The sequence below is a fragment of the Culex quinquefasciatus genome, chromosome 2, assembly GCF_015732765.1.
Source record: "Culex quinquefasciatus strain JHB chromosome 2, VPISU_Cqui_1.0_pri_paternal, whole genome shotgun sequence".
NCBI lineage: Eukaryota > Metazoa > Arthropoda > Insecta > Diptera > Culicidae > Culex > Culex quinquefasciatus.
In genome coordinates, this window is record NC_051862.1 from 205,715,069 (window position 1) to 205,787,157 (window position 72,089).

At 36.1% G+C, this 72,089-nt stretch overlaps 1 protein-coding gene across 1 annotated transcript; it reads left to right on the forward strand.

Moving 5' to 3' along the window:
• The first annotated feature begins 9,611 nt into the window (after nt 1-9,611).
• On the forward strand, nt 9,612-17,627 carry LOC6043083 (segmentation polarity homeobox protein engrailed). The gene is made up of 3 exons (XM_001855475.2): nt 9,612-11,240; nt 15,179-15,282; nt 15,809-17,627. The coding sequence occupies exons 1-3, from the start codon at nt 10,091-10,093 to the stop codon at nt 16,055-16,057; spliced, it is 1,503 nt and encodes a 500-aa protein (XP_001855521.2). The 5' UTR covers nt 9,612-10,090; the 3' UTR covers nt 16,058-17,627.
• The last annotated feature ends 54,462 nt before the right edge of the window (nt 17,628-72,089 follow it).

Genomic DNA, 72,089 nt, shown 5'->3' on the forward strand with positions numbered 1-72,089 from the left:
CTTTAGTTCCATTCCGGCCATTCCTTTTGCCGGGTTGCGCCTCTTTGTTTTCGAGTGAAATTAAAAATTACTTCGCGGCAATGGGCGGCGGCGGCGGCGGCAATTGCTTTGAAGCTTAGATTCAAGCCGAGAAGGGGGAATGATTTTTTCACGCCTAATTTGATGCGAGCTTTCGTGATGTACCTGCGCAAAGTTACACCCGTGTTAGATGAACGCCGCAATGATTTTGTTTCTTTTTTATTCATTGCTAGTCATTACTGGATAGTGGGTAAATTAATCATTGTTTTCTGTATTTGTTATTGTATGTTTCAGAAATAGGTCCATTCTGAAGAAAAGACAAATTCGGAAAAAATGATAAACATATTTTTATAAAAAAAATTCGAATAAATTTCATATTTTTTATATTCGAAGTCCTATAAGCGAAGCGATAGTTTTTGCAGAGAGAAGGGTTTTTTTTTCAATACACTTTGGTTTTTGTTTATGAGGCCTATAAAAATCCTTAAAATTATCTCTCAAAAATCGGAAATAGTTTTTTTTTTTATATGACTGAAACTTTCTGAGGAACTTCCCCATGACCAAAAACATTACATTGCCCACAAGTCTCTATACACTTAGACAGCTATCCATATAAAAATGACATGTTCGAATATATATATTTTGTAAATCTTATCTTAGAAATCCTCTTTGATCAAATCGGTGTCAGAAAAAAGTAGTACTCCAAAAAAATTAACCAACTTTTTGAATAAACTTTCTATTACTTAACTGAATCCCCAAATTCCGTCCTTTGAGCCATATAAAAGTATGGGAAAAAAGAAAACAAATAGTAATTTTATTGAGAAATCTACTTTGAAGCAAAAAAAAATACATTTTTATGTAAAATTGAATTTGGATTCGGTTTTCGAATTAATGTCGCATAAAGTTTGTCGATTTAAGAAATGTTGCGCATGACATTTTTCTTCAAATAGTCGAAAAAATTTCTTGTAAATTCGTCGTAGTACAACAAAGGATGTAGATTGCTTTGATTAATTTTTCCCTAAGATAATCCCACATAAAAAAGGACGATACAAATTTCAGCAATTGAGTGCCATTTGCAAAACTTCATTTTAATGCACGGTGCTCAAAATACCATTATGATGAAAAAATCCCAGATTTTGGGGTCTATCGATTCCTTACACCATAGCGCACCTCTGTGCAAAAAATAAAAACATTCGCTGATGTAGTTTTCGAGATACAGCCCTTTTGAGATGTTACATCCGATTTTCAATAAGAAAACCAAAACAATATATACAATTTTAGCAATTCAAAGAATATGCAATTCGAAATAATGATGTTTTTGCTTCAAATGACTGTCAAATATCTCTGGGTCAAGTTTCAGAAGGTTTGCTGATGTAGTTTTTGAGACACAGCCTTTTTACAATATTATTTTCGACTTTTTCTAAGAAAATCGTGAAGAAGTCGAAAATAATATTTTAAAATGGTGTTAAGAATCGATAGACCCCTAAATCTTGGATTGCAATTTTTTGCCTTCCTCACTGAGGTAAGGCTATAATCCTGCTCTAAACATGAACTTTTTATTAAAAGTTCAAAGACCCACCTTCATGTATACATATCGACTCAGAATTGAAAACTGAACAAATGTCTGTGTGTGTGTATGTGTGTGTGTGTGTGTATGTGTGTGTGTATGTATGTATGTGACCAAAATTCTCACTGAGTTTTCTCAGCACTGGCTGAACGGATTTTGATCAAACCGGTTGCATTCGACTTGGTTCATGGTCCCATACATCGCTATTGAATTGTTTGAAGTTTCGATAACTAGTTCAAAAGTTATGTATAAAAGTGTGTTTTCACATATATCCGGATCTCATTTATATGCATGTAAACGATGTCCGGATCCATCATCCGACCTATCGTTGGTTAGATAATCGTAACACCTTTCCAACGAGTCCACAACATTGAATATCTGGCAACCCTGTCTCGAGTTATGACCACTTAAGTAATATTTATGTACTTTTTTGAAGCCGGATCTCACTTAAATGTATGTAAACGATGTCCAGATCCATCATCCGACCCATCGTTGGTTAGGTAATCAAAAGACCTTTCCAATGAGTCCACAACATTGAAGATCTGGCAACCCTGTCTCGAGTTATGACCAATTAAGTGATATTTATGTACTTTTTTGAAGCCGGATCTCACTTAAATGTATGTTAACGATATCCGAATCCATCATCCGACACATCGTTGGTTAGGTAATCAAAAACCCTTTCCAACGAGTCCACAACATTGATGATTTGGCAACCCTGTCTCGAGTTATGACCACTTTAGCTATACAGTGAAACCTCTTTTTACGCGATGCGTTACGTTTTTCTAATTTGTCGATTTCTCTGGAACGACGCAACATTTTCGCAATCTTTTTAAAGGAATTTGTAGGTTTTGTGCAGATCTACAAAACGTTTTTTGAAGGTTTCAAAAATATTATATTGTTTTAGAGAAATCGACGAAACAAAAAGCGTAACGCCACTGCGTAAAAAGAGGTTTCTCTGTATCTGTGTACTTATTTTTCTGGATCTAAAAAAATAGCTGGCAAACCACTTATATTAAAAATGAGGAAGGCATCAACAACATAGGTGGATTAAGTCAGTTTTTTTTTTCATAATAACGGTGTTTTGAGCACCGTGGTTGACTGTATCTAAGGACTGAAAAGCTATTTGACATGTTTTTTTTTCAAAAATGGGTTAAAAACGGAATCGACGTAACACCTTATAATGTGGCCCTCTTAAACCTTGCGGTTTCGTCAACGGATCCACAGGTGTGTATCGTTCTTTTTGCGACAAGACTCCGCCTCCCGGGTCTCCTAAGTGTGAAGGTGTGGCACGGGGAGAGGGCACCGAATACCTATATTTACACTTAGAATTTTTTGCGTCCGCCTCGGGATTCGAACCAGCGACTTCTGAATTGTGAGTCCAGCGCGCGGTCCGATTGATCCACACAGGCAGACAAAATGGGTTAAAAATTGAAATCAAATCGTAATAAAATCATTTGAAAAGTTTGAGTCAAATAAAAAATTAAGAATTTAAATGTCATGATGTGTCATGATATGAAATGTCTTTCTGAGCTTTTGCTTAACAACTTTAGCTTGAAGAAAAGCTAGGAGTTTGCATTTATGTTAAATTAAATTTATTTCTGATGGATCATTTATTTTGAAGAACTTTTGTATCACCAAATTTTCATCGTTGGTTCATTCTGCAGATATTAAAAAAGCTGATTTTTTTAAGGTGTGCTTTAAACAGTGAAATATTTGTAAAAAAAAATGTTACAAATATTTAAAAAACGTATTGAATACTTCACAAAATTCTGTTTTGAATTTGTAAATTATTGTTATGTGTTAGTTCAAAAATTGAAATAAATTTTATATTAAACATGCTATATGATCATATTTTTGGTTTTTATTAATTTTGAAATAGTCATAACAAATGAAACTTAAAAATGAATTTTCATATTATTCCTTTTAATCATTTGACTTTGCTTAAATTTGTTTATAGTAGTTGTAGTAGTTTGTAGAAAACAAACGAAAAGAAAATAATCAGCTTAGTTCTATAACTCAAATAATTCTGAACAGGTAATTTTAAAGACAGGCTTTAGCATGTTAGTTTGGGATTTTTTAGATAGGTTTTGTAAGAACTTACTCTAAAACCATACAGATATTAGTTTTACTCAAAAAACAGTCTAAAATAACAACAGAATCGAATTTTTTAACAACATAAAATCTAATTATACACGTAGATTTCGTTCCCAAAATTTGTATCAATATAATTCACAGCTTTAAAGAAAATTACAGATACAAAGCATAACGCCTGTTTTTTAATAGTGTGTTATGTACAAAAATGCCAAATGTAATTTTTCAAGGTTCTAGAATTGGCCTGAAATGTAAAGTAATATTTCGTTTTGTTTATAAAACAATATATTCGCTTAAAATAAAAATGAAACAAAGCAAAATTAAAGAAGTGGCGAGAAATTACAGAAAAACAAACGATAGAATTATTCACTTGTTGTATAACTTTCTTTTGTGTACGAAATGCTGACAAAATATTATATAAAAATATGTTAAGATGTTGTGCCTCAAACATGCAACTATTTAGAAATGACTGATGATTTTTTCAATACTTTAAGGTCGTAGAAGGAGTCTTTCACTTTTGGGGCAATGACTGTCAATGATGGTTCTGAATTCAGGGTCCAGAAATAGTAAATTGAAATAAAAAAAATCACTATACGTAAAACGCTTCTACAAACATCACAAAGAAACCCGTTTTTTGATTGATACATTCTGAACCAAGATTTTAATATTATTCTAAAACAAAGATGTCCGCCAAATGGCCGATCGGGAATGATGCCTTTCAGAGCCTTAAACATGAGTTATTTTAAGATCATCAATTAATTATCTGAAAAGTCCAACCTTTTCAATCCCACTGTTCACCGCTGTGTAATTTCAGCCGGTGTTTCGCACTTGCAACTATGTGCATTATTAGTGAGCAATCTGGTGTGAGCTTTTCTACTCTTCACAAAACACAGAAGGAAGCTTTGTTTGTTTCCACTTCTGTACTTTTTTTTTCTTGTTTTCATTTCACTGTTTTTGTATTACAAAATAGCTCACATTTCTACACCCCATTCAACCCAACAATCAGCTCCATCTGACGCTCATACACTCTCACAAACGTTACATTAGAAAAGGGCGCGCGCACTTTCGTAAGAAAAATAACAATAAAAAGACGCCCAAGTGAGTTAATTGCCCTTCCTTTGGAAAAGGGTTAAAAGCGCGCGGCCGCCATTAATTAAAGCTTCAATTTGAAATTTGAAACGGAATTGTTGGTCGGCGGAACATAAAGCTGAAAAAGGAAGGAAAATCATCTTTGGTAACACTAAGACTTGCCCCTTCTCTCCACTAGTCATTACTGGGTAATTGTTGACTCGGAGGAGTTGATTGCGTTCAGCCATTAATCATTGAATAAAGTTTTATAATTGCTGCCAGTGCCAGTGGTTTGGTATAATAATCATTAACCGAAAGAAGTGCCGACAATTGCTTCAGTTACGGTTGCAGGGTTTTCGAGGGTTACTAATTGGAGACTAGAAAGGTCAACGAGGTAATGAAATAAAACCTATTGAGTTATTGAACAGACCACATCCAAAACTTTTGAACATAATAAAAATTCTAGTTTTCAGTTTTTGTTTTGTAGAATGAAAAGTAAAAATAAAACTATTTCAAAAATAAAGTCAGAAAAAATCTATTTTGCAGTGACAAGAGGAATGAGCTTAAAGTTTGATTCCAATTTCATCAGTCAAAAAGTATCGATTAAAGCTTAATTTTCGAGCATGAAATTAGATAGCTCTGTGCACCATAACCATTCGCCCAAAGCTGACCCCCTTGGAAAAGTGCAAGTTCAGTCGGGTTAAATAATGATAAAATTATTTCTTTATTATTTCATTTTCACGTTATTGTAACGCCTCACCTTTGCTCTTTCTTTCTGTTCCTTTTCCCCATTTTGATGATGACCGTATCGGTGGAGGTATTGGGTGTTGTGTGACTATTAATAATGGGAAGGCAGAAAGGAGCTTAAACATAAAAAGTAATCCTTTTATAAGCCACATGGCGGCGGCAACTGGGAAAGGCACTGAAATAATGGCTTTCAGATAACATTAAAACATTTTCCCTCCCTTCTGGTTCGAATCTCGCGCCACGGTTGAGCCTTTTTTTCTTCTTTTGTTATTGGTGCGCGCGGCATGACTCAAAGAATGGTCATGACCTGTGGGAAAACCTTCCTTAAGGATCGTCCCCGATTAGTGCTGAATTTATCGAAACCGATTAATCCCGGGCCCCAAAGCTGTCTGCCCCCAACAGTCTGATTGAGCAACATTTTCTGTGATTCGTAAAGCAATTTGACCACCCTCGTGAAAGTGGCACGCTTAAGCCATTAACCTTCGACATTTGGTCCACCCAAGTAGCACCTCGTAGCCTTTCAGGCTGTCCTAATTTTTACAACCTTCAATAAACTAATTTCGGAGAACATCCCCCAGAGAAAAAAAAAGTGCGCTTGAAGGCATCATTAACCAAAACTGACGTCCTTCGAGAAGTGTGACAGCAATTTAGCGAGTCGAAAACAAAAACTCAAACTTTATGACCCATGACACACGACGACGAGGCCTCGTCAACGATGAACTCTAATTGCTCTCCTCCAAAAACTCTGAATAAATAGATGAGTTTTACGTGAGGTCACACGCCAGAGCAAAAACTGAAAAAAAGCTCAAACAAATTAAAGCAGGTGACCTTCACCTGCTTCGTCTAACGTTGCTTCTGCACTGACGGATTCCTATTAAGGGTACGAACGGCTTTGAAGGTTACCTGAATTCTAAATGGTCAAACAGCCCGGGAGGACTCCGTTTGGGACAGTTTATGCTTTTATGGAAGGCTTCGGTGCACACAGCAAGGTAGCTACTGAAATTATTGCAACCTAAGCTTAAGGTAAAACTTTATGATTGAGAAAGTGGAAATTGTGCGAGCCAGAGTCATAATCGTTTAAAAAGACCTTGACTTTTTGAAGAGATTCAATGACATTGGATCCTTGATGTATGAAAGTATCTGGATGTTTTCCATTCCATTTCATGTTTAAAACTGAATGTTTTCAGCAAATAAGTTCAAATCCCTAAAATCTATCACTTCTTCCCGCATAAGATTTCTTCAAAACCAAGGAGTTATTAAACTTAAAAAAACGTTAGGGGTTAACATCAATCAGGAAAGTAGTCTTCTTATTTCAAAAATGTTGAACTTACGGACCCAATCCTGAAATAACCTATATATATATACATAAAAATTTTGTTCGAACGCGAACCAGTTCAATACCGAGCGTCGTATCGAGGTGCTTTTTGTTGCGTTGGGTTCGTTACAGTCCAAGGAAGGTTCTTACGCCAAAAATGACAACTTTGGCCACTCTGGATCCGATTCCGCGTAAAATCAAATTTTGATCACAGTAGGCTGAATTAACAAACAAGCAGGAAACGTCAGGAACCAAACAAGGGCAGGACGAAGTTTGCCGGGAAGAGCTTGTTTGATTATAACAATTTTCGAAGTTTGTTGTAAATAATTTGAAGTCATTACTTTAGAGAATTGATCCAAAATTCTATCGATAGTTCCCGTATTTTCAGAGATACCAAAATTTGTATATTTGTTTTTTTTTTTCAAGATCTTGGATTATATTTTTACGTTTTTCGTTCAAAACAGGGCTTTTTAAATAATGACAAAATTTTGGGTAACGGATTGTAAAAAAACAAAACACAAACAACTGAATATCAAATTTTATCACAGCCGAAAGTGACAAATAAGAAAACATGTCAACAAAAATCTCCCTCGAAATCTCAAAACAATATTTTCATGAATCTCTCTCCATTATTTCATTGAGTATTGATCTCGATTGTTCAAATTTATTCCAACTTTGATTGTCTGCAAAAAGTGTAAGTTCTATTAGCGGCTCATTGCATTTTAATGCGAATGCATCAATAAGATTACTATTCTTGAATGTTTGTTTTAATGGTCAAATAGAAAAATCATTTTTTTGTTTTTATGTGTTTTGAATTTAAGACGGTTTCAAAAACACCCAAAAAGCAAAAAAAAAAGTTATTCTGTTGATAAAGATTCTTCTTGCACGGATAGATATTCTGTAAGCTTATCCGGTAAGTTGATGGTGTCGAATTAGTAAACATTGATGTTTTCCATTTTGAAAACATGTACAGCAAAATCAAAATAAATGTCGACGATTTTGGAAACATTTAAATATATACAAATTCAACGACAAAGAGTTTTCAGATTTGTTACAGAATTTATATTATATTATTGTGCGCTCTTAAAAACCATATTTATTAGCATAATTATATAGCAGAAACGTATAGTTGTACAATGTTTAATTTAAAGCAAACCCTAGTTGTCAAATAATTTCGTCAATTTTCTTATTATATACGTGCCAACATTTCGCAAATGGAACGATTAGGATAAACTATTCCGGAAGTTTAATTTTAAATTTACAGAAAATAATTTCGATTTTGTTTGGAAGTTTAAAAAAAGCTGTAATTTGGATCATTTTACTATAAAACGTTTGATTAAATACAAATAAAAAATGCTTTATGTTACAACAAATTTAAGCGCATTCCTAATTATTTGGTTATTATCAACTATTCCTTGGCCTTTCTGTTAATTTGTCAAATCTAACACCATTCCATTAGTCTTCATCAGCTTTTTCGCCGGCCCTCCCAAAATGACCAAATTTGATTGCCAATAAATAACCTTTACGGCCCAATCAATTCTGCCGTCTAGGCCCCATTACTGACCAGGCTGGCCACTCACGCGAAAAATTTCACCCCGTCCAAGCCACGCATCAATCCCGATCCCGCGTAATTGATTTGCACCTTTGTCGGGCCGACGCGTCGCGTCCCGGCAAAAAACTTCAAACCTTGGCCGTGAAGCGGCGCTGCCGTCGGCACCACCTTCTCATAATTAGCATATATGCAGATAATGATTTAATAAATTGACGACCACCGCGCCACATCCATCGCGAATGACAGCTTAATTTTTTGTCCCGTCCCCGCCCCCCTCCTTGCCACAAGTTTTGCCGAAGAGTTTGAAGTGATTAGTTTTTGACAGCTCGAAAACCGAGCGACTGACAAACGGTGGACTCCCAAGCTCTCGCAACGCTAATTGAATACACATAACCTACCGCAGCGCAGCGCAGCGGATCGGACTCTCTTCAATTGTTTGCCCGATGCAGGTCCGACTTGTCGGAGCGACGCGGCTTGAAGAGAGACGAGGTTCGCTTGCACACATATATTTACATTAAGTAGTTAATTTTGAAATTATACAATTATAAAAATAACATCTCGATTTGCCCGGCGCAGCGGCCGCGCCGCAACATGGGTGGTCGCGGGTTCGATTCCCTCTCCAACCGGACAAAACGAGCAGCAAAAAAACCGACCTAATCCCACGCGACCGAGGGGTGGGGTTAGCGCGAAGAGAAGAGAGCGAGAGAGATTGAGCGAACGAATCTTGATTGAAGTAATAAAGTTGTATGAATGTAGCGGCATACCGATCGCGCGAAAGCGTACACCCAAACGACGAACGTCGTGTGGGAAATGTGAACAGCGAAAAAGGGAACTAAGCCCGACGTCACGCACACAATCGAGACAGGCGAGCGCTCGTGATTCGTTTGTTTGGTCGTGTGCGTGCGCTCGGCCACGCCTACTGCGCAAGCTGTGTGCTGCCACCAATACAAGCAAGGACCAATTAGCACTGAAATATGTCTGTGTTGATGAATTTATTTGTGTTGCGTCTCGCTTGCGCCCAAGGCGCACGGGTTAGGCGGTCTCGCTCTCGCTCGCAGTGGTTGCTGCGGTTTGCGCGTGTGTGCGTTGTGTAAACTGATCCGGCGGACGAGCTCGAGGCTGGGAAAGAGAGCGAGCGATGTGAGCTTGCGGGGGTGAGCGAGATGCAGTGAGTGAGCGTTAATAGAGATACCAGAGTGGAGAAGCTGTGTAGCCTGGGCGCAAAAAACAAACCAGTCAGTTTGGTTGAGCTCTCACTCAGCTGTCAGTCACAGAGGCTCAGATCACAGGTGACATTTGACTATGTCACATCACAATTTATAATAGAAGATAGCTCGTCGCTCGTACGCTCGCTCGTGTTCGCTCTCGAGTGTTTGTGTCGGATTGCCGTGGTCGTCGAAGATCGGATCATCTTTCTCGATTCCGCTTTGGTGCGGCGTTTTCGGACAATTGGGATCAGCCGCGTGTGTTTGTTTTTCGGACTGACGTGATTTTCGGTCCGCACCCTTCGTGTTACTTCGTCGGAGTCGTTCCTCGTGGACGCACACGTGTGTTTGGGCTTAAGGAATTTCTTTGAGTCGCTTGAGTGTTGATGACAAGTTCCAGTGACGATCAAGTGAGATTGCCTAGTGAAGTGTTAGGAGGGATTGAAGTACTCAGTGTGTGAATAACTTTAAAAAAATAAAAACCAAGTGTAAACCAAGTGTAAGCCTAGTGTGAGACTTGAAGTGTCAGTATGGCATTGGAAGACCGTTGCAGTCCCCAGAGTGCACCCAGTCCGCCCCATCACCATCACCACAGCCAAAGTCCGGTCAATTCCGCCACGATGATCAACGGAGTTTCGCCTACCCGCGAAGAGATGTCGCCACTGGTTCCGATGTCTCCAATACACATCAAGCAGGAGGTCGGCGATCAGAGCCCCGCTCCACCACCCCAGCATACCAGCATTTCGTTTTCGATCTCGAACATCCTGAGCGAAAGCTTCGGCAAGGGGCCCCAAACCGCTACCCAGCAGCCGGTTAGTCCCATGGCAAGTCCACCATGCAGCTCAGACTCCGGTAGCCCCAACGGGCCAGCCCCGCACCATCTCCCTCACCATCATCACAGTAGCTTCCATGTTCAGCAACGTGCCCTGGAAAGGCGAGAAAGTCTGTTCCGTCCGTACGACATCAGCAAGTCCCCACGGTTATGTTCCAGCAACGGTAGCAGTAGCCACAACCCGTACCATACGGACAGTGAATCCCAGGACTCGACCTGCTACGAACCCCAAACGGCCGCTGCCGCAGCTACCGCCGCCAGCATGCTCATGTTCAACAACAACAACCCGTACCACCCGCGAATCCCAACCCTGTACGACTTCAGCACCAAAACCATCCCCAGCATAGACCCCCGGAACCCGCTCCTGAACAGCTTCAGCGCCACCAGCTACCCCAAACTGCACGAAGAGATCATCAACAGCCACCGCAAGTTTCAGCAGAAACTGCTGGAGAACCAGGCCAAAGCGGCCGCCGCAGCCTCAATCCACCCGCACTCGATGCCCCCGCTAGGATCCCTCTGTAAAACGGTGTCCCAAATCGGTCAGCACGTAGCCTCGAACCCCGCCCCGTCCAACGACTCGCGTAGTTCCGTGTGCAGCAGTGCCTCGCCAAAGCTGAGCCCGCGACCGATCCCGAAACCGACGGCAACGGTCGCCACGAGCCTGCCCGGAAATGGTGGGGGTGAGAGTCGGGCGAATGGGGATTCCGGAAATCAGAACAACAACAACGATGGTGCCTCGTCGGATGATGCGCGATCGGAGACGGGGAGTAGCAAGGATGGCGAGGGCAACGGAAATCTGTGGCCGGCGTGGGTGTATTGTACGCGGTACAGCGATCGACCAAGTTCCGGTAAGTTTCAGTCACGGTTGATCGATCAGATCTTCATATCTCAACTCCATGACTGTCTGCAGTGCTCATTATGGTTTAGAATTTTGGCTAGGGGTTCTTCTGTAAAGCTCTACCAACTGAAAAAAACCTAAATTGACGGTGTACAAGTTTGGGTTGATCATCCAGATCTTCATGATCTCAACTCTGAAGAGATATTGAGTGCTAAATTTGCTCTAGAATTTTGGATTCCAGTTTTGTTTGGTACACTGAAGTTATCTACCAATTCAAAATGCCGACAGAAACGATGTTATACGCATCGGTTGATCGACCAGATCTCCAATATCTCAACTCCATGACTGCTCAATGAGTTCATTTTGCTTCAAAATTTCTGGATTGAGTTCGGTTAAGTACACTGTAGTTCTGTAAAGTTCAAAAAACTTAAAAGACAGTGTACAAGCTTCGGTTGATCTTCTAGATCTTCAAGATCTTATCTTAAAAACAGTTTAGAGAGATTCAGTCAGCTCAAAAAAGCTCAGTTTAGTTCAGTGTATGTTTGTGAAGCTCTACCCACTCAAGCAACCTTTCAAGACATTGTTTACGTCTCAGTTGATCCTCCAGATCTTCATGATCCAAACTCTAGATCAGCTAGGACAGCTTACTTTGCTACGGGCCAACCGCAAAAAGTTTAGTTTGCTTCAGCGAAGCTACACGACCCTCGCCGCAAAAACATCAGCCTAAACAAGTTACAACCTCTGCTTAACCTTCCCCGAGCCTTAATCTTCTCCCGGGTAATGAGACCTTTAATGATCTCAAAAATTGAGCTACAATGTAATGGCCGCGCTTGCGCGGCTACCCTCCTAAAGAAATTAAGCATTAACCTCGCCATGAATCTTCAGTCGATATTACCTCTACGCGCGGCTTCGCCACTCCCCAGGATAATGACCGATCGTAATCATTTCAATAGCCCAGAAATCCCACCTCGCATGACAGCGCGATCGCCGAGACTTGCAATGGAAAAGCCCCCTTCGCAGCGCGAAGGTAGATTCGATTAATTGAAGAAATAAATAAATTTATTTAAGCGTTTTCAAGCGGGTCGACTTTCCCGAGTCGACCAACTTGAAATTGACTGCCAGTCAGCCAGATAAGAAGGAGGTTGGTTCAACTCTCGCAATTGCTCTATTTCAAGCTCGGAACCTTAATTAATATAGTATCGATAATTTAGTCGAACATAAATTGCGAATAGAGTTGCGATCGCGATAAGCGACCGCTGCACGACTTTAGCTGGACTTCGGCTTAGACGGTGCGCGCTAACGCGCGCCATAATGTCGACTGACGTTTCAATCGCTGCGCTATAATCGCGTTCTGTTTACTCTTAAATGAGTACTTTTATTACGAAATGATTAGAATTTATTAGGTTGAGTTGAAAAATGCATCGTTACGGTGCGTTAACTGTCAGTTTCCGAGGGGAATGTCGACTCTTTTATGGTACTTGGATTTGACAAGAACCTTTTAGTACGAGACAAAAGCCCCCCTCTCAGTTTCAAAATACATTTGTCCGACACGGTTCGCGGCCACCACTTTCTAGAGAGCTAATTGGTGCAAGTTGCCCGGAGGGCATAAATCGATCATCACCCGCCATAAAAATCCAGCTTCCAGCTATCGTGTTCCAACATATCATCGAACATATTCATTTCGGCTACTGCGCCGCACTCCAAGCCGCTATCCCGCTGACATCTGTTCCGTTTTTATGGTCGACACGGCGTCCCCCTCCGAGTGCTGCCTGTCGTCAACCCGCACTGTGTCACCGCTCTTCCACTAGAAGTCTGGCTTTGATCTCCAGAATTTCCTCCGTTTTCTTTTCGGTTCGGGGTTCAAAGTGGAAGAAAAACAAATAAACACAAATCCCCGGCGTAGAAGTGCCCCTCTTGGAAGTTGATCAAAGTTGTTCACACCAGATTTTATGAGACTAATTGATATTTTTTTGTCTTCCCGACCTCCATTATGGCGCGCTGCACGCTGGTGTGAACTGTCAAATTTCAGTTCAGCGCGCACGCTGCGCCGTGCACGGCGATAAATTATGGCACCATCATCGTGCATACTCAATTAGATGGAATTTCGAACTCGTTAAGACGCCGTAAATCAACCCGAAATTACCCTCCAATTATTGCTCCAATTAAGGCGGAGCGCGTGCAGCGAATACATGCGGGGCTTCATGAATAAATTATAGCAGCTTTGCCGTCGCTGTCACCGTGCGAATCAAAATCCCATTTGCAACGCGCGTAACCACAATCAAATTTTGCCCATTTCGAGCAGGTTCAACAAATTACAAATCGCCAACTGAAGCGGCGAACGCACACATTCCCGTCCCGTCCGTTTGACAGCAGGGGCTAACAACAACAAATTGTGGCATACCTGCACGTCCCGTGCCATAAAGATCGGCCCCAGCAATTATGCGCCGCCTTGCGGCGTCCAAATCGAGTGCGTCGCGATTGAGGTTATCTGCGACAAATATGGCCGCGGGCAAGCAAGCAAGCGTGGCTATCGCGATCGCTGTCATGGTGACAGATGAGTTTCGCTAGATGCGTGCGTGCCGATAATCTGCCGATAATCGACTCAACTTGATTGAGACATTGATGGATTTGCGACGACGCCATCTTTATCGATCCGCAGCACCTGTCAAAGTTCGCTTGACCCCACCCCCGAGCCCGCTTTCGCGCTAATTATTTGCCGTAATTGCCAGGTTTGACGTTTGACATTTACATAAAGCGGTAAACAATGGCTTTATTAGTTTTTCATGAGTGGTGGCGCACCGCTCGGTCGCAAGAATCGATATCGAACTTTCTTCGCGGGCGCTTCTTGGCGCGACGCGACAACTTTGATTGTTTTGACAGGTCCAACTCCGCTTTGCAAACGTAATTATCTGTCACGCCATCTAGGTCAGCGCTGTTTGTTGTTGTTTGGTTGACCCGAGGGGGTGACCAATCCATCAAATGTGTATGATTGGTGAGAAAGAGTTGCAGCTGCTGGAAAAGTTCGAAAAAGTTTTGACAGTTTACGGCCGCGGGCTCTATTAAAACGTCAAATTATCGCGCTAGCGCTCTAGCGCGCTCGCTGACGTGTAATTCTAATAAATATTCATATCGCGCAGCCACGGCAACGGTAGTCGATAAAATTTATAAAAGTTGGCCCTAGCGCGTAGATCGGGGGCGAATTAATTATCGACTAATATATTAATTAAAATTTAGTCAGAGGTGGGCTGCGAGCTGCGCTCGCTCACAAAATATACACTGTTAATTAGAATGATTATTTATTTTTATTAATTTAAATTAGCTATCTGTGCGCCCCTCGCGGAAGAAAGCTTACCCCCTAAAAAATTCTTCCACAAATTATCATACAGAAGCGATTTAGATTACTTCAACCAGGAAAGGCACGCATATTTTTCCTACAACTAATTACCCTCTCCCGAAAAAAATAAGCAAAGAAACGGAACAAAGAGGCGTAATCTTGCGCCACCCGCTGCTAGGTGGCAGCACCGATAGCTGTCAAAACGGGGAGGTGGGGTTCGCGGAATGTGCGAAAATCACGTTCCTCGCTTGCGAGGCGGTAATTAGTTGGAGTTAATTTGCCCGACGACGACGACGGAAGCAAACTCTGCGTGACACTTGACGAGTTATGGGTTCTTGGCGAGTTAACAGGTGCCAACCGGGAGTGAACCTTAACCTTTCGAGAAAAGCGCGCGCGGCGTTTGCCGATTTGTGCAATTTTGTCAGCAGGTCATAAATTGTCCCTCGCACACCGTGTCCTATCTATTCTGCGCCAGTCCGTTAATTGAATTAGATAACAAGAGCATTAATTATTATTTATGTGCACCTACCCGCACAACCGGTTCTGCGAAACGGTTCTGCCCCACTCAAAATGACATTTTTATTAATTTTCACATTGTTTCTCGCTTGTTACAGGTCCCCGCTACCGCCGCACCAAGCCCCCGAAGGAGAAGACCGAAACGCCGGAGGAGAAGCGTCCCCGCACCGCGTTCACCACGGCCCAGCTGCAGAGACTGAAGGTGAGTGTCGGGCCCCTCGTTGGCTGGATGATTGCTGGATTGACTCGAAATGTTGACTGGAATTTGACGGACTTGTAGACTAAACTTTTGAATAGCTTCGTTCGGATCTTATTTTTTCTGAATGTCGTACCCCTCGATTTTGACAGATGTACTGCTCAATATTATGTTGATTTTTACTGGTATATTCGAGTGGGAATCTTCAAAGTTGATCAAAATTCTGACAAACTTTGAGATTTTAAATTTTCTGAGTGTCCTACCCCTTGTTTGACAGTTGGACTGCACGAATTTTAGTAAATAATTACTGGTAATTTTAACTATAAATTTTTACATTTGGTCAACTAGAATTCCGACAGATTTGGCGACCGAAGACTAAACAGATGAGAGTTGGACTGCACGAATTGTAGTTGATTTTTGCTGGGCATTTCGACTGGAAATTTTGACAGTTGGTCGACTATAATTCTGACAGACTTGAACTAGACAAAAAAGTTACGAGTCTAACCTCAAATTTCCCTCTCTTCCCTTCCAGAACGAATTCAACGAGAACCGCTACCTGACGGAGAAGCGCCGCCAGGCGCTCAGCCAGGAGCTGAACCTGAACGAGTCCCAGATCAAGATCTGGTTCCAGAACAAGCGGGCCAAGATCAAGAAGACCTCGTCGGAGAAGAACCCCCTTGCGCTGCAGCTGATGGCCCAGGGTCTGTACAACCACTCGACGGTGCCGCTGACCAAGGAAGAGGAGGAGCTGGAGATGCGCATGAACGGCCAGATCCCGTGAGCCGACGGTGATGATCTCCACGGCAGGTTCCGTGGCAGCCATTGACACTCCGGTAATTAGGACGCTCGCACAAGACAAAGCCCGGGTCGTTGCATTATTGATCCGCGAACCGGTGTGTGAACCCATTTTGTTGCAGCATCTGACGCTGACAGCTGAACATAACCTCGCACGAGACGGACGACTTCGGAGCTGTCACTCACGCTCAGACGTGAGTGTGTGTGTGTGTGCGTGTAAAGCAGGCGAGGCTTCAAGAAACGAGGGGGGTATGAAAAACCAACAAATCCAAGTACAATTACATTTAAATAATTGAATTAATGTTCAGCCCCTCGGTCCGGTTCGAACGCGAACTCGGACTTGTGTAAAACAAACAAATCCCGGTGAAGGAACCAGCAAAAAGGCTGGCGAAACGAGGCCGTCGTGCATGGGAAAACGGCGTGTGTATGTGTAAATGTAAATATTGAATTTTAAAATGAGGCCCCCAGTTCGAGGGGGATGACACTTTCTCACGCGCGCGTGTCCTATCCCTCAAAGGGGGGAATGGAAAGTGGAGCAACATTTCTGAATAAAATTCGTCACCGGCGTGGTCGTTTGACGCAACTGTCAATTTGACGTTTCGAGCTGTCATCAAACGTCACTTTTGAGGTTTTCAACCTAAAAACAAGATGGCGACTGCGTCAAGCGAGCACGCCAGCGACGTCCAACTAAAAGCAAAAGATGCAAATGTGCGGTGCAATAAAAACGAGCAATTAGCGGTCCAGTTCGGAGCCCCCTCTCCTCCAAAACTGGACCACCCCGGAACACCAACCGTCGGTCGACGACGTGTGTGATTGAACTCAACTGAAACCGAATAGCAATAAATTAGACAAGTTATTAGTTCGCGCGTCCCACGTGCTCGAACCAGGTTAGGTTTACACTCACAAAGTAAAATCTTAGCAGTAAGTCGCACTGACACAGAGCACCGAAGAAGGCTAGCAAAAATCGCAAGAAAATATTAAAACGTTACTGTAAATACACCAACACTAAATAAACCGCAAAGGAAGTAGTAGAAGAGATTGGGGTGTAAAATATTAGCTACTAAAACTTAATTGAGATTAACGCGCAAGCGCGCGAGCAGGCGAAAACCAACAGAGAGAAAAAAATAAGGACTCTCCAAAGACTAGTGTGGGTTCCAATTCCCACGCGGAAGAAGATAATTAACTTTCAAATGCACACACCAAACCTGTCAGCAGCGAGCTCGTCGCCGTCGTTCGGTTATCTAATCTCTGAGTTATGTTTAATTATGCTGAGCGGACGCGCGCGCGCGCTTCTGGACTTTTGTATCGAAAACTGTGTACAGACTTTGAACTCGAATATCTACCCGCTACAATAATTTAATAATATTATTATTCTCGCTAGGTTAAGATTGTAACGTAGAAAAGAAGTAGTTGATTATCCTCCTCCCTAGAATAAGACAAAGAGAGCAGAAACCTATTATATTATATCAGACAAAATAATGCAAAAATCGAGAAAGAGAAAATAAGAGAGCGTAATAAAATACACTCATGTGATATTCAAAATATTAACACTGAAATCGTTTTCTTTTCTTCGTTGAACAAAGATATCACAAACCCTTGGTCATATTCCGCGCAAAACAATGTAATTGAGGCAATATCGAGGTGTAAACAAAGAGACTGTCTTGCTCGTTTCTAATGTAAACAACAACTGAAGTTAGAATATAGACTTTTTGTTTAAACTTCGACATTGACCCATTTAAATTGTTTTGCTTGATAAAACTGTTGTGTATTGAGAAGATGTTATCATGAAATTTAATTATAAACTTGAATAATCTTCACACATATGAAAATGAAACAATACAAAATATCTAAAAATAACTATTGAATATTAAAAACATTAGTTTAAAAATGATTTTTCATGAACTCCGCTGTTGGTTTAATTTGAGTTTAATTTGTTATCAAGTTTTTTTTCTTCTTCCAAAATGCAAGAGCTTATCTATCTTTTTTTCCACTCAACATTTGTGAACTCATTTCGTCGTGATTGTAGTTTTATCACGTCAATGCCAAGCTACAGACATTTTAGTAAAATAATGGCGAATTTTAAAAAAATTCTATGAAAACTCAATTTTATTACTTACATCACTGTTTCAGCTACTTCTAGCATTTTTATGTTTCAAAAAATTATGCAATAATTTTCATTGATTTAATTACTAGACGTAAGCACCATTACGTAGAAAAACATTTTAAATTAACCGCCTTTAGTAATCACATTGTTTTCAACATTTTGATGAAAACCGCTTTTTATGAAAACTTATTACTAATATTAACGCATTAATTTTTTATTATTTATTATTTGTTCATAGCTGGAATATGAAAATTAAAAAGTCTAAAATAAACCATGACAAACAGGGTTGCCAGGCAGGGATGCCAGGTTGCCAGATAAATCTGGCATTGCCAGTTTTTCTGAGTGTCAATTTGTAAAATTTTATTTTTTATTTCTTCCAGCCTTGTTGAATTGAAGTATGATGTTTATTTTGTGGAGCTATAATGCATAAAAAGTGAAAATACACCATTTTTGAACACAATTTCGCTCATTACTTTGAGAAAAGTTGCTTGCCAGGTTTTTTTTGCCAGATTATTTTCTGTTCAGACCTGGTAACCCTGTTGCCAGGTCAAAATTTACAATATCTGGCCAAGTGACGATAACAAAACTGATAAAAATCTGGTGACGGATGGAAAACAATTTTGTTAAAAAAAAACTTTATCTATTCCTGAGTTTGGTCATGTATATATAAGGTTAAAGCTAGCTAAAATTGGCAGAAAACCAAAATCAGGGCAAAATCTGTCCGGTTCTGGAATAGAGCATGGTTTATTTTTATGCTGTCGTGTACTTGAAAAAAGGTTTATCTGGCAACCATGAAAGAAACATATTTGCAAACATAAATTATGCTAAACTGACACACAAAAGGTGTTTTTACGTTCTAATTCAATGATATTGCAAGTATTTTTTTAAGTTTTAAAACTTTAAAATCTATGTAACTAAACATTTTCCTGAAAAAAATAAGGTGAAAAATACGATATCATTCTTAATATTTATCAAATCAGTTTTATAGTAATTTTAAGTTTAAAGAGAATAAATACCGTATACCGAAATGATACTGATTTCCGGGGTGACATTGACAGACTTTAAGGGAATGTGCATAATCCACGAGATCAAAAATTTTGAAATTTCCAGCCCAATAAGTCCAATAAGTGAAAACAAAAGTAAGTATCGAGATCCGTTAACAAAAAGTTCCGCTTTTATCTCATTTTTTAAAACAATATTGCTTCTCTTTTTCCTCCAATTTGTATACTGATTTTAAAACTATAAAACTTTGTATATTGATTTTAAAACTGAAAACAAAATTATTTTTCTTAATAGACTGTTTCAATTTATGTGATGATTGTTTATCAACATTTCTCTCTCAAACGCACCGAAATCTAACAAATCCACCATAAAACCCAACTCCAACCCCCCGAACCGTGAAAATCGTGCCCAAAACAAAGCAATTCAATTAAGTACAGTTTGAAACCCAATTCCGGCACACCAATCAACGCCGGATTTTCACCGAAATTGCAAAACCCAACCAATTCAATCCATTCCGTCTGGCTCGTTGCCGAGCGCATCCGATGTAATCGGATTAAATGCTTCTGGCCGGGGCCCCGGGTTAGAGAGGCTTCCGCCAGTGTCGAATCATCCACCCCAAAACACGGCGAATGAAAAATAATCGCACATCAAAAACAAACGATCGATGCCCGGTTTGGAGTCGTTGCACTTCTTCGTCCTTTTTTTTTGCGCAGTTGGTTGTGACGGGATTGATGCGTTTTGATGTCATCAAATTGTCACCTTCTGGAAACGTGAGCTCACCCTGGTGGATGTTACAAGGGCTTGGAATTAATTTTTCAATTAGTGTCTGTTTCTTTTAGTGGAAAAATGATCCAACTAGCTTCTTTATTGATGTGTTTTATTTCGAATGCTTGGTTCGTCACTTATTCGTCCGTCGGAGTCTCCGCACTTTTTGGACCCCTAACCGCTTAAATTAAGCTTGCTTCCTGTTCTAGTTTATTTCCTGCCAGAATTAGAACGTCTTCAAGTTTAAGAAAAGCCACGTTTCACGGGTGGGCTGCTAATTTCATCAACAGACTGAACCCCAAAACAAACGAACCTCTCTATCTGCTCACGTGTAACCGTACATATGAAAAAGGCGTAAGCAGCAGAAAAATCAACCAATTTTGCATACCACCCAGGGAGATGAATAAATTTCTTCATTTTCTACCACGAAAGGGGACAGTCTCCCGACTTCGGAGTCCCGAAGCAAAAATTAATCAATCCTTCTCATGCTTTGGTCAGCAGCTAAATAAGCCAAAAAGAAGGAAAACATCAACCGACAAGCATCGAAATGATAAACTAGTAACCCTTAACAGCTTTTTTTCCTTCCTCGTTTTTTTTCGCTTCCACAAATCCACAGTAGCAAATTCCCGGGGTCTCTAGAACGACATAACAACTTGAGTCACGGGGACCACCCCAATCGGGACGAGCTTGAGTGAGTGTGCTCAGCCTGGAAGTGAAGAAATTTTCATAAATTCTCATTTTGGCCTAACTTGGGGGTAGGTCGAGAATCCCATACCTCGTAGAAGACAGATGAAATTGAGAACGTAATTAATTAGGATAGTGAATAGAGAGCTTTATTTTCATAAGTTATGAACTCTCTTCTGGCAAAGTTGATTTTTGGGGTGAATCTGACAGAAATAACGCTTTAATTCATACAGTTTGAACTAATCAAATTGGTTAAACAAAAAATTGCTAAGAAGCTATTATGTACAAACAATAAATCGAAAAACAAATCCCGAGCAGACGGAAATAACTTGGGAATAACATTTTTGATACTTGAAAAAACTAAGCCAATAATATTTTATATTATTTATAACAAAATTTGTTATTCTTCGAACAAATCTCTGTTATTATTTTTTGATATTTTAACAACTAATCCGATCATGCCAATAACAGTTGGAGTTATTCCTCTACAACAAAAAATGTTATTCCAAAGTTGTTTTGGCCTTCAACCAATACAAATTTTGTTTTGATAACATAAACTGTTATTAAATCCATATGCAAAAATGGATTTTTCAAGAAGATTTCATAACACTTTCTGTTATTGTAACAGTATTTGTTATTGAAATGGCATAAATTTTGTTATTACCATCTGCCCGGGATTTGAATAAAATACTTTTAACGTTTATTTATTTCCAAATACAACAACGTTAAATTCTTGAAATTCGAAGATTACCGTGAAATCCCGTGAAATTTATCAATTTTCTCAAATTGTTAACAAAACATACATTAGCATTAATGTTTTACAATATTTGCTGAGAAGCTACGAATACTTAAATGGGCAAGGTGGGCAAAACCGCAATTTTTTAAGAGCCGCTCATTTTTGTTCGCTCATCAAAAAGAGCGGCTCTTTTGAACAGCTTATTCGCTCTTTTTAAGAATTTTGATGAATAGTTTTTTATGAATGGTGTGATTTTCAAAGTTATTTCATTGGACGTTTATAAATTATTTGAGGAAAAAATAAACTAAAAGTGATAAGATGCACTTGTCATGGCGGTCGAATAATTGAATGGCATCCAAACTTAAATCAAGGTATTTGGAGAAATCGCTATTAATTTTAAAATTGCGTTTATTTCTGCTGATATTTTCGTTGCAGAAAATATTCTGCGAACTCTTTTCTACACTCTGATAAAGTCTATAAATGCTTAAGTCTTATCGGGAAAGAGATTTGTTATAATCTCTGTGCTATTTATTAGATTTTTGGTCAAATTAAACAGGTTAAGAAATTTTAATCTCTTTCACGGTATTTTTTTTATTTTGTTTGAAAAATTATTTACCGAAAATATTAGTTTCAAAAAATTTAAGTGGTGTTCAAATATTGGCATAATGGCATAATATATTGATGAGAAATTTGCAATCGACACCCCAATGAAATATGACGTTTCAGCTCTCAAAATGTCTGGAAACAGCCACTTTTTAACTTGCTGTTTTTTTTTATCCTAAAGTACTTTACCGCAGGACAATTTTGGAATTATTTCTTTATAAGCACAATATTTGAAATTACAGACCACGGCTCTTTTTTGTGAGCCATGATTCCTACGCTCTTTTTAGTGAACCGACTCTTTGAGCGGCTCGCTCTCATTTTGCCCACCTCTAACTTAAATGATGTTTACAAAAATCAATTAGACTACACTTTTAAGAACATTTCAGATTTTTTCTGAGTCCTGTTAAAATTTTCACAAGATTTAATTATTTGGGTGGATGGTTCCCGTGGAAGTTGATAAATTATTTTTTTGGTTTGTTGTTGTTCTGGTTTTGAATAAAATTTTTAATATTTCGTCACAGATTATATAATTTTGCTATTGATTTTCAATTTGGTTTTTGAAAAGTCAGATAAAAATCATAAAAAAAACTTTTACTGGGCAAAATATCGTATAATATTAAAGTTTATTAATCATTTTTGCAGGACAAGATTATTAAATCGTGCTTTGATATGAAATTCAATAAATCTAAAAAGATTAATTAGAAGCAAATCTGCGAAATTTTTTTAAGCAATGTTAGTTGAAAATTAAAAAAAATTGTTCAATAAATGACAAAACAAACGCCCTAAATTTCGTTTCAAAATACAGTCGACTCCCTGGCTGTCGATCTTCTCGATATCAATAATTCTCCATCTATCGATGAATTCTTCAGTCCCTTCAATCTGCATACTTCAATTATCTTCATTCCTCGATATTTTCCCTTGCTTGAAGGATCTCTTCCTCGACGGTCCCTTGGATTCTGTTTGCTTTAAAAATCTCTTCCGGTTGTCAATAATTTCACTTTTTCATGGCTTGCATAGACATTTTACTTTGCGAAACGAAGCTTTGAAGGGTGTTTGTTTTTGTTTGCTAGACGTTGCCATGATTCTCTCCCATAGCTGGGTATCAAGAAAACAATATTTCCAATCGAGTCTTCATTTTGCATCGTTCTGTAAACTGATGATTCTCTTCCTCGACGGTCCCTTGGATATTGACAACCAGAGAGTCGACTGTATATAAAGAACCCATCCATAAACCACGTGGAAACTTTTTTTTATTTATTGAAAATTAATATATAATGAAGCATAAAATTTGTTTTTGTAAATTTTACCTAAAATTTTCAGAGTTAATTTAACATTTTTTACGTTCCATGAAATTTCCGTGAAATTTTGTGTTTTGAAATTAAGGTGGTATCTTTTATAAATTTAGCATTTCTTAAGTAGTCAAAAACCCTGATGTAATTTGGTAGTAGCATTTTTGTGACACATTTTTAGATCCATTTCTTTAAAGAAGTTAAGTGATACTGGAAAAATAATTTCTATTTTCCAATCAAAATAAAAGCAGTTCTACCAGAATTAAATTGATGTGACATCCATCGTTTCAACAAATTAAAGCAAATTACAAATTCGGAAATCGAGAGCTATTTTCATTTTCAACAAAATTCATTTTTATACAGATTTAAACTATCTGACAAAGAAAAGTAAGGCCAGGTTGCCAGAACTTCAAAGATTTGAAATCACTGATAAAAAGTTACCAAATAAACGATTGTTTTTTCTGTTCTTCAGTATGAATTTTTATTTTGAAAAATATATGCAATCTTCAATGTCCTTATTTGATGCAAAAACATAATTAAAGTAGAAGTATCAGAACCATAAAAAGTTCATTTGGCTCTTCCTGTAAAAGTATCAATCCTACATTTTCAACACAAACTAAATCTCCGCAATCAATCACACTTCCTCTGCAGCAATTCCACGTCAACCCTGGAATGTCCGATGAGCTGTGACGATCAGATGCCACTCACGTGCCATAAATAAGTGTCATCATTATCATCAACATTCGTTCGCCGTCCAAATCGGAGACAGACCCCCAGATGCTATCAGGCATTAGAACCGTTTAATCACTCTAATAGAGCTAATTCCTCCGAAAACGGTCACTAATGCGCCCCCGATTGACTGACCACCATGACCAGCGACCGGCAGCCACACAAAACATGGAACGGTTCAGGAGTTCTTGAAAAGGGGACACACAAAAATGTACCATCAATTAAATAAATGGCCCATAAATCAAAACTAGCAAAGCTGCGGTCTACGACGGAGAAAAAAAAATCCGAAGTCGAGAGGGATTAACCTGCGCGAACTAGGAAGCGAAAAATTTCCATCAATTTAAGTGGAAGTCAAAATATTTGACAGTAGCACACTGCAAGTCATGGCTTTTCGTTTGAAATCGATCGCTCGAACCAACTCCTCATTCATGAGCAGTGCAGGACAAGAAAGAGTGGTAAAACGGTAGCTAAAGAGTCGGTCAGCTGCCGGTGTGTCCTTTGAGACCGGCCGGCGATGAATTGACTGTGTTCGCTTGGTGGAGGTCGGCAAAGAAGGCAGAAGCGAAACTTGGAGGAGATAATCTGGCTGGGAAGGTGTTTCTCTAATCACTCCTCAGAAAGACCTACAAAGATTTGAGTGCGTAGTTTCGCATGCACAAATATTTACTTTCTCAATGAATGGGATAAATGCACAGTGGTTCGGTGGAAGGCTTCTGTTTTTTGGCAACTTCAGCAAAAACGGTTTTGTCATAATTTATTGATCGTCCTCTTGAGACTAACCTACAAGAAACACCACGATTCGGTATTGTTCAGCTCGCAAGAGGTTGTTTGAAGGCCTCCTCTGCGCGCAAGAAGTGAAAGGAGCTACCGAATTGGATTCCATCAGAGTTGGTTGAACAAATTGCCTCAAGGTGTTGTATATTGGAAGCCCGGAGGAAAATATTTGGACAGCAGTAGCAGCGTGAAGTACAGAGTGGCCTACGAATTCATTACCTCGAGAGAGCTGCTGCTGCTGCTAACACGTAACCTAATCAAAACAACGTGATTGCTTTATTATGCAAATCAAGATTGCAAATTGAGGGCCGGCAGCGACTCTCGGGATTGTAATTGACACAAATCAAGATTAATCCTTGTACTGACCGTTTCCGACAACAAAAAAAGATCGTAAAATTCCACTGATGATCATGGCTGACGGCGAACCTGTCACCGTGGTACTTAGGCTAATTAGTATGAAAATGAGCCAGTTGAGTTTTCCTCTCGGCTCCGGGTTTTCCCCCTTTTCCGGCCCTTTACGCACGCCAAGTGATTGAAAGATGAAAGAGACCGACGACGAGCGTGGCAAGTGTGTGTCACAGGGTCTGTGTCTAGACGGAACTAGGTATTTTGATTCTGCTAAATGATGCACGTTGGAGTCTAAAGTCAATTTTAAGAGCACTTTTGAAATCACAGCTCCATAATTTGAATGGCATTTGTAAAAAAAAAAACAGTTTTAATAAAATTTAAAAATACTATAATAAGTTTTGTACATTAACTAAAAGATACTTTTTTTTTTCTTTTTCAAAAACGAAACTTTCAACCAACTTGTGCTATACCAAACCACCCAAACAGCACTCGCAAATCGCGTCTAATTCGTTCGGATTAATTAAATCTCGCACTTCATCATTTCAAACGCCACCGCCAAACCCTGGATTTAATGCGAAGTTTCAAGAAAAGACCACCACAACAACAAAGAAAAAATGCATTTTTAATGCCACTCATGAATCAAACGTTTAACTCCATTAATCATCGCGCGCTGGCGCACTTTTTAGCCACACCGACTAAACGGCTGAGCTCCTTCTTTTTTCTCAGTCGTTGTCTTAGCTGACGGTTGGATTGGCTTGGCGAGGTGCTAAATTTCGCCTGCTAAATTGTGCTTCATTTTCTTCATTTTGATCGCGGTGATATATGATCTTTTGGTTGGTTGAAGCTCAAAAACGACATGGAACTCAACCAAATAAGACCAAACAAACAACGGAATTGAAAGAAAAATACCTCGAAATTAAGCAAAAATATTTTTTGAGTCGTTTGTCCTTCTAACAAATCTGTCTTGAATTTCCCAAAAAACAAAATTCATAATGTTTTTGAAAATTGAATTCAGCTTCCTAAAACAAAACATAACACTCAATTGCAAATAAAAAATCTATCAAAATCCATCTATGTATAAAAATACGCGAAAAGTTACATCTAGTATCAAACTAGGATTTCGGTACGGACATCAAATTTTTTAGGTTCATTCGATTATCTATCCAACAATAGGTCGGATGATTGATCCGGACAAAGTTTTCATTAGCGATGGAAGAATCTTCATCAAAAGAAAATCTTTTGACGCTCACCATAAGAAAAAAAATCGGAAAAGAATACGACTCTCCTCTCTCGCTCACGAAAGATAGGTAAAAAGAAACTCAAAAAATCATCTTCTGGATTATTCGATGAAACGCCGATTTTACTACTACACTTGCAGATGTAACGTAACACGTCGAAAAATGACTTATCACTTGTCGTACTAGTTGTGATAACAATAATGAGATTCACAAAAAATCTTCTACTGATGAATAATCTTCAAAAAATTCGGGAGCGATTTTCTTTTGCTTGTTTTTCCTCCTCTCTCTTTCGCGGGTAAATAAAGTTTATTAGCCAAAAAGATGTTTTTGTGATTATTCCATCTTTAGTTTTCATATAAGTGGTGATAACATTTTAGATTCGTTTGGAAGGTCTATCACTAACCTATCCAACGATAGGTATGGCAGCCGAGCTAAAGCTTTTATCTGAAAATAAATATATTTTTTTCAATAACAAAATTATTTGTTTTCGCAACGATTGAACAACTAAATTAAACTTTCCAACTTTCAGCCGAAGCCGAGATATTTGCTCATAATTTGGTTCCAAGTCAATATGTATAAGTGAAAGTGAGTCTAGGAAGGCTTATTAAAAAATCATTTTTCGAGCAAAACACAAAAAAATAAGAATAATAAAAAAATACAGCTTTAAAATCATAATTTCAAATTCTTGGAAAATATTTTTAACTATCCTAATTATGTTTTTAATAAATCGAAAAAAAAAACAAACAAAACTATGTTATTTGAATATAAATAAAGTAAAATTTCTGAAAGATTTTAAAAAATTCATAAAAGAAATAGTTGAAAAAAGACATATTAAATTTAATTTGAAAAAATTGCATTCATTCATCAATAAATCAGCAATTATCTGCTTATAAATAAATTAGTAATCCATAAAAAACGATATTCCCAAGTAACATTTTTTTCCAGGAGTTCTACAAGAGCTCTTCAAGATAGCTACAGCATAGCAGTTTGGACCACGGTAGGATAAAACTCTCTTCAAGTACTCTTCCAAACTCCTGAAAAAGTTTTGAAGAGAATTTTATCCTACCGCGGTCCAAACTGCTATGCTGTAGCTATCTTGAAGAGCTCTTGTAGAACTCCTGGAAAAAAAAATGTTACTCGGGTTGTTCTGTTCTGCTAGGGATATTACTCATTTCCAGTATCTAACCTGTGTGGTAGCAGCAAAAAACGGGAAGCCAAAAATCATTTTCATTTCTCTGGTTGATGCTTACCCAAAATAAAAAAGGCAGCAAAAAACCAAACTCCCCACAAACGGCATTAGAAAGAAATTCGAGGAGACATAAAAGAGAGTCAGCAGCATAAGCATCATTATGGGAAAAACAGTCGAGATCGAGGTTTTGGGAGGCTGAAGCGGGGAACCCTCAAGTGGGTGGTGGGTGGTGGCGGTCGGTCTCAAAATAGGTGGTCCAATTAGAACATCTTGTTAATTAAACGGTTAATCATTAGCACAGACCGTTTGTTGCCGTTTGAGCTGAGCCACTCAGCTCGGCTGCTTCTATAATATCGTTAGCAAACTGCCTTTTTGAGGGAACCGTTCGTTGTTTTGGAACACACACACCTCACATCACTCAGAGTTAAGGAGAAGGAGGAGGATGTAGAGGTGGTGGGACTTTCTGGTATGGTACCCAACCAAACCAAACCAACCATACGCATTCATTCTTGTGAAGTCGACGATGAGGAGCCAGGAATTTTGCCTTTCATCTACAAGAGAAGATAAGCTATTTTGCAGCCGCTGCTGCTGACTAGAAGCCTGGCAGTTGTCGGCAAATCTTCACCTTTTAAACGAGAATGGAGCTGATTAACGACTGGCAGGGTTGCCAGTTTAATTATTTTTCTTTGCATAAATCTATGTTTTGAAATGAAAAAAAAAATTGCCATCGTAAAAAGCAAATGTTTCAAAAATTCAAGTTATTTTTAAATCAACCGAAACATGCTAAAAATGATTTTAAACGCAGGGGAATGCATTTCAAATGTATTTCAGCTGATTCTACTTATATTTTTATTAAAATTTTTAAGTTTTGAAAAAATATTTTTTTGCCCCCTGATTTTTCCACGGTCTACGGTCCACGGTTCAATTTTGAATAGGGGAGGGGGGGGAGCAAAAACTTTAAATAAAATTTGTACCAGCCTAAACAGAGAAAAAAAAGTTGTGAATTTGTAAAAAATATTTAATTTTAGTTTAAAACTGTGTTAATATAACAATTAAAAAACGCCATTGCAAATTTATTCATTTAAAAAAATGAATTTTAGTAAAATTTAAAACAATAAAATAAAATATGAGTTCAAAGAGAAAAATTCTTTCGCACGATTCACAATAAAAATATTATGAAATTGTAGTACAAATTGGGACATTAATTTTGCGCATTTTTTTCTTTAAATTGGTTGCCATGTAATTTCACGATTTTTTTTCTTTTCAAAACAGAGGTATTATAAGTACAACTTTCTCGAATAAAGGGACAGTCCCAAAAAATGGTTTCATAAATTTAAAGTTATTTTATTATTTAGTTTTTTTTAAACCTCATTTACTTAGCTTTCCAATTTTTCAATTAAAAGGTTTTTCTTATTATGAACATATTGAGTTTTAAGCTCATGATAATAATATTGCATTAAAAAACTATACATATAGAAAAACTATAAATGAAATATATACAATTTAAAAAATCTTGAAACCGTGAAAGTACAAAAATAAATCCTGATTCAACTTTTTTATTTTTTTTATTTAGGCAATGATTGTAAATATTTATAATGGACTGCAACATATATTTTTGAAGGTTTTGTCTCCACCTTTTATATTTTTCTCAAAAAAGAGAGTGCTCATAGTTCAATCTTTAATGCAATTTAAAAGTTCATTTGTTCCAGAATTTGTGAATGATTATTGAAATAAAATATAAAAATACGATGCACAACTTATAAAATTTAAATCCAATTTGTTCTATTGAATGCTTTTCGGGCTGCCAAAATAAAATCAAAAAAGTTTGAATTTCTTTTCTAAGTAACCGTAGAATTTACAATAAAGCCTTTTAATTTGAACATGTGGTCAAATTAAAACACAAGGTAAGTCTGATGCTTGGGAAGCATGTTTCCTTTAATTATTTCGTATTTGCAGATTTTCCTTAATTTGACAACACTTGCCATCAGTCTCAACCACATTGCGTGCTATGTGTCCGTTTTCCGTACTCAATCCAAAACCTCATCATTACCACCCCATAGACCTACTCTGCTTTGGTCTGGAGCAAAATATCCCATTCTTTAATGTGGTTTACCGATGAGATCCTCACTCCCAGTCTGGTCTCATTATTGGCCATCAACATGCGGCAAACACTTCTGGGGGATCATCTCCTCCTCTATGCAGATGATCCCCGGCGGCAAGTCCGGCCATTCAGGATGGATGTCCGCGTCCAATCTGTTGTGTGGCCTGAGAAAAACCGCAAGATTTGTATTTCTATAGGCACAATTTTATTGCCACTGCAAACCCCAGAAGCGATGGGAAAAGTGATGAGGAATTATGACTTGAGTAAGTTGAGTTCTGGCTCAACCTTAGAAGTGTAACGACTTTTGGACGTCGTCGACGACGTTGATGAGTTGGCGTTGATGGGAAAATGCTTACGGCTTATGGTAGTACACTTACTTTGGGACATCAAAGGGGAAGAAATGGTTCTTGCCAGAGGTAGTGCACCATCATCATCTCCGGCTTTTTAGTAGCAGCTTGTTAGTTAGTTGGTTTGCTTTTGCAGCGAGTAAAATTAGCCCGAGATGAGCCGTTGATTGAGAACTAATTAGCATCTCTTGTGTGTGTGCGTTTTCCGTTGAATTGCCAGGGCAAAATCTTCAAACAACAAATCTTTACTAGCCCACCTGAATTGTTTCACGAGACCCTCTCCAGAGACAAACTGACCACAAAAAGCCACCAAAGAAGCCAACACAAGTAGCGAACGAGACTTTGATTAATTGTTTTGCCCATTTTCGAAATATGCATACTTTAAGCATTTTATACACACTATTTGAATTTTTCTACCTTGCTGCCAACCCGCAGCGTCAACAACAGCGAAAAAAAAACGACTCTCGAGGGACCAAAGAAGCAGCCCACGGCAAACGGGGTGAGCTACTGGAATTTGGATTTTTTTTAATTTTTGTTTGGAAGTGACCACCGAATAAAGAAGGCACAAGGTAAAAGAGCAACGAAGGACAAAATAATGGGTGTCAATAACAAAAGTGAGCCCACACTAATTGTTAAGTGGAACCAAAATAGTTGGTGGCAAATGAGTAGGGTAAACTGGGGTGACATTCATATCACGGGGTCAGTTTGATAGAAATTTTAATTAGCCTCTGTTTTTTGATTCATCAAAAAAAAAATTGTATGGAAAAATGATAGGATTTAAATTTCTATTTCAAATATTATTCAAAATATTATTCAACCGGTAAAAATTTTCTCATACTGTTTGTCCCACGCCAATATGACGGAAGGTAATTATCATTGCAACTAAATGTACAACTAATAAATTTCTTCTTGGAAAGGTAGCTTAAGGATCCTTTTGAAATATCCGTGGCCTAGAAAATATTTTACCTGTGGTTTGTTTATTTTTATCCAATTTTATGTTTTCTTTTTCATTTATTTTCATGGAGGCGCGATCTTTTTTTGTTAAAAAAAATCAACGGAGCTTTAAAAAATAGTTTCGTTTAAAATTGTTATTTAAAAAAAACAAAACAAGGTGACTCTGATAGACTTTGAAGCACAGTTCTTATAAATGTCAGCCTAAAAGTGAGCAAATTAAATTTATATGTTAAATCGATCATTAAGGCCAGCTTTCTTTTAATAATCATTCAAAAAATAACAATGTAATATTTTAGCTTTTAATAAATTAAATGAAAATTTGAGATTATGTAAATAAATCCAAATTTACTTACCAAAATCTTCATCACAAAATGCCTTCAAAACTGGAGATATGGCCACTTTTGATTTCTGTTCCAATAACGTATAAAACTCATAAAACTAGAAAATTTTTCTCCATTTTTTCCACTTAAAGAGTTTTTAAATAATTCTATTCATCAATGTTTTCGAAATAATAGTTGGATAATTCTCTACCAACTCACACGAAATCTGAAAAAGTTGCCCCGACCCCTCTTTGATTTTCGTAAAACTTTGCTCTAAGGGGTTATTTTAGTCCCTGATCACGAATCCGAGGTCCACTTTTCAATATCTCGTGACGGTGGGGCGGTACGACCCCTTTAATTTTTCTGGTTTTTTACTAAGACACGTTTTAAGTGATTTGTAGCTCGCAACCGTGACGAGATAGAAATTTGGTGTCAAAAGGACTTTTGTGTAAAATTAGACGCCCAATTTGAAAGCGTACAGTCATCCCACATATTCGGAACAACCACAAATTCGGAAAACTTTTATGGTAATTTGTCAATAAAATGCCAAATGCAGCTTTTGTGTCGACCCTACTATTTTTAGGACCTTCATTTGGACATTCTCTTGCTATTTCACTAGTAAAAGTAGTACTTTTTGAACAAAAAATCCCTTCCCAAGACTACTTTATCTAGAGCAGCAAAACTCTGCCTCCAAATTGCCTGTTCCATGATTTTGGATGTTATTGTGCCTCCCACAATTGTGGAACACCTGAATTTAACTGATATTTTTACAAAAAAAAGTTATGAGAATATTCATAAAACAAAACTAAGCTTGAGTTTCGTTTGTTTCAGTGCGTGAAGTCATTATTTTGTAAAAAATATGTACTCATGGAGAGAACCAAAGTTTGTTTACATCCGTAAGAAAAAAGTGTTCCGAATTTGTGGATTTCAAGGGACAAAGTTTTTCTTCAAAAACTTGATATAAAAGTTAAAATTTGCGGTTGTTCGATACAGCCTTGGAAAGATTGCAAGAAAAGCTTTCAAATGAAGGCAGAAGCGAATCATTAAGTTCAATTATCGATTTTCTATGATTTTCTGAACATTGGCCGATCTGTATACTGTTACGCATATGAGGGAAGACTGTACTCAAAATTCCGAAAAAACGATTTTTTCATCAAAAAAAGTTAAAAAAAATAGTTTTAAAATCACTGCCATTTCCCGTTACTCAACTGTCGAAAATCGTGAGACATGTCATTTTATGGGAAATTTAATGTTCTTTTCGAATCTGAAATAACCCAGAAAAGTCATTGTTTCATTTAGAACAAAATTTTCATTTTTATGATTTTGACCATTTTTGACCAGTTTATTAAACTTTTACCCCAAAAACTCAATCGTGTCCTTTTAAATGTTTTTTTTTTTTCGAAAAGTTCAGCTAATTTTGCATAAGAATGACCCCATGGACGATTGTTGTGGCTTGTGCACTGCTTGTATGTGGGGATTTTTCGAAAATAAAAACAAAAAACAAACCGAATACACTCACTCATCAGAAAAATATATTTTTTTTAAAAAACCTGTTTTTCGCAATGCACGAGTCACAACAAAAGTTCAAAAAATTAGCAGAACTTTCCGAAAAAAAAATACTTTCAAAAGCACACGAGTTTTTGGGGTTAAAAATTGGAAAAACTGGTCAAAAATGGTCAAATCATAACTTTTTCAAAAAACTTTTTGTAAAATTCTGATAACTCGTGAAGAATACATTGTTTTTGTCTGCTCTACAACTTTGTAGAACATTGTTACACTCTAAAAAATAACCCTGCAAAGTTAGAAAAAACACGAAATTTTAAAGTGAAAATTTTTCTTCTAAATGAAAAAATGACCCTTCTGGGTCAATGTAGATTCGAAAAGTACATTCGAATGGCATGTTCCAAATTTTTTTACAGTCGAGTAATGGAAAATGGGAGAATTTTTAAAACTTTTTAAATGTTTTTTTCGATGAAAAAGACGTTTTTTCGGAATTCTGAGTACGCCATCAAATCGGGCGTCTAATTTTACATCAAAGTCCCTTTGACACCAAATTTCTATCTCATCACCGTTTCAGGCTGCAAATTATTGAAAAACACCTCTTTTTTCGCATGTTCAAAAATGGAAGGGGTCGTACCGCCCCTCCGTCACGAGATATCAAAAAACGGACCTCGGATTCGTGATCAGGGACAAAAGTTACCTCTTAGGACAAAGTTTCACGCAAATCGAAGAGGGGTCGGGGCAACTGCTGTGTGAGTTGGCGGAGAATTACCCCACTAAACTTGATTTGCCAAAAAACACTTTTTTTAATTTTTTTTAAATTTTTTTATATGTTTAAGAGGACATCAAATGCCAACTTTTCAGAAATTTCCTGAATGGGCAAAAAATCATTGAATTTTTGAATCTATACAATTTTTTTCAAAAAATCGAAACATTGGTCGCTAATTTATTCAATTTCATTTTTCGATGTAAAATTGAATTAGCAATCAAAAAGTACTTTAGTGAAATTTTGATCAAGTGCACCTTTTTCATGTTATAGCCATTTTTATGTAACTTTTTTCAAAATATTCGCAGTTATTTTATTTTTTATTTTTTTTAAATAGTGCCCATGTTTGCCCACTATAAAAAAAATATTTTTGAAATGTTGAAACATTCAATATTACGCCCTTTTGATATGTTAATCTTGATTTAAAAATTTTGAAAATATTTTTTTCGAAAATATCGGAAAATTTTACGAATATTTTATATTTTAACATTGTAAATTGGACCATTAGTTGCTGAGATATCGACATTAGAAAATTGTGGGTTGTTTGGGTGAGACTTAGAAAACATCAATTTTCTTGTTTTTAACCCTTTGCATGGCAATATCTCAGCAACTTACGGTCGTATCAACAAAGTCCGAATAAGCAAAATATAGAAAATTTTCTCAACTTTTCAAAAATATTTTTTTCAAAAGTGGGCAAACATGGGCACTACTTAAAAAAAAATAACTGCGAAAACATTTAAAAATATGTGGAGTCTAAGTCGGAGTCGGAGTCAGTCATTTTTTGAAAGCTTGAGTCGGAGTCGAAGTCGGCTAGAGTTGGTAGGCCAGAGTTGGAGTCGGAGTCGGAGTCGGTTGAAGCTGACAGCCGGAGCCGGAGTCGGAGTCGGAGTTGAAGTCGGAGTCGCTTGAAATATGACCCAACTTCGCAGCCCTGCTTTTTTGAAACCCGTGAGAAAAAGAAAAACTTACGCAACGAGAAAATTCCCCTTTCAACATCGATCGCAACCGTTAACTTGTTCACGCTAATGAAAGTGTGAACAGCGCACACACAAGGTGATGATTGCCACCAATCTATCTAAGCAATATAAAAATGGCTTCCCGCGTCGATTTTTAATGCTTGCTCCAAAGAGGTGTGATAACGCCTGATCAAACGACACTTTTACATCACTCTGGAACATGACAAAACGATGAAAGCTGTAAAAAGTGCCCCCTTTCACGTCTTGTCACCTACCAATCATTAAAGACATGCCACTACAAAGTCGGTAGTGAAAGTGACGAGTCTTCATTCTTACATACTTTTCGCTCAGCACCAAATAGACAGAATTGTGGTCCTTCTCTAGTAGGGGAACAGCATCTAATTCCAGCGTGCCTCTAATGTTGGCAGGTCAGAACTTTGACATTCAATTAAAGCTAATTAAAAGCGTTTTCAACTGAAATCGGGTGATAAATAGCTGAATAAGAAGTGAGCAAGAAAGTTTCAATCATAAGCTTTGCAAAATTAGTTTTTTAAATAGTGAAAATCAGCAAATTGGATGGAGTTAGGGGCGAGAGCTTAACCTGCCAAAGATACGATAATTTACCCTACTATGGTGCTTTAATTCATTCAAATACAGTGTGTTAATTTCAAAGACAAAATTCGAAATAAATGTGATAATATCGTCATTTATGTAATTTTAAAATCATCAGGAAAATTAAAAAAAAATAAACTCTGAAAATTAATTATAAATGATACTATGAAAACAATTTAACAAACTTTTATAACATTATCAATTTTGTGTGTGTGTGTGTGTGCAACCAACCAAACGGGACCACGCGGTCGCGTCTTACAAATTGAGTTGTTTCCATGTATTTTAGATTTATATTCTATACGTGCAAATAACTCCAATAGGCATTTGGAAGGTGTTAGCTCTGCCGAGCTTCGGTGACCCATTTCTACGCAGGCTAGCCGTGCGCGAGGTACCTCCGCTGAACCGACAAGCCCCGCCCTAAAGAACGTTTGTATCAATTTGATCCAAACGTTATTCAGAACTTCCGGATCCTCGTCAAATGACAAAGACCCAGCGCGTATTTAACAAGATTTGTTTTTCGTTTGTTTTGGATTGATCTCACCAAATATCAGCTTTTCTCTCCAACTCATCCTTAGTCGCCTTGCATGTATTGCGCCAGCAATGCGATGATATTACTTCTATGCGATGTTAATGGGGCTCGGGCAATTTAAACCCGCTGCTGCTTTTCCTTCACGATTCAGGGCCGGATATTCAGCCATGGCCATGGTGTATGAATTTTCTTCTCGACCTTGTTCAACCACAATACACAACTGTACTTTTCACAATAACACATTTTTGAATTATTTGATGTCACTAATCATTTAACGCCCATTCTGACTCAAATTCTGCCTCCACGATTACGATACGATACGAATCTTGGAAACCTCGATAATAAAAACACGAAATCAAAATTTCCACTTTTCTAGATCCTATGATGGGTTCCGAGCACAAAAAAACTAGGTATGATTCCCATAAACAATTTGAGCTGAAAAACCGATGAGCCGTCCAGAAAGCTGCCACTGTACTTCCAGATTACGAATATCCAACGCCAAAGACGCCGAGGGCGCTCAACTGTCGGCAACTAAACCACCGCCACCAATTTGAAATTCCGTCGCTCAGCCTCATATTATCTAGCATTCCAATCCGATTCTGAGCTTTCCGGATATTTCACATTTTTAACTTAAATATCACTTTAAAACTATAATTGTTAAAATAAAAAAAACGAAAAATTCCGGAGCAAATTTTCAAAACGTCAACTTTTATAACATTATCAATTTTCGTCAAAAAATGACTTTGAATGGCATCAGGAAATATATGAGATTTTTCATTTAAATTTTTTTTAATTAAACAACATTTAGGTTCAGCATAAAATTCTATTCATACTGAATGCGTTCAAGAAAATTATCTTTGACTAAGGAAAATTAAAAAAAAAATTTAGAACATCTTCTTCAACATAACAGTTCTGACCACGTCAAGTGCCGCTGTTCTAATTTCAACTAAACCGCTCCGCGTGCAGTTGGCGGTTTTATAGATTTGCTAATTAGCGATGGTTAAATGCAATTTTAATTGAAGCAAATTATTGCAGGCTGGGAGTGCGGCAGGCAAGCAAACACAAAAACCAAGCTCAAATATTTGCCGCGTCACATGGTTGGCGGAAAAGGGCTGTGAAAATTGCGATTTTCTTTAGGGTGCACCGCCCAATAGTGGTCTAGCAGGGTCAAATGTCAATAGTTGGCGGTGACATTATTGTTTTAAAAAATGGTATAAATCCAAAAATTTTGGTGGTTTCTTTTAATAAAACTATGTCTACATTCTACCCTAAAGCAAAAACACAACACTTCCAGCAAAGAATGCATAACAGCCTGGGTTTGTGAGAAACTGCAAACTGCAAACAACTCCTCGGGAAAACTGTGCGAATGCGTGCGGGACCTTTTCTGGAAGTCGCGACGGATGTCTCTGCTAGGCAGTTTGGCGCGCGGAATTTTCAGTTCACACCTCGCAGCTCTCGAAGGATTGAAACGTGCGTTGACTAATTAATGACAGATTAGTGGCGCAAAGTGCCCGTTTAGAGACCGCTTCTCTCGATTGCGAGCGGAATGGGGTAAATTAGGTAAGAAAGTGTGGAATTTCACTTGAAAGATCAGCAAATGGATAGGGTGACAGCTGTCACGTATGGTGGCTGGTGATGCAATTTTGAACAACTTTCTTGTTTTATTATAAATTGGCGAAAATAACTTTCTTCATCATATAAACTAGCAACATTGCTTTTTTCCATAACTCAACAATTCATGGAATAGATTTCCAATGTTCAACTAAGAAAACAAATCATCCAGATTAATCTCTAAGCAATGCATCAACAACCTACTCATCACATTTCTTTGTCGTCTACTCTCCACAAGACAATCCATCGTCCTCGTCATCATCTCCAGAGCATTGATTCCTCGTCACGCAAATTGCTACTTTTGCTCCCGACCTCGGCCCCGATGCCCTAATGGATTCCAATAAATCACTGATGAAGTTATCTCTCTCTCGTCAACGACTTTTCAATCGTCAGTCAGTCACTTTTTCGCTGAAAGAGCATCGTCGCCACACACAAAGTGACGCACACACTGGTTAATTGACATTTTCTCAACCACCGACCCATGATCGACTGATCCCGATGATCTATAACCCGACCCAGGAGTTCAACCCGACTCTGATGGACTCGTGATGGATTAGAACGGTGCTTTTCGGTGAATGTGTCCCAGATTCAAGAGGTAGCAGAAGGCAGACCTCCGATATATCAATTTGTGTTATCTCGCACTAATAACTCAAAATGTCATCGAAGATCAAATGTGGCCTGCCACTTTGCTGGAAGTGACACCGGGGAATGCGCTATCGGAAATCGTTTTGTTTTGCTTTCCTCTGGAAGCTGCGGGAATCTGAACATAGAAGAGTAATTCCCTCTCATTTTCAGTAAACATCAACCGATCAAGCACGGAAACGAAATGACGAAAGTGAGAAACTGACAAAAACAAAAAGTCGACTTGAAGATCTAAACAACTCGTGAAGAGACTAATGACAATCATCACTGCCTCGCACTAATGGTTGTCCGCGCTTCTGGCTAGCTAATTTCCCAGCTTATCTGACTGTCCCTTCATCCCCGGATCAGACTGGCAGACCCTTCGAGGATCTATAAGTTGGGGTTGACTAATCACGGCGCGATAAATTCTCATTACCATTTCACCGTGCGCGGCGACGCAAATCGAACCAGCTCAGCGAAATACTTCGGCTCTATTTCGAAAAGCTGCCAGAAGTTGGCTGAGTTACTACGGGGACGGTGTGTCAACTGGGAAAAAAATTAAACAAAATATTATGAATTGTTTAGATAATTTCCACATTTTTCAAATTAATGTCATCACCTTTAAAATTCGCCCAAAAATTCAGAGGGCAAATTGCAGTTTATGCAACAAGTTGCAAAAAGAAGATTTTTTCAGAACGAGTCGCTGAAAAATCATGTTTTGCAACGAGTTCCATATAACATTTTTTGCAATTCCAAGAAAACACCTTTTGAGTGAAATTATAAGTCAAATGCACAGTGTTCGGATTGGCAAAATTAAGTGGAATAAATTGATAACTCCTTTATTTGACGTCCTAGCCAAATGGTGTCTTCGGAAAAGTTGTTGTACTTGATAAGGGCTATCTTTTAAAGTTATTGACATACAGGGTGACGACCTTCCAGGGTGTCAACCAAAAACTAACTTTGTTGGATGACGTTGTAGGGCTTTGGTGTCTTCGGCAAAGTTGTAGAAGAGAAAATTTCATGAAAGTTTGTTGAAAGCGCCAAATTTGTAGCTCTTAATCTACTCGAGATATACGCCATTTTTGCAAAAATGGTCCAAAAATGCACTTTTTTGGTGATAACTCAAAATGTTAGCATTTAAGCGGCCTACTATGTTCTGAAGAGTTGTTTATGACATAAAGTTGCACATCTTTGCCGAAGACAGCAAAAATTTTTGAGCCTTTATTGAGGAGTTATTACCATTTTTATGTGATTTTGAGCCTATTTTCAAGTCGGCGCATTTTGGCGCAAAATTGAACAATACACCTGAAAGTACACACTTTCAACTACATTTCCTGAAAATATCTCCGTGTCTATCGGTGTCTATTTTTAGATGTCTCAATTTGAATTTGACGGTTTTTAATTAATTTGTATATAATTATTAAGCGGAATCTTATTGAAATCGTGGTAATAATCGGAATATTGAAGGGTAAATTGATCGGTTTCTGTGGAAAATACTTTGTCCATGGAAAAATACGACAACCTTTCTGAAGTGACCAAATATAAAAAGAAATTCTTAATTTTAAATACGAACAATTATTTAAAATTTTCATTTACATTATTGTTGGGCTAAACATGTTTTTATTCATAATTTTAGAATGTGTGTCATAATAGCGTGTCCCAAAAAAACTCGAAGTCGAGGAATTCAATGTGCTCAGTTCTCAAATGATAGAAAATCATGTTAGAAACAACTCTCTCATACATGAAAAATTTCGGAAAAATCGTTTACCACGTTCCCTGGGCATTTTTTTGAAAAAAGTCAGTTTTTTCGACAATTTCACAAAATCTGCTTAGAAAAAATGGAAAATTTTTAAATTTCAAATAGCCTATTTCATTAAATGATGGTCTGTGGTCCTATAAACAAGTTAATGTATCGATTTGGCCTTTTAAACCTTTGTTTTCACTTTCCCGGTAGCTTTTAGTCGAAAAATACGAGTTTTTGCTTTACTTTTCTTCAATCTTTTCCCTCGGTATTGAACACAAAAATTTTCTCATATGTGAGAATACATGCATCTTGTAGGAAATTTTCCGCCAAAGATTTTCGTCTAAGCAACTTTGAAGTTTTATCAACTCTGAGCTGAGATATTCCAGTTTTTGTGAAGAAAGAATATTGAATATTTGAAAATGTTGAATTTAATCATCATTGGCATACAATATTAAGGAAAATTTAAGCCTAATTTGATGTGCGGCTATATCGCATCTGTTTTTAAACATAATTGGCTCATCCTCTAATATTATGGCCACCTGGTGTTGTTTTCTCATGGCACACTACGTGCTAAATCAATGAATTACTTTTAGTAAATAACTCATATTTAGAGCATTTTGCATTTAAACCAATCAATGCACGTTTGCTGTGTTTCCATGGATACAAATAAACAAAAAACAAATTGATGCCGCTGTGCTCTCTTATGCTAACTAGATAGGAAAACCAGCAAGCATAGTACAAGAGAGCACAGAGGCATCGAAATATATGGTTCGATTGTACGGGGATGGCATTTGTCCACGCTCCATACAAAAAAGTTTTTTTTTTATGGACGATTGACCACGAGAAGGGTAGGGAGCTGAGATTAACAAAAATGTCTACGTGATTAATGGATGAATTCCTATAGAATAAATTCTTAATACTTAGTGTTATTTACCTAAACATCGGATTTATCAACAGGAGTTATAAGAAGGGAGTGTAAACGTTACGTTGTGGTACAGATCACGGAAATGCGTACAATCGAACCTTATATTTGTTATTTGTTTATTTGTATCCATGGAAACACAGCAAACGTGCATCGATTGGTTTAAATCTTGACTTTTTTTTTATAACGTCCTATAAACAAATGTAAACATTGAGTGTATCCCTTTCACACCTTATGTCAAAGTCCATCGGAGTAAGTGGGATACACTCAATGTTTACATTTGTTTATAGGACCTTATCAAAAAAAACTCAAGAAATGCACAATGCTCTAAATATGAGTTATTTGCTAAAAGTAATTCATTGATTTAGCACGTAGTATGCCATGAGAAAACAACACCAGGTGGCCCTTAGTATTGAAGGATGAACCAATCATGTTTAAATACAGATGCAATACAGCCGCACTTCAAATTAGGCTTAAATTATTCCTAATATTGTATGCCAATGATGATTAAATTCAACATTTTCAAATATTCAATATTCTTTCTTCACAAAAAATGGAATAACTCAGCTCAGAGTTGATAAAACTTCAAAGTTGCTTAGACGAAAATCTTTGGCGGAAAATTTCCTACAAGATGCATGTATTCTCACATATGAGAAAATTTTTGTGTTCAATACCGAGGGAAAAGATTGAAAAAAAGTAAAGCAAAAACTCGTATTTTTCGACATAAAAGCTACCGGGAAAGTGAAAACAAGGGTTTAAAAGGCCAAATCGATACATTAACTTGTTTATAGGACCACAGACCATCATTTAATGAAATAGGCTATTTGAAATTTAAAAATTTTCCATTTTTTCTAAGCAGATTTTGTGAAATTGTCGAAAAAACTGACTTTTTTCAAAAAAATGCCCAGGGAACGTGGTAAACGATTTTTCCGAAATTTTTCATGTATGAGAGAGTTGTTTCTAACATGATTTTCTATCATTTGAGAACTGAGCACGTTGAATTCCTCGACTTCGTGTTTTTTTGGGACACGCTAGTGTCATAACTTTAAGCATAAACAATGTATTTTCCATAAAACTCGATCAATTTACCCTTCAATATACCGATTATTACCACGATTTCAATGAGATTCCGCTTAAAAATTATCATGCTGTTTTCGTGGGGAATTGCTGCATAATAAGTTTAAGGTAAAGTTAAAAAAAAGCAATATTTTATGTTTTTTAAACAACCAGAATTATATTTAAGTTTTATTTTAAAAATTGAGAGTTAAAAAAAAGTATGCAGCTCCGTATTTTTTGTGACAAAGCATTACATTAACAAATTTGATTTATTTTTTTGAAATTCTAATTTGTTTCTTTTTTTAATATTTTTAATTTAATTAAATTTTATCTGCAAGACTAATCAAGGTTCCATAAATATGATATCTTGTCCAGCAATTCAAAATTGTCACTAAAAAAAATAGAATTGATAAAAAGTTGCCATTTGCCCATTTGTTTAAAAACTAATTTCTGTAAGTAATAATGTTCTTTTTTAATTTATGATTTAAAAAATGTAGGAGTTGGAGATACAGTCGAATCTCTGGCTGTAGATCTTCTCGATATCAATATTGCTCCATCTATCGATGAATTCTTCAGTCCCTTCAAACTGCATACTTCGATTGGCTTTATTCCTCGATATTTTCTCTTGCTTGAAGGATCTCTTCCTCGATGGTCCCTTGGATTCTGTTTGCTCTAAAAATCTCTTCCGGTTGTCAATATTGTCACTATCTCATGGCTTGCATAGACATTTTTTTTTTGCAAAACGAAGCTGGTGTTTGACATTAGTTTGTTTTTGTTTGCTGGATGTTGCCATGATTCTCTCCCATAGCTGGGTACCAAGAAAAACATATTTTCAATCGAGTCTTCATTTTGCATCCCAAGCAACACTGTTTGTCAGATAAACGTATTTCCTAACTGGTTGTATAACCGAACGGCCTCGTTACCACAACTTGTTCTACAACTCCTGTGTATTGGAAAAAGCGCACTTTTTTCTGTTGTATAACTTGCCAGAATAAGATGCAAGTTATCAGGGTAAGTTGTACAAATGTATTTGACAACACTGTGAAAGCTAACAAGAGATTCAACGAAAAAAAGGGGGCGTGGTTAACGGCTGTGCTGTCAAATCAACGCGAACATTGAAAGGAAAGATAGTTTGAAAACAGTTGTCTAACCGTTACCCAACTTACATGTAAACAAACAGTTCTTATTAGAATTTCAATCAACGACGGAGCCAATATGAATAGTATCTCTGACTATTTTTGTACGATTGTATCTGCCCGATTTATTTAGAAAAAAATGAAATTGCATGAAAAAAAAATCCTTTCGCGCTCTCTAACTGTGATTCTTGTGAAACCCTCTTCATGGCGAACTTTTAGATTTTCCTTTTTTGATGAACTTCGTCTTTCCCAAGATTCGATCCGATGACTTCGACGATTTGTTGTTATCTCCACGGCAGGTCCAGGCGCGCTTCCACATCTCTCCACGAGACTTCATAGTAAACAAGCTGGCCTAAACGTCAATAAGAAGGCTTTGTTATACAGCAATGAGCTATACAACTTAACTCCAGAAAAGGCTGTCATTGAAATAAAGTTATATAAGTTTGTTTCAAGTCAGTTTTTCTAACTCCATTATGTAACTTTGTTATAACAAACCGTTTCAACTGTCATTTCGATTACCGTACCACGGAGTAACATTGAAAATTGGTGTGATTTTAATGTGTTGTTTTCTCTATCATGAACTCCGTAAGGTGATATTTTTTGTAGCTTTTACCGGCGAAATTTAAAAAAAATAATCGGTCAACAATTAAAATTATTGCAATCTTTGAGAAATAAACATTATTGAAATTCTAAATACCTCACGTACAAATTTACACCACCTAACAACACGCAATGTCAAGTTAAATATGTTTGTTGAATATCAGTTATATAACCTATTCTCCGATAACATTTGTGTAACAAAGCGAGAAAACCTAAGGTTATTTATAGAATGGTTGGCCACGCCCATTTTTCAGAAGATGCCGTCACATGACAATGTTAGATAAGCAGTTAAACAAACAGTGCAATATTATTCTTATTCAACAAACTGTTTTCGAGAAAAACAATGCAAATGAGGGAACAGTATCATGGCATATCAGCATTTTGACGTTTAATTACAGCTCATAAAAAGCGTTTTCGCCTGAAATTAAGTGATAAATACCTCAAACGGAAGTGAGCAAGCAAGTATCTATCGAAGGTGTTCCAAAATAAGTTGTTTAAACTGTGTAAATCAGCAAATTGGATGGAGTTAGGAGCGAGTTCTAAACCTCCCAAATAGGTGAGAATTTTTCCTATGTTGTGTTTTAAAGTTAGAAAAGAGTGAAGTTGACTGTGTTTTAACACTTTTGTGGCACAAAACACGATAGTTACATAAGTCAGTTATACAAGCAGTGAAATAAACTGTTATTTAAGTTATGTTCAGATTTTTTCTCGTATGTTTATCAAAAACAATTGTCTAACTATTATTCAAAAGTCGACAAGTTATGAGTGCTACTTGGGATCGTTCTGTAAACTGATGATTCTCTTCCTCGACGGTTCCTTGGATATTGACAACCAGAGAGTCAACTGTAATATCAAATTAAATTATAATTTGAAATTAGCTTTTAAAATTATAAAAAGTTATGCAATGCTTCACTATACTCATAATGATGCTAAACATATTTTTATATTTTCTAGTTTTATATGTCCATGAAATTATAAAGCTTTTTTTGAATAAACTTTAAAATATTAAAGAAAAAAACTCAAAGATATTTAAACGCATTATGCCATTTCCGTAGTAACAGTTCAATAGGGCGAATCTGCGTTTGTAAACAAGCAGTCTATCCCTTTTGCTCAAGTGACAGTTCACGTCAAGTAAGAGGGGGATAGACTGCTTGTTTACAAACGCAGATTCGCCCTATTGAAATGTTACTACGGATTTTGTCACAGTATGTTATAAAAAAATCAAGAATTCTTTTTTTAAAGTTTCAAGACAAAACAGTGCATAAAAAAATTATGATATAATGAAAAACATAATAATTTGAAAAGGATATGGGTAATTCTCTATCAACTCACACGAAATCGGGAATAGTTGCCACGACCCCTCTTCGATTTGCGTGAAACTTTGTCCTAAGGGGTAACTTTTGTCCCTGATCACGCATCCGAGGTCCATTTTTCGATATCTTGTGACGGAGGGGCGGTACGACCCCTTCCATTTTCGAACATGTGAAAAAGAGGTGTTTTTCAATAATTTGCAGCCTGAAACGGTGACGAGATAGAATTTGGTGTCAAAAGGGCTTTTATGTAAAATTAGACGCCCGATTTGATGGCGTACTTGAAATTCTGAAAAAAAGTATTGTTCATCGAAAAAAACACTATTTTTTTTAAATTCTCTGCAAATTTTTTTTTGAACGTTTCATTTTAAGGGAAATTTAATGTGCTTTTAAAATTTACATTGACTCAGAAGGGTCATTTTTTAACTTAAAACAAAATTTTTCATTTTAAAATTTCGTGTTTTTTCTAACTGTGCAAGGTTAATTTTTAGAGTGTTATAATGTTCTACAAAGTTGTAGAGCAAACAATTACAAAAACTTTGATATATTTACATAAGGGGTTTTTTTATAAACATCACAAGTTATCGCGATTTTACAAAAAAAAAGTTTTGAAAAAAATACTTTTTGCAATTCCGTCGTGAAACTACTTACTTTTCCTGTCATTCTTGAACGACGAAATAGCCTACTTTACTGTACCAAAAATAACAGAATCGAATAGCAACACTTTTCCAAATAAATGCTGAAAAGTTCTACTTTTCAGCACTCAAATGTGTGCTAAAAAGTTGAACTTTTCAGCACTTGTTTCGAAAAGTAACACTTTTCTACATTTTTTTTGATTTAAACGATTTATTGACAAAATACATGAAAAATTGACATAAAATTTCACTCAGAGAGTGTTTTTTGGAATTGCAAAAAATGTTGTATGGAACTCGTTGCAAAACTTGATTATCTCAGCACTCTTCGTATTTACCCAACTCGGTGAACCTCGTTGGATAAATGTACGACTCGTGCTGAAAAAATCCTCTTTGTGCAACTTGTTGCATAAACTACTATTTTGTGTTTACCTTTGTTTCGTCGTCCGTGTCTGTCGCGGGTGACAATGAACGGCCATGATCAACGACGACCAATTTTTCAAAACTTTTTTTCGTAAAATCGCGATAACTCGTGATGTTTATAAGCAAACCCCTTATGTATATATATATCAAAATTGTGTTCTACAACTTTGTAGAACATTTTACACTCTAAAAAATAACCTTGCTAAGTTAGAAAAAACACGATTTTTTTTTAAATCCTTTGATCTGGATATAATTATTGGGCTACATTTATTTTATGGGAAGATGGGATAAAATGGAAACTATAAAACTTGATTGGAAAAGGCCTCAAAAATAAATAATATATTTTTACTGAAAAAACAAACACAAACACAAACACAATTTTAAATTACAACTGTTTTTCATTCATATAAAAGCTGCATCCTATTGAAAAAAAGTTAGTTTAAAAAATCATCTTTTTTTTCAAGATCTTTCATATGAATGAAAACCACCGCTTCTAACTCCCCACGACAGCCGTAACGCGCTTCCACGCTACTACAAACTACTATCCCGTCCCTCAGTCCCTTTCCCTCGTCAAGTTTAACCAAATGTAAACCAATCTCGTAAACATCTCATCCAGAACCCCAGTGTCAGCCGTGGAGAGGAGAGTGCGCCTAGTCATCCATCCATCCGATCCGACCGCGCGAGCATCATTCACCACCGAGCGGGTTTGGTGATGCACCTTGGGCTCGACTCAAGCCAGCTTCCAGGTTCAGGTCTCTTGAACCAACTCAATACGTTATGTATGCATGCATATCGTTGTGGTGTTGGTGTTGTGCTCGCTTGTCGCAGTTTGCCACATTGACGTTTGTTGAGAACTGTTAGAGGGTCACAAAGTCATGAACGCTGTTCACGGTTGATGTCTAAAAATGCTGACTGCAAAATTGAAGTGCCACCAACGGAATAAGATCGAACTACCCATCAAATCTCGAAGAAAGTGTGGATTAAATCAGATTGCGTTTTAGAAAACAGAAACCTGCATTCTTCTGAATGTTATTCCAAGATTTTTAGAAAAATTGTCATTTGCGCCAACACTGCACGAATGCAACTAAATCTTGGAAGCGGAGGGGACCCCGAAGGGTGGTGGAAATCCAAATGGAATGAATCGCACTCGAGTTGTTTAAAAGTTGCCACGAACCATCCATCCATCGACTGGTTGTTGCGGGCCCCTGGTCCCAGCCAGCCAGCAGCACAGTCCCAGAAGACTGAGAGATCAGCCGCGGTGGACCACACACGTTGATTTTTGCCCGGTTCGCTTTGGACCTGGGCCGTTTTTCCCATCACAGAGCCGCGATGGGCATCGTGTGGACGAATTCAGTCCGCGCGGAATGCGGAAAAAACGGCGCAGGAATCGCGAAATAATTGGCGAAATGGCATTATTCGAGTATAAATCGCAAATTTGATTAATTGAATGTGTTTCTTGATTGTTTGTTTTGCTGCAACGTTCTTCGGGATCGGTATTCGGGACAGGTTTTGCTGGGGACTTTCATCGGGATCTTTTTTTTTTCTCTCTTTAAAAGGTTTGCATTCAAATTATTTGGAAACTGTCAGCTCGATAACATAAGATTGACGTGATTAATTTCCCCAGTGTACACCTATTTCCAAACGTCAAACGCCCCAAGGTATGCAAACACTGTAATAATTCGACTCATCAAATTGACTCAAAGTTTACACCAAACTGTCAAATTTTCGAAAGATTCTTCAAACACATCAGAAAAAAATCGAACAAAAAAACGCTTCCGTATCGCTGACAGGTGCCAGATGTTTGACTAACTCGGGCTTCTCAAAATCAAACATACGTAATCTTGACGGTGGTAATGTTTAACCGAAAATCCATTCGCCCGTTCAATTAGTGGCTATTTTGGTGGGGTAAATAAAACAATAATTTCAAAACTCGTTAGAGCAGTGCCTTAACGCCAGCTCGTCTCGGGTTTGTTTTTCGAAGCAGTTTTTTTTTTTTGTTCAAACTCATTCTCAAAGTTGTTTAAGATAAAAAAAATGTGTATATTTTTATTTGGTGGGTAATACCAGTGAGCACCGAGACGAGATGGTCAATGTTTTTAAGGTTTGTTTGTTTCCTAGTTTCCTCACGTCCACGGCTGGCGCTCGGGGTTGAAACGGTTGAAGGCCTCGGCCGGTTGGTTGGTGTCTGGGAAAAGCAAGTGGTTGAGTTAATTTGTACACAGGCACTTACTGGAGTTTCGAACGGTTATCAACAGCGCTGGTCCTCGGGACGCTAATAGTTTGTCAATATTTGGCTCGAGACGCGAGACGTTAATGAACATGGAACTTAAATGAAGTGGGAAGCAACTGATTGAAGCATTGAGGGGTTTATGGTAGGTCATTAAAGATTTTTTTTTAAATATTATAGAAAATATGAATAAGGATAACAAGAACCGTAAACCGGGGTGACTTTGATAGGATTTCAATTTGTTTTTAGAATATTTTCCAACAGGTAAGGTTTATCTCAAGATTTTTATTTTTAAAACATGTACTGGGGTTTGCCACACAAAGTCCATGCACTATTTTGGAAAAAAAGTTTTTTCAATAGTGTTTTGAAAAATAGTTACGTTAAAAATTCTTTGTTTTAATTCCGGGGTGACTTTGATAGTCATAGTTTTTCTTGTTAAAATCATATTTAAGATGTTCAAACTTTATTTGTACGTTAAATGTACCATCACTAAAGTAGCTGATATAGTTTTTAAGAAAAAAAATCAATGTTTATGTTAAGTTAACTAAGTTTATATGCTTTTTAAAAAAAATACATATAAATTTTAGGTAAAATTGCTAAAAAGTCAGAATTTTGCCTGAAATTTGTTAAAACTAGTTTTGTTTCTAAAATTATCGATTTATATTGCATTTTATACTGAATTCGAAGCACGAATCACAAGTTTTCACATTTTACATGAAATTTGTTCAACTGAAATTGCCTATGAATTTAGAGAGTTTTTATAATTGTATTTCAAAAACACATATTATTTATTTTTTTACAAACTTTTTTAACCATCTCCTAGTGGAAAATTGTCCAAAGAATCCGAAAATTCATTCTGTTTTCCGATTAAAAATCATGTTCATTGAGAAAATCATGACACTTTGAGAAGTTTAAAATAATGACTTCCATCAACATTTTGTTAACTATGGTAAACTAACTTTATAAACCTTTCAAAAATTTATGAAAAGTTCTTCTAGAGGTACTTTGAACACTTGTCTACCACGGTCAGTATGTTTCTGAACCATTCCTTACGTATTTTAATTGTACTCTTCATTTTGCGGAAAAATCGCAAAGCTATCAAAGTCACCCCGGCTATCAAAGTCACCCCGTTTTACGGAATATGATTAAAAATCATAATTAAGTAGGCTCAAAAAATTAGGAGGAAAACAGATGTGCAATCAATTTAATTTTTATTTGATATTTCGATGCCTCTGTGCTCTCTTGTATTAAGCTTGTTGGGTTTCCTATCTAGTTCAAAATAAGAGAGCACAGAGGCATCGATTTATGAACTATCGGTTATAAGATACCATTCTTGTGCATATTGCATTTGAGCAATTATCTGAGATTTCGGTCATTCGATTTTTTTTTTTTGTATTTTTTAATCCGACTGAAACTTTTTTGGTGCCTTTGGTATGCCCAAAGAAGCCATTTTGCATCATAAGTTTGTCCATATAGTTTTCCATACAAATTTGGCAACTGTCCATACAAAAATGATATGTGAAAATTCAAAAATCTGTATCCTTTGAAGGAATTTTTTGATCGATTTGGTGTCTTGGACAAAGTTGTAGGTATGGATATGGACTACACTGAAAAAAATGATACACGGTAAAAAAATTGGTGATTTTTAATTTAATTTTTTGTCACTAAAACTTGATTTGCAAAAAACACTATTTTTATTTTTTTTATTTTTTGACAACCCATCATTTTCGAATGTCGATATCTCAGCAACTATAGGTCCGATTTACAATGTTAAAACATGAAACATTCGTGAAATTTTCCGATCTTTTCGAAAGAAATATTTTAAAAAAATTTAAATCAAGACTAACATTTCAAATGGGCGCAATATTGAATGTTTGGCCCGTTTGAAATGTTAGTCTTGATTTTGAATTTTTGAAAATATTTTTTTTCGAAATCAGCGGAAATTTTAACAAATCGACGTCGTCGTGCTATCTTGTCGCACCCGCCATTTTGACGTTCCGAGAAAAACGCGTTTTAATGTTTGACCTTGAATATTCAAAAACGAGAGCACGCAATGTAAACAATAACAAACACGTTTTGTTTGGCTCACCATTCTGTGCATTGTCCCAAAGTTTGGTTGAAGTTGGTTGCTGGAGTCCCGAGTTATAATTACAAATGTTTACGGTAGTCTAGCTTGTACGTGCGACAAACGCATCCTGACTTTCCTGGCCTGAAATCCCTTTGACCTTTTGTCGCACTTACATCAATTTTCATGGAGTGACAAAATAGCACGACAAGATTGAAACTACTTTCATATATAAAGTGACAAAAATGCACGGAGTTTTTTTCGGTTTTTGTTCAATATCTCAGGATTGAAATCGAATTTTGAGGATCTGTGAAGGTCAAAAGGTGAGGCATTGTGAGCTGCACAAAATGGCGTTCTTAACTCAATTTGGCCCAAAATGCACGTACGACAAGTTAGCACGATGGCGACGAAATGTTTCTTATATTAACATTTAAATTGGACCTATAGTTGCTGAGATATCGACATTAGAAAATGATGGGTTGTTTGGGTGAAACTTACAAAACATCAATTTTCCTGTTTTTTAACATTTGCATGGCAATTTCTCAGCAACTATGGGTCGTATCAACAAAGTTCAAGAAAGCAAAATATAGAGAATTTTCTCAGCTTTTCAAAAATATTTTTTTCAAAGGTGGGCAAACATGGACACTAATTAAAAAAATGAAAAACTGCGACTATTTTCAAAAAAGTTACCTAAAAATGGTTATAACTTGAAAACGGTGCACTTTATCAAAAATTCACTTAAGTACTTTTTGATTGCAAATTGGATTTTACATCGAAAAATGAAGTTGAAAAATTTTTGCGACCGGTATTCGATTTTTTGAAAAAATCTGTATTGATTCAAAAAATTATCATAACTCGGTCAAAGATTTTTCGCCCATTCTGGAAATTTCTGAAAAGTTGGCATTTGATGGCCTCTAAAACATATCAAAAAATAAAAAAAATAAAAATGGTGTTTTTTTGCAAATCAAGTTTTAGTGACAAAAAGTTAAATTAAAAATCACCAAAAATTTTTTTACCGTGTATCATTTTTTTTTCAGTGTAGTCCATATCCATACCTACAACTTTGCCGAAGACATCGATCAAAAAATTCCTTCAAAAGATACAGATTTTTGAATTTTCTCATATCATTTTTGTATAGACAGCTGCCAAATTTGTATGGAAAATTATATAGACAAACAAATGATGCAAAATGGCTTCTTTTGTCATACCGAAGGCACCAAAAAAGTTTCAGCTGGATTGAAAAATACAAAAATTAAAATTGAAGAAAAAAGACCGATTCCGTAGAGAACTACTCATTATCAAAAACAATCAAAAAACGCTTGAAATATTGATTATGCCAAATAGGCTTGTTTTTCTTTCCTACTCTCTTTATTTTCGTAAATATTCCTATCATTGGTTAATATTACAGGAACTCAAAACCTAAGTAGGTTATCAACTGAAAACAATTTCATATGGATTTTCTACATTTTTAATCATATTTGGCATGCCTGGGCTCGATCAACATTATTTTGATTTTTTGGGAAATTGTAGGTTTTGTTCAGATCTAAAAGCTTTCAAGAGAAACCTACAAAACAAAAAGTGTAACGCCACCGCGTAAAAGGGGGTATCTCTGTAATTAAATTTTCCAAATTAACAATATGGGTATCAAAAGAAGCGAAATTTTATTTGCTTTTTACATTAATAATTTTTTTTAATGCAATAAAAATTCACATAATACCGTATTTTTCGAAACTACACAAATTATCATTTTTTTCAATATGGGTATCGAACGAAGTGAAATTGCACAGATTTTCAAATTATTATAGTCTTTTTTGTAAAATACTTAAATTTCACCACATATTTTTTTTCGAAATTACTCAAATTTTCAAAATGTGCAATATGCGTGTGAAACGAAGCGAAATTTTGTATGCGTTTGCATTTTATTAGAGTTGTTTTGTTAAAAACTAAAATTTTCATAAAAATTCTGATAATTTGAGTATTATTGAAAAAATGTTGTGTTCGGGAAAATTTAAGTCTTTAACAAATAAACATTCATAAAGTGAAAAGCATACAAATTTCGCTTCGTTTGATACCCATTGTGCAAATTATGAAAATTTGTGTGCTTTCGAAAAAAATATGGTACTTTGTAAAAATTGTAGTTTTTCCTAAAAAAGGCTCTAAAATTAAAACATGTAAAACAAATTTCGCTTCGTTTGATGGCCATATTGCAAATTTAAAAAAAAAGAGTGTTGTCGTAATAATACTGTATTTTGTAAAAAAAATTTAGCATGTAAAAAAAACTATAAAATGCATACAACACTTCATTTCGTTTGATGCCCATATGGCAAATTATGAAAATTTGAGTAGGGGAGAGTTGGGAGACTTGATCCCGGGGGAGTCAGCATGTGGGTAAAACAATTAGCTTTGTTCTAAAAAGTTGTGTGAAATTTAGCATGTAAAAAAAACTATAAAATGCATACAACACTTCATTTCGTTTGATGCCCATATGGCAAATTATGAAAATTTGAGTAGGGGAGAGTTGGGAGACTTGATCCCGGGGGAGTCAGCATGTGGGTAAAACAATTAGCTTTGTTCTAGAAAGTTGTGTGAAATTGACTAAAACTCATTGTAGAAAATAAAGAAAAAAAATAAAAAATGTTTAGATTGAGTTACACACATTTTTCTAAGAAGTGCTGCAAAGATTCCAAGAAATCTTTTTTATTTGTTTTAATAAGTTTAGAAAACACTCAAAAATAACAAAAAAAAATTTTATATACATGAATTGTTTGATAAACATATCAACTCAAAAACCCTTACGCATTTGACGTTAAATTTATGTCATACTATTTTTACAATTAATTGTTTAAAAAAGTGCATTTAGGGAGACATGATCCCTGCATTTTTACAGTCACTGGAATCAGCCTCAAGATTAAATAATTGGGCTGGGTTTTTGTACATAGTTTCCTTTAGTATAGTTTTACATAACTTACTGCAGTTTGAACCATTTTCAAAAGATTTGTAAACAAAAATTACCAGCTTTTGTAAACATGCTCAATTTCGGTCTAAAAAAGATAATTTTAAGTTTTCAAATATTTTGCATGCTAAACTTGTTATATTTTGAACACAAACGTACAGGCTTAATGGGAAAATGCTGTAACTTATAGAAAAGTAAAAGTTTTGATGAAAAAGAACATTTTGCTTAAGATTTCTTCAAAATTTTGAAAGGGGGATCAAATTACCCCCAACATTTTGAAAACGCCGGTTAAAAATATTATTTTAAAACGCTTGGCATGATTCGAAGAGTTTATCTGATGAAAAACCCTTATCAGCCAAACATAGTTGAATGTTTAAGCTTTCAATTCATGCAAAAAGATCATAGTTTTGTGAGAAATTGACAGAGTTATGTGCGATACAAAAAACGTTACTTAATCCACCTTTAGGTGGTTGGTGCCTTCCTCATATTCATAAAGTCAATACATTCAGTAAAAATAGCAACATTCCCCCTTAACATGTTTAACAAATCAACTTTATTACTCATTTCTTTTGATATGGTTCGCAGATCATCAATATTTCTGGCTCATCGGCAAGGTCTGATAAAAAAAAACCTATCCAACGATAGTTCGCATGGAAGATTCAGACAATATTTGTATCACAATATCTGAAATCAAACCTCTAAAAAGTGTATAAATAACACTTAAGTGCCAATAACTTTTAATAGGGTTGTCAGATCCTTAATGTTTTAGGCTCATTTGAAAGGTCTTTCGATTATCTAACTAACGATGGGTCACATGATGGACCCGGACATCATTTTCATTGAAATATCTGAGATCCGGCCTCCAAAAAGTGTATAAATAACACTTAAGTGCTAATAACTTTTGATAGGATTGTGAGATCCTTGATGTTTTGGGCTCATTGGAAAGGTCTTTTTAAAAACTTTCTGAAAATGTATAACATGACAGGGTTTCTTACAAAAACCATCCTTTTTACAATCTTCCGGACATACGCCAAAATCGTTTTTTTAGCATAACTTTTGAAGTACTTTACTAAAATTCATAATTTTCAATAGGGACTTATGGGACCCCAAGACGAATTGAATGAGACCAAAACGGTCCAAATCGGTTAAGCCAGTGCTGAGATAATCGAGTGCATATTTTTTGGTGCACAGACCCACATCCCTACACACACACACACACACAGACATTCGCTCAGAATTTGATTCTGAGTCGATAGGTATACGTGAAACTGGGTCTACGAGGTCAAATTAAGAAGTTCATTTTTCGAGTGATTTTATAGCCTTTCCTCAGTAAGGTGAGGAAGGCAAAAAGGGGATCAAGTCTCCCCACTCTCCCCTAATTTTGAAAAAAAACGGTATTTTGTGAATGATTTGAGTGTTCATACTTTTAAACCTACTACATTTTCTAATAAAACATGGTATGGTTGAATTAAGTCGATTTTAGAATAAATTTTACAATGTGTTATCCTACACAAGATTATCGCCGATAGAATTATCGAAATGACAATAACGATAACGATAGATTATCGTTATCGTATTGTTTTGATATTGCAACATTGCTAAATTTGTCGATGATCGGATTCAACATTTTGTTAAACTCTGCTCGGGTACATTCTTCAAAATTATCTGATTCATTTTTTTAATAATGCTAAAAATGCAAAAAAATCCTGAAATCGAAAAATTCTTGTTTTTTTTTGAATTTTTTAATTTGACTGAAAATATTTTTTTTAAATGAGAGCATGCAAAAAAAAAGCTACTACTAGTTCATTCAAGTTGTTTATACAAAAATAAGTATAAAGTATCCTAAAGTCCTTTGATTATCCCAAAGATTTGCAAAATATTTCAGAATTCATGATAATATTTCATCAACTAAGTGTTTTCCAATAACCACGTGGTCAAAAAAAACTTTAATTGTGAAATCGATTGAACCATTTCCAAACTTATTTAAAAAGTAATTGATATTTGATTTTCTACATTTTTTCACCAATCATCAGGAAAAACACTTTCATAAAATAGACTAAATTTTCCAAACTAAATGCACGTATCTTCACTTCACTTGGATCGATACTTCTACACTAAATGAAACAAGCTCGCACAGACTCAACAGCAGACGAGTGCGGCCGCGGTCGGCCAAGAAGGGAGACATGGGTGAGGCGAGGTAGAAAAAATGAATTATTCGCTTAATTAAGCGTACATGCACACAACTGCAACGATTGTTTGCATAAATATTTATTACGTGTCTTTGCAGATCGCCGCCATTAATTATCGGCTCCTCTGCGCCGAAGAAGGGAAACAGAGGAAGTGAGCGTTTTTATTTCTTTATGAAAGAAATGGCGCACCACCTAGGCAAAAAAAACGAAAACGCGTTCAGAAATTTATGAATAACTTCTTCGCGAACTAAACTGAAACATTTTGCTCGGCATTGTTGTTGTTGTTGTTGCGGCGGCGAATAATGGGAGAGTGAACTGAAACCAATGTAATTACAGGCTTTGGCCCTGAGGAGGCGCTGTAAAACAACAAAGTCACACCCAAGAGCCCTTTTACATGGTGCATAAATTTGTAACAGTTGATTTGGGTGGGAAAATGTATGCTGGTTGGATTTGATCTATTTTTGAAACAAATTTGTATGGTATGAACCGCTGTGCAACATGTTTGCAACAAACATGTTGAACAGAGGTTGCAAAACTAATTATAACAATGGTGCAAATGTGTTAAATTACATGTTTCTTAACACATTATCGTTCGATCACAATCTTCAAAAGTGAATAAAGGGGAAACAATGAGCAATTCCTTTGTGCAACAAAACCATGAGCTGAACAACTGCTGTTGTTCAAAAAGTAAGACAGCAACAGATAATCTCCGGGGTTTGTCGAGTGTAGGACGATGATGATGATGATGGAAAGAATAGATAGATCCAAGCAATATCCAGCGCAGCAAAAGTATCGAAAAGAGACTACAGCTTCAAAGTAAACATATGTTTCTGTTCAACAGCACACCTCTAGCTCCCCTTGAAAACACCTTGTCGTAGAGTTGTAGCTCCGGCTAGTAATGGAAAGCATCTGGAACGTCCGGTGGAACCTGAGAAACATAAAGAGGACCGAAAGGCAGAAACAACAGGGCAAAAATAAGCACGAGTGAGATCGTATAATCGTTTAGCAAATATATGATTCAATTGTTTAAATCATAACGCTTAGAGGCGTTAATTTAATAACGAATAATTTATGATCTGGCACTTCTTCTTCTTTTTTGCTTTTTCTGTTTCTTCTCCATCATTGAAAGCGGAGTTCAGTGAAGGAGTTGGAATTTGCTGTTGGCTAGCCAACATGGAGTTGGTGTTATTTATTCACTGGAACTCACACTCGCAGCAGTTGGGCTTCGTTGAGATCGTGCTGTTCGAACAGCGAAAATGGCAGTTCGTCGGATAATGGATATATCTAAGCGGGATCACGCAGGATGCAACTAATACGCAGTTTGGAGTTAAGGTTACTTGTTGTAAATTATAGCTCAATAGAAAATCAATTTTGCTTAGAAATTTAAAAACATTGCACCGGTTCTGAAAATGAAATTTATTGTTATATGACATTTTTTTAACCAACCAACCTTCGATAGAACTTGAAGACTTGTTCACCAAAGCCGACTTACTGACCACCTCGGACCATTCTTACGACCCAAACTGCGCCCACTTAACCTGACGACGGTTTCTTTCTCTCTTCATCAAGAATTACAGCAGCAGCAGTCAGTGATTGCAATCTCGTGACTGGCTGCAGTTCTGCAACGTTTTACTACTGCAGAAGTTTTACTACTTCTGGATGCTTACAAATGTCCACCGGTGGCCATTTCGAGGAGATCTTCAAGTCGCCATGCCGCGTTGATGGTGATGAAGTGTCTTTATTTTATTGCAAAGTGCTTCATTTCAAGAAGAACGAATAATTTCTGCCGGCAATTATACAACTTACTTGGAGTTTGTCGCTGTTTGCCGCGCTGAAGTATTGCCACCCACTATAAAACTGCGAGCCGCGACTCGGAAGCCACCACCGGCCACCAGGATCAAGCCACCACACGACTAAGCCCAGTTGGGGTGGACAAAAAAGGTATGACGAAGAGAAATAATCGCGATGACGACGGAAATTAATCATGCATGAAATTTATTCAACGTGCGCCTGGGGAGGGATCGTTTCTTGAGGGAAGAGGCATCCGTTGCGCCACCGAGTGCTGTTGACGACGGAAGATATTCCGAAAGATGACCTTTGGGGGCATTTCTGGAATGTGGTTGCGATGGAGAGGCTTGGGTGCTGCAGCTACTGGATTTGAGTTTCAATTTAACCCACTACTACCCAACCCCTACTAGTTGCAAAAAAATAATTTTCGAGCCAATATGGCTGCAGAAAGAACTTTTTTTTTAATAAGTGACTTTTATAATATTTAAAAAACATATTATTTATATCTTTTTATTTTTTTATATCTTGGAGTGCCGCGATTTTTTTTTTGCCGTAAAAAATCACTAGCCCTTGATCAGCGACCAAAATTACCTGATACAATTTATATAATTTTGCATGATATTTGAAAACCTCCGGACTAAGCTCGATTTTTTTCAAATTTATCAAAGTCTTTTTGAGATTTTTTTTATGAGGCGACCCTTTTCTCTTTAATATTTTCTGGTTATTAATCTGCACACGTTAATAAACTGGCCCAATCATAAACCTTCTACTGCCCAGATTTTTTTTTGTTTTTATTTTCTCTCAAATAAATGCAATATTTATGATCCTGGAAAAAAAATAATTCTTTGGTTTTATGACTTTGACATTCATTTTTATTATTATAAAGAACATTTGCATACTTTGCTGATATCTGGACAATTTTTATAAGATCTTATAAACAAATGTAAACATTGAGTGTATCCCGCTTATTCCGATGGACATAACGGCATAACAATCGAATTGAGTCCGAAGGTTTTCAAATACCATACATAATCTTATAAATTGTAATTTTGGTAGCTGATCAAGGGCTAGTGATTTTTACGGCAAAAAAAAAAGAATTTTCGCGGCACTTTAAAAGAGCACTTCCATTCTAGCAGTTTTTGCTATTTTCTACAATTTAAAATTCATTCAAAAATGTGTTAGTTCATAATATTGGTGAACTGGATAGTTATTTAATGAGTAAGCAGTAGTTTAAAATACAACACGCAACCCCTTGGCATAAAACATACATTGTAAAAAAAAGAAATTATCTGCTTTCGAAATTCATAGAATTTCCATCTGGGTAATTCGCCGCCAACTCACACAGCAGCACGATTTTACGAAAAAAAAAAGTTTTGAAAAAGTTGGTCGTCATCGATCATGGCCGTTCATGGTCACCCGCGACAGACACGGACGACGAAACAAAGAGAAACGCAAAAAGTAACTTTTTCAAAAAAAAATTTCGTAAAATCGCGATAACTCGTGATGTTTGTAAGCAAACCCCATATGTTTATACATTAAAATTTTTGTAATTGTCTGCTCTACTTTGTAGAACATTGTTGCACTCTAAAAAATAACCCTGCAAAGTTAGAAAAAATCACAAAATTTTAAAATGAAAAATTTTGTTCTAAATGAAAAAATGACCCTTCTGGGTCAATATAGATTCGAAAAGTACATTAAATTTCCCATAAAACGACATATTCCAAATATTTTTACAGTCGAGTAACGGAAAATGGGAGAATTTTTTATACTTTTTAGTGTTTTTTCGATGAAAAATACGTTTTTTCGGAATTCTGAGTACGCAATCGGGCGTCTAATTTTACATAAAAGTCCTATAGACACCAAATTTCTATCTCATCACCGTTTCAGGCTACAAATTATTGAAAAACACCTCTATTTTCGCATGTTCAAAAATGGAAGAAGTCGTACCGCCCCTCCGTCACGAGATATCAAAAAACGGACCTCGGATTCGTGATCAGGGACAAAAGTTACCCCTTAGGACAAAGTTTCACGCAAATCGAAGAGGGGTTGGGGCAACTTTTCCCGATTTCGTGTGAGTTGGTAGAGAATTACCCTAATATATTTAACAAAATGAATTTGCTAAAATATCTCCTAAACGCAGCACATCCTATACAAAAGGTTCACCAAAAGTACAGTAAAATAAGTGTAATAAAACTTTGTTTTTGGTCATATCAGAAAAAAAACATATTGGAGAATTTAAAAAAAATAGGTAATATTAAATTTATGACAGTTTTAATAATTCTAGAGTTTTTTTAAATGATCCCTTAAACAAAATTTTCAATTTTTGCTTTTTGGGTATTTTGAATATCTCTAACTAAATGCGGTTTTAGAAACACCCAAAAAGCTAAAATTGAAAGAGAAATATATAGGACCTTTTAAAAAAAATCTCTAGATTTGTTACTTATTACTAAACATTGCAAAATGCCCATCAAATTTTCTTTCAACATATTTTTTAAAATATTTTGAAGCTTTGGATTACGTTATTATATTTTTCTTAATTCCATATCATAAATAAAATTGTTTATGTGTTGCTTTAATGACAATCAAATCACTAGAATTTTACAAACAATCAATCAATTTCTTAACACTGGAACGCCCAACGCATGCCCAACTTACACGGATGCCCAAGCCTCCCAAAAAAGGTGGAACGGTAACTTCAACTCGCTGGTTCCCGGGCATTACTCAACCAATCGGGACGATTCTTGTTTCCAGTGATTTGTAAGAATGTCTAGATGATCCTGAAATTTTGCAGAACTTGATTTGATTAAATCTGTAATTTTTACGATCAAAAACATCGTTCCACCTTTTTTAAAACGACTGCCTCTGCGGAATTTTTGGCGAATTTTTTTTACATGCGAAAAAAAAAGTTGGAACAATGTTTTTGATCGCAAAAATAACAGATTTCATCAAATTAAGTTCTGCAAAACTCTAGAATCATCTAGACATCCTAACAAATCACTGGAAAGAAGAATCATCTTGATTGACTGATTTTTGCCCGAGAACCATTGAGTTGAAGTTACCGTTCCAACTTTTTTGGAGCCTTGGGCGTTGGAATGTTAATAAATTTCGATGCAAATATTTGTCAAAGTTTTTGTCCCTCGACTACGGCCGAGTTTCAGGGGGTCAAAAATGTGAAAAAAAATTGAAATAACAAGTCACAGTTTCAACATTTGCATGGCAAAAGTGTTTTAAAATGCATTATGCAAAATGCACACTAGTTCAGTTGTTTTGTAGTCTTTAGTTTTCAAAAAATGTAAAATATGACGAAAACAAAAATTTTAGCAGAAAAACAAACTTGCGATAATAAACATCAACAAATTTCAAAAATTCAAAAGATTTTTAAAACAACCCCAACACGCTACAAATTATTCTAAACGCAGGAGAATGCATTTTAAATTGCTTTCTGCTGATTGAACATCAATTTCCATTGATATTTTGAAGTTTTTTGAAATATTTTTTTTTGCCCCTGATTTTTCAGGCCAACTTTGAAGGGGGAAGACAAAAACTTTAAATAAAGTTTGTATCAGCCTTATTGTAATCACCATTATTTTAAACAAAATAGAAGAAATATCAATGGAAGGTTATTTAATTCATCATTGTTGCTATTTCAGAAGTCTGGGCCAAATAGGAGCAAAATCGGTCAACATTTACCCATAGATACGTGAAGGTGAAGTTTGTATGGGAAAAATCGGAAAAATGTATGAAATACCCATTCTTACGGGTTTGTCTGCAGGGTGTGCTACTTCAATCAAAATATTCCCAAAAGTGAGATTCTTATTGGAAAATTAATACTCTACAATTTTTCTTAAATATACCAAAGCTGTAAAACATAATCCTAAAAAGTTATTAGCGATTTAAAAAAATATATGAAGACATTTTTTCACCAACTTTGGCTCGGATATCAATGGGTTAATCTTAACCCATTTAGCTTCAAGAAAAAATACCCTTAATTCAGTTTTTTTAGGCACCCTAATATTTACTCGTTGAAATTGAATTATTATTTCTAGGGTTGTTTTGAAAAAGGTCCTTTAAGCTATTGTGTTTCATATGCTTACATGACATTTTCAAAAATAACTCTAAATTTTATTTCGATGCCAGAAAATTGATTATGAAAATGTGTATATAACTTCTCAAAAGTATATATTTATTTAACTATCATACTTCTAAAAAAATAAAATAAGTTATTTTATCAATCAATTTCCATCATGTTCACCCAAAATTATTCTATCTGAACAAAACAGCATTTTATTCAAGCTCATTGGCCCCAAAATTAGTGCGCACTTACTCTCCTTTCCTCTCTCAATTACCAACAGCGGGCGCGAGCGAATCAGCGGCAATTTGCTGCACCGCACACACAAACACACAACTGGCCAAAATGATGGTGATAATGCAATACGAAAATAAAACATCCACTTGCCCGAATCAGCCATGATACCTTGACGAGATATGTGTAAGGGTGAGCCGAACAAACAGAGAGCAACAAAAAACGAGAGGGAGGAGAGAACACCTTTTGCCGAAAAACGTCGGTTTTTTTTTTTTCAACGTCATCGGAATGGAATTTGGTGAATGCAATTATTTTTTTCCAACATCAAGCCTTGTTTGTTCGAACGGTATCAAATTGATGTGATGAGATGGAGGGGAGGAATTTTCGAAACGGGAAAGGATAGATGGCGTTTTGGCGTTTCAATTGGGGAGGAACCGTTAAAATTTAATTAAGTTTTGCACCATCAGCGAAAAAAAAACTCCTTTCACTCCTGTTCGGTAAATTGCGTATAATTGATTTCGTTTGTCTGTGTCGTGCAATGGAATTCCATGTTTGGTTATCAATAATCAATGAAAGCATGACAGATGTAACTTAATTTTACCGTATCAAAATTTTGGAAAGCGACTTGTTAAAACTTATTATTCTAGTTGTAATAAGAATTTACTTTATTTATTGCAAATAAAATGTTGCAATCAAAATTTTAAAACCTTCAACATCAAAATCCAATTTCGCAAGCAATCAGCGGAGTGAAATTTCACACGCACTCATTTCATCAGCCAGAGCAAAAACAAACACAAATTTGTTTTTAATTAACGGCCGTTCGTGTGTGAGTCACTTTCGTCTGAGCGATGATCATTATTGGAGGGCGACCAACGCCGGCTGGTGCAGCGTGAAAAAGCAAACGACAAACGAAAAATAAATAAATCTTTCCACATTTCGAATCACGACGACGACGACGATGAAAAGTTGGCAAAGTCTGAGAAACGAGCAGAGCAAAAAAAAAGCCGCAGCTAACTCAACTTGTTAAATGAGCCAAATCAACGATATTAATAATCTCCGAGAGCTAAATATATTCATCATTAAAATTGATCGTAATGAATTATAACACAAATAAAACACGAGGTAAAATTGCATCAATCCTGCGCTCCATGAACCACTTGGAACCCAAAATATAAACATAAAAAAATCTCAACTTGTTGAAGCGTTGCCATCTCGCAAATCTGCATCTGGCAACGGAATCGAACGTGAAACAAATTTGTGCAGAACGAAAAAACTACATCTAAATGTGTTGAAATGGATTTTAGAATCGAACTAAACAAAACAAATTCATCTGAGTGCATCAATCAGTGGCCTTTCACAATGGAATGTTTAGAGCGCCACGGCCTAGGGTTGAACTTGGATCGACTCTGTGTGATATATGGCTCAAGAGACGAGAATTGTGTAAAGTGTTGCCAGAAGTTAGTCCACTTTTAAAAAGAAAAAATCGTGTTATCTTAAAAATGGCTTCACAATTAAGATGATGATTTATCCTAATGAAGCTAGTGGCACAGTAAATTTAAAATCTCAAGCCAACTTTCTAAAAAAAATAATAAAAAATAATTACAGTTATGTTACTGCCGAAAATTTGTAAAATATCAATGATTTTTTTTGTCATCATTTTGTCATGTCTTTTCCTGAACTGTGAACCTAAAATTCAAAATTTTCAAGATTCCAAAAGTGCCCTTTTTAACTAGAAATATTTAAAAATAATGTAAATAACATTTTTTTTTTATATTTCATAATCAATCAGATTTTACCAATATTTTTCTTGCATTCTGATTTTATGAGGAATTTTTGAAAGAGGGGAGAACAAAAATTCAAAACAAAATTTGCAATGACCCTATTATTAAAAGCTGAATTTCCAAAATCCATATATTTCAAATATTGATTTTGTTTAATAAGTTTAAGGGGAATTAAAAAGGCTAGAATTTGAAATGGTACAATATCTTGTACTGGAGAATTTTCAAGAGAAACTGCATCGTTATCAAGTTAAAATCATTTTATGGTGAAATTTATTTATTTTTGAATATTTAAAGAAGAAAAGCACCCCTGCAAAAGATATTATCGAAAAGCTGGGAATATTTCCTACAATTTTCTCATTTTTACCATGTTATTGAGCTGTTGGATACTGCGAAATATTTTAATTTTTTCAACGATATGATATAAATTTTGTGAAAAATGAGTTTTCCTCAGTGTCTTCTAATAAACCTTCCTTTTTCAACTCGCGAAATCTTGGGAACCATTAAGTCAATTTTCAATATTGAAAAAAATATAAAATTGAAATTGTTTGCCCTTTTTATAAAATTAATTTATAAAATCAACAAAAATCCATCAAATTTAAACATGCCCAAAAAATTTATTCTTGATTCTAAAACATCCAAATTATTTGAAATGAAAAGAGCATATATTTTCACAAAAGTTTCATTTTAAGCATTAAAAGTCAAACCAATAGTTTCAGAAATATCGTTTTTTTATGAATGATTTGAAAATTGTAAATTGCAATATGACTTTAACAAAAAATCTGAAAAATAAAATTGTCGATTCAGCTAATTTAAAATTGCTCATAGAATTAAAATTCTTGATTTTTTGTTTTTACTTTTTCAATAATTCATATTTTGTATAAAAAATTGGGAAGTAACAAATATAAAAAGTCAAATAAATAAAGGAGAAAATTCTTTTTCTGTGTTTAAATTATTTTCTGTAAAGTTCTTATCATAACTCAAAACTTTGCCGAAAACTTCAAATTGCTCAGAAATCCCCTTTTCAAGATTCAGATTTTCGAACCTCAAATTTTAAAGAATTTCAAGAGATCTTAGACTGAATTTACGAAAACAATAATTAAAATAATCATTTTGATACTTTCTTAGCGTCATGATTTACAAAACTCAGGCTTAATCAATAATACTATTAGATTGAAGTGTTATTAAAAACAGAAGATTATTTACAATATTCTCAAATTTATAGCCAATATTCAAACAAAAAAAATATTTGGTAAAGCTTTAAAATTATTGTTTTGGTGGCAATGAAATTTTTCATTTGTTATGAGAAAATCTAAATTCACTTTAATCCATATTTATAAAAAATAAAACAAATATTTATGGTTTTTTAAACAAAGTTTGTTTTTGTATTTTTTATTATGAAAAATTAATAGTTATCTATCTAAAGGTCCATTTGACAAATTTAATTCAATTCGCACATTTTTAAGCTGACGGAATAATTTTAAAAGATCTATTAATAAAAACTTTTATGAACAAACATACATAAGCAATCACAGAAAAAATATGGTAAAGTGTAATATTCTGGTGAATTTTCATCAGGTTCACATTTTACACATTTTTTATGTAATATTACTCAAAAAGAGGTGATATTCAATCTATCAAATTTTCAACATTCCAAAATAGAACTTTTTTTGCTGTTATTGTGTGGCATACCCAAGTACACGTTTTAAAAATATAAATCTTGAGACAAGTCCTACCGGATGAATAATATTTGAAAAATACATTGCAATCCTATCAATACTGATGGCAAAAACTATAATTTTAAAATAATTTAGATTTTAATAAATTTTGGATTGCTGATGTTTTTTTTTAAGAAAAACAACATCAAACATAAATTTGGTGTAAACTGTTTTTTTTTATCGAAATAGCACAACATAAAATCATCTTCAAATGCATCTTCTATTAAATAAATCATATAAATTTCATAATCATCACTTCATTGGATCCAATCGAAGAAACTATTTGGCAACCCTTCCCTTAAATCCCTCATTCAACTGATTCATTTCCCCCTGCATATTTAGTGTATCGCTTACACCACTTTTCCATCCATCCATCGATCGCGACGCATCGCATCGCGCACAACAAGCGCATAAACGCACGCAAAACGCGAATGACTTAAACTCAAAATAAATCGCGACGCTAATCCTTTACCTCGCCATTCGTCGTCGTCGGTTCGCGCAACAGAGAGAGAGACCGAACAAACGAACGAACGAGTGAGAAGGAAAGAGAGAGCGAGCAAAAAAAAAACACGGTGTTCGGTTCGGGTTCGACTCGGGCCTCAACTTGGGTGGTCCACGGGCATCACTCTTTTATTATGGCCCCAACAGCAGCAGTTACTCTCCTTCTTGCTTCCCTCCTCCTCTTTCTTCACCTTTTCTTTTGGGTTGGAGTGCGCTTGGTGTGAGAGAGGAGACGCATGGTGGCTGAGAGGTGGGAGAGGAAAAGTGACGAAGTGCAGTGCTCACTCGCTCGGTGCTTGCTTGGATCAGGCTGGATATGCGAATCAATGTTGTATGCAGAGCAGAATGAGGAGGGAAGCGAGAGTAAAGAAGGGAGGAAAGCCGACTTTGCAGCCAAATTGGCTACACACATTGGGAATACGATCGCGAAAGGGGGACGCGAGGGTGGGGTAGAGAAGGTGTGGTAAGAAGTTGCCACAGGGGAATTCAACGGTGTGGGAACGCTTGAGAAGCGAATTTCTTGATTTATGTTTTGGAGAGATTTTTGTTGAATTTCTGAGTAAATATCTTAACATTGCAATTGGTTTTTTTTAATTTTTTATGAAACTGAACATCAATTACCTATTTAAAGTTTTTGAAATGCAAAACTCTTTATTATGTTTTATTTTTATTATTAAAAATTTTAACAAAATACTCTTCATTTTAAAACATTGAATTGATTTTCCAGAATTCACCATTTCTTTAGAGATTATCAATGTAGTATTTGAGTATTTGAGAAAAAACTCAAATAGAAACAATTTTGCATCATAAGTTTTTCCATACAAAGTTCAATACAATTTTGCGGGTCGATCATACAAAATGTCTTCGACAAAGTTGTAAGTTAGGTCTTCGCAGTTAAAATGATACACGGAAAAACATTCTTCATTTTTGGTTAGATATTTTATAATTAAATGTTGAATTTCAGAAATACGTATTTTATTTTAGGGGACTTAAAAAGGCATATTTTACGCTACAGAAACAATTCAGATACATGAATTTTGAAAAATCTGGACAGTCCAGACTCATTTATCCGAAGGCCTTGGATATATTTTACTTCGGAAAATCAAATCAGGATTTTTTTGTCATCAAGCTTTAGTACAACCCCAAAACTACTCTAAAATAATTCAGAAATTTTTAAATCCAAAATGGCGGCCAACTTTGGTAACTTTGAAGATTTTTTTTAAATGGATACAATTTTTGCCTTCCTCACGCTACTGAGGAAAATCTATAAAATCACTCGAAAAATGAAGTTCTCAATAAGACCTCCTAGACCCACCTTCATATGTACCTATCGACTCAGAATCAAATTCTGAGCAAATGTTGATCAAAAAATTGTCACTCGATTATCTTGACATTGGCTGAACCGATTTTATCCGTTTTGGCGTCATTCGATCCGTCTTAGGGTCCCATAAGTCGCTATTAAAAATCATGCAGTTTAGTAAAGTACTTCAAAAGTTATGCTTAAAAAACGATTTTAATAAAAGTCCGGAAGATTGTAAAAAGAGTGGTTTTTGTAAGAAAACCCATCATGCTATACATTTTCAGAAAGGTATTTAAAAGACCTTTCCAACGCGTCCAAGACATTGAAGATCTGACAAATCTATCAAAAGTTATTAGCACTTAAGTGTTATTTATACGCTTTTTGGAGGCCGGATCTCAGATATGTTCATGAAAACGTTGCCCGGATCTCTTATGCGACCTATCGTCATGCTATACATTTTCAGAAAGCTATTTAAAAGACCTTTCCAACGCGTCCAAGACATTGAAGATCTGACAAATCTATCAAAAGTTATAAGCACTTAAGTGTTATTTATACGCTTTTTGGAGGCTGGATCTCAGATATGTTCATGAAAACGTTGTCCGGATCTCTTATGCGACCTATCGTTGGATAGGTATTCAAAAAACCTTTCCAACGCGTCCAAAACATTGAATATCTGACAACCCTATCAAAAGTTATAAGTTATATGTTATTTACGCACTTTTGCATTTTGGATAGCACCCTTTAAATGTGAAGAAGGTGCCAACCACCTAAAGGTGGATTAAGTAAGGTTTTTATACGTGATTCGATTATCCAAATTCCTATAGAAACCTAAGGATAAACGAAACTTCAGATAATCGAGGCTTCCGATTATCGAGCCTGGACTGTATTCAAAAACACCCATAAGCATAAAATGTATACTTTGTTTATTGGACCTTTAAAAAAACCCCTGTAAATGAAATTCGATGAAAAACCAAAATATGTCCTAACAAAATCTCTTAAACCTTATCTTCATTTTAAGATGCAAAATCAAACTTGCAACACAGAAAAAATGATGGTAATATTCATTAGGAAATGGTGACATATTTTGCGTAAAAAAATGTGTGTAAAATTACATCAGAAAATTGTGAATTTTCATCAGTTTCTGGTGAATATTCATCAGGTTCACATTTTTAAACAGTTTTTAGGCAATATCACTCAAAAAAAGAGGTAACGTTCAACCTACCAAATTTTCAACATACCAAAATTCAATTTTTTTTTGCTGTGAATCGAAAATTATTTTGCAGGGAGCAGCTGTGGCTGAATGGTTACAGTGTTTGCTTTGTAAGCGAATGGTTCTGGGTGCGATTCCCATCTGCTCCCATCGAGAAAGTTAAGGACATAGAAATACTTGAAATGCTGAATATAAACGAAAAATCAAAGTCGCCGAAAGCGGGATTCGAACCCCCGTCCTTTGGATTGGTAAGCAAAAATGCTAACCACTAGGCCATGGCGACTTGGTGAGCATAGACTGGAATTAGGAATACTGTTACAACCAACCCGCAACGCCTTTCGAGGTGTATCCTAGGGTTCTACCTCTCCTACTAACATTGAGTCCAAAACCTCCCTACAAACATCTATACCACTAAGGTGACGTAGGGGTCCTTGCGCACTTTAGATAGGTGTTTACTAACGATCCTTCATATCCCTGAGGATAGCTTGGACTCGGCCTGGACCCCCTTATGCCCTGGGCTGTATTACACACTCACCAAAAGATGAAGACATGGTATCTCCCGTGTTGGATTATTGTTCCGGATGAGGGTCTAACACAACCAGACCAAACAGAGGGATAAGCGTTGTGGAGCCTTCCGGTGGTGGGGCGTCCTCCAAATGCTAATGCTAATGCTAATGCTAATGAATCGAAAATTATTTTGCAATTTTTAGTTTTTATAAGAAAATTAGGGATAGAAACAAAAAAATCAATAAAAATAGACAAAGTTCCTATATTTTTTTAACTTCTTAAGTATTCTTCTTAGAACTCTCTTTGGATTTATTTATCGACTCAGAATCAAAGAGCAAATTAATCAAAATATGCACTCGACTTTTCATGGATGAAGGAATTTTGTCCAGATTTGTTAAATTTGGTACAGTTTTGGGACTTGGTACTGAAAATTTATCAATTTAGTTGTTGGTCTATATTTATGCAAACAAAATAGTTTTGGTTGATCAAAAAGGGATGATTTTAAGATAATCTAAAGAGCTCTGGCTCAGATTGAGATTAATTTAAAAAAAAAAATCCAAACACATTCTAATGTACAGTTTTACATATGAGCAATTCTCTACAAAACCGGCCGATTTCGACCATTTTTATTTTTTGTATTTTTTGATTTGGCTCAAACTTTGTGGGGCCTTCCTATGCCAAAGAAGCCATTTTGCATCATTAGTTTGTCCATATAAATTTCCATACAAATTTGGCAGCTGTTCATACAAAATGGTACGTATATATTCGAAAATCTGTAACTTTTGAAGGATTTTTGATCAATTTGGTGTCTTCGGCAAAGTTGTAGGTATTGTTAAGGACTATTTAGAAAAAAATAGGTACACGGAAAAAAAAATTCCCGATTTTTTTATTAACTTTTTTTTCACAAAAACTCAAATTCCCAAAATACGTATTTTTTGATTTTCGAGATTTTTTGATATGATTTAGGGGACAAAAATCCGCAACTTTTGAGCTATAGAGAAACATGGTCAAAAAATCTGCCGCCGAGTTATGATTTTTTGAAAAACTGGTGAATTTTGGAAAAAATCGAAACATAAAATTTTTTGACCTCATTTTTATGCAAAATTGAATTTGCAATCGAAAATTACTTTACAGATTTTTGATAAAGGGCCCCGTTTTCAAGATATAGCCACCGAAAGTTTGATTTCAGCGAAATATTTGCAGTTTTTCGATTTTTAAAAATAGTGACCATGAGTAACCATTTCTAAAAATATTTTTTTTGAAAAGTTCAGAAAATTTGCTATAAAATTGTCTAAGAGACATTGAAGATTGGACCTCTGGTTGTTGAGATACAGCTGCTTAAAGAAAAAGAAACACGAAAATTGAAGTTTTCTAAGTCTCACCCAAACAGCCCACCATTTTCTAATGACGATATCTCAGCAGTTAATGGTCCGATTTTCAATGTTAATACATGAAACATTCGCGAAATTTTCCGATCTTTTCGAAAAAAATATTTTGAAAAAAATTAAATCAAAACTAGCATTTTTAATGGGCATAATATTCAATGTTTGGCCCTTTCAAAATGTTAGCCTTGATTTAATTTTTTTCAAAATTTTTTTTTCGAAAAGATCGGAAAATTTTACGAATGTTTCATGTATTAACATTGAAAATCGGACCATTAATTGCTGAGATATCGTCATTAGAAAATGGTGGGCTGTTTGGGTGAGACTTAGAAAACTTCAATTTTCGTGTTTCTTTTTCTTTAAGCAGCTGTATCTCAACAACCAGAGGTCCAATCTTCAATGTCTCTTAGACAATTTTATAGCAAATTTTCTGAACTTTTCAAAAAATATTTTTAGAAATGGTTACTCATGGTCACTATTTTTAAAATCGAAAACTGCAAATATTTCGCTGAAATCAAACTTTCGGTGGCTATATCTTGAAAACGGGGCCCTTTATCAAAAATCTGTAAAGTAATTTTCGATTGCAAATTCAATTTTGCATAAAAATGAGGTCAAAAATTATGTATGAAATTTCGATTTTTTCCAAAATTCACCAGTTTTTCAAAAATCATAACTCGGCGGCAGATTTTTTGACCATGTTTCTCTATAGCTCAAAAGTTGCGGATTTTTGTCCCCTAAATCATATCAAAAAATCTCGAAAATCAAAAAATACGTATTTTGGGAATTTGAGTTTTTGTGAAAAAAAAGTTAATAAAAAAATCGGGAAATTTTTTTTTCCGTGTACCCATTTTTTTTCTAAATAGTCCTTAACAATACCTACAACTTTGCCGAAGACACCAAATTGATCAAAAAATTCCTTCAAAAGTTACAAATTTTCGAATATATACGTACCATTTTTGTATGAACAGCTGCCAAATTTGTATGGAAATTTATATGGACAAACTAATGATGCAAAATGGCTTCTTTGGTCATAGGAAGGCCCCACAAAGTTTGAGCCAAATCAAAAATACAAATAAAATCCATTTCCGGTTTTGGTAGAGAATTGCTCATATTTATTTCAAAATACAAAAATAATCGTTAAAATCAGATGTTTTAAAAACTGATAATTGCTGAACAACTGAAATCGTTTCATTTAATTAAACAAATATTTTGTCTTAAAAATTTTAATTCTACATCATAAAATTTCAAGTTTTATATTTTTTTACCCCCTCTATTTACCTCATCCAGAGTTTAAGGACATTACATTGAAACATTATTTGGCAATCTTTAAAGATACATCAAAGTTAATTAAAAGGAAACACATTAGCCAACCGTTCCCACTCTTCTGCCTCACCCTGTAATGGCCCCATCATCTCACCTTTTAACTTCTCGCGGTGCCCTGTATTGTCCGAACGCTCTCTCCCACAATCTCCTCCTCACTGAGTGTCCTCATCAGGTCCTCAAGGAAGTAACAATCACCAAACGCATGCCCTCTCTCCGCACTGGTTTTTGCCCTTGGATTTCACCCATCATCATCATAACTATTATTACTCCAAGCTCCGGTTGGTTGATGGGCCAACCCATGTTCCAGTCCGTTCCAGTTAAGTGTGTAAGCATGGTGGCAAAGGTTCCATTGCTTCTCACTTGGAGCGCTGGTTTTTTTTTTTCCTGGGGAGAAAGATTTAGCGCAGAGGTAACATTACCGAAAAAAAAACACTCTGCTGCTTGCCGTCAGGTTCCGTGACCGTAATAATTCAATTACCATCCGGCCACTAATTACAGGTGAGGACCTTCGTCCGGCCGGCCAACCAACCTCGGCAGGTTCAACAAACTTCCCTAACGAGACGGACGTAACTCCGAAATTACTCGCCTCTTGAGGGGCATCCTTGAATTACGTATGACAATGATAAATAATTGCAAAATTTCAGAGACAAAAATTCCGAGTCAGCGAATCAGAATCAGTAAGTCAGAGTCGGAGAGTCAGAGCCAGAGAGCCAGAGTCAGAGAATAAGAGTCAGAAAGTCAGAGTTATAAAGTCAGAGTTTGAGAGTCAGAGTCAGTGAGTCAGAGCTAGAATAAGTCAGAGTCAGTGAGTCAGAGTCAGTGAGTAAGAGCCATAAAGTCAGAGTTTGAGAGTCAGAGTCAGATAATCAGAGCTAGAATAAGTCAGAGTCAGTGAGTCAGAGTCAAGGAGTGTCAGTTTAAAATTCTCGTAGTTCCTAGACGACCCCCTTTCTTAACCATGGTCAGCGGCGTGATCTCTTTTGGACCAGACCGGGCGGTGTGTGATGCCGAAAAGGGATCTGCTGGTCGTGCAGATCGCCATCTCCGGTCACGACTTTTCTCCCTAATTAGCACAAGCACCAGGAGGAGATGGCGGGTGTCCGAGAAGAAATTGATCCTTATCAAACTGGCGCGCAGCATACTTCAGCAGGCAGGTCACAGGAGATGCCGCCC

Excerpts from the sequence above, each read along its gene's own strand:
- LOC6043083 (XM_001855475.2), top strand. The coding sequence starts at position 10,091 with ATGGCATTGGAAGACCGTTGCAGTCCCCAGAGTGCACCCAGTCCGCCC. Across the intron at positions 11,241-15,178 it reads CAGCGATCGACCAAGTTCCG|GTCCCCGCTACCGCCGCACC; the intron begins GTAAGTTTCAGT and ends CGCTTGTTACAG. Across the intron at positions 15,283-15,808 it reads CCCAGCTGCAGAGACTGAAG|AACGAATTCAACGAGAACCG; the intron begins GTGAGTGTCGGG and ends CTTCCCTTCCAG.